The sequence below is a fragment of the Periplaneta americana genome, chromosome 4 (genome assembly GCF_040183065.1).
Source record: "Periplaneta americana isolate PAMFEO1 chromosome 4, P.americana_PAMFEO1_priV1, whole genome shotgun sequence".
Taxonomy (NCBI): Eukaryota; Metazoa; Arthropoda; class Insecta; order Blattodea; family Blattidae; genus Periplaneta; species Periplaneta americana.
Window position 1 is genome coordinate 126,895,262 of NC_091120.1, and position 72,089 is coordinate 126,967,350.

The window sequence follows — 72,089 nt, forward strand, 5'->3', positions numbered from 1 at the left end:
GAAATTTCTTTATAATATGTTCATGTGGTCAGGAGTGAAAGGAGGAAAAAAAGTCAAGGAAATCCCTGAGTCTTCAATTTCACTACTTCTACATTTGTAATGAGAGAAGTAATGTTTAGGAACAGAAGCGAAGCGTGACAAAATTTTGGGTAAGCTGGGCTGAAGGGATGGTGATCTAGGCTGTGCTTTACATGGTTAAAAGGTAAATGAAATGCGGAAACACTGTTTTTAATTAACTAAATTCTAAATTGATCTTGTCCCTTCTTCGAAAATGTTTGAGAAAGCTCAGCTTACCCTGCCTACTCTGACACTTCGCCACTGGTTAGGGGCAGTTTTAGTTACTAACAATCAACAAACTTTGTCATCAGTTTTTATTGACATGTTATACAATTTCTTAAACCAAAAATGAGTTATTACGGAAATGCTTCCCATTTACAACCTGCGACCACGTCGCCCTCCCTTCCTTCTTGTCGCATCTGAAGGAATTGGCGTTACATCTTCAATACGGCCAATCTTCATCGAAGAACGTGCCAAAGCTCGGAGGGCAGACTGAGCTCCAGGGCCTGGTGTTTTTGTCTTGTTTCCTCCAGTAGCACGCAATTTGATGTGCAAGGCAGTGATTCCTAAAGATTTGCATTTTTCTGCAACATCCTGTACGAGAAAAAATTTAAAATGTTGGCACACTGTAACTTATATTTGTCAGAATATAAACTGCAATTATACAATTACAATCTGCTCCATTGTATACAGTATATGTAAAATTATATCTATTTTTAAAAAGAAGTTAGGGGGAGGAAATTTCTTATAAAAATACTAAATGTTTCAGAAAAGTACGAGAATATGAAGGTTGCAACATATCAGGAACTCAAAATATACCTACAATAAATATAGTCAGAAGGCAAAAGGAAGTAAGCACCAAAACATGGATCCTTAGGTTATGGTTGATGCATGATTTTATGTTTATTTTGACGGTTTTTTTTTTGGTTGGTTATTTAACGACACTGTATCAACTACGAGGTTATTTAGCGTCGAGATTGGTGATAGCAAGATGGTATTTGGCAAGATGAGGCTGAGGATTCGTCATAGATTACCTGGCATTCACCTTACGGTTGGGCAAACAACGGAACAAACCCAACCAGGTAATCAGCCCAAGCGGGGATCGAACCTGGGCCCGAGCACAACTTCAGATCGGCAGGCAAGAGCCTTAACCGACTGAGCCATGCCGCACAGTGTGCAATTTTCCCTATCTAGCTGGACAAAAATCAAATTTCGACTTGTTTAGTTATGCATAGGTGAATATGAATTCGTGTTCTTTAACATTTGAAGAATGTTGTGCATAATAGCTTTTACTAATTTTTCAGCAGCAAACTATATTTATAAGTGTATAAACTTTGAGTTCATCCTAACACTTCTCGGTCCTGTTCAGTCGTAGACACAGAGGCTTACTATGTGGGTGAAAAAGAGCCAATTGTTAGTGATTTATTGTGTTGTCAAACATGAAATTTGTTCATATAGGTACATTCTTACTAATGTAACTTCAATTGCAAGTTTATAAAGTATTTTCCTTCTTACAGTAGGGTTTAAATATTACAACTGAAAAACTTATGTTTTTAAAGCTCTCCAAATATAATAGCTGGTCACGTCCGATTACAACAATTCTTTTACCATTTAATACAGCATCATTTAGAGTGTTGAATCCTTGTTTTAAAGTTTGCTTGTTCTTGCGCATTTATTAGTAATTAATTTTTTTCAGAGGTGGGGCATACGGTAACTGTTCCATGTTTTGCTTAACAGCAGAAAAGAATCATTAACTAAGGAAGGTTTTTAATCACTGTGAGTGTTTGAGGCCTACAAAATTATTCACATGATATGGAATATCAGTTTATAAATACATTGGACTCATTTTTATCTTACCTTAACAAATGCACAGTGAATCAGAATGCAAATCATTAGCTGGACAAAATTAATAACTCCTCTGCAGTCTAACGCATTGTTATGAAACTTTGTACATGCCTTACAGGTGGCACATATGATGTGTACAAACTCTGATTACGTTTGCACAAGAAAAACTACTCCTTTATAGTGGGATCCATTTAGACAGAATTAATAACTTTTCTCCTATCTAAAAGATTTTTATGAAACATTGTACGGAAGTTACACGTAGCATATATTTTTTGTACACAAACTATATTAATGGTTCCATAAATGGAACTACTCCTTTTAGGGATGCATTTAAATAAAATTAATAAATTCTCTCCTATCTAATGGGTTTTTATGAAACTTTATACAGAAGTTTCAGGTGGAATATATTTTTTGTCTACAAACTCTGATTATGTTTTATAAGAAAAACTACCTCTTTATAGTGGTGCACAACAATTTCTCTCCTATACAATATATTTTTATGTAACTTTGTACAACTACTAGGCCTACAGATAGCATACAGATGTAAACAGAATTTGTACACAAAAAGTAACTTCTATGCTACCTGTAACTCCTGTACGAGTTATGTAGGAGAGAAGTTAATGCTTCCTCTTTTGGAACCATAAATATAGTTTGTACACAAAAAATATATCCTACCTGTAACTTCCGTACAATTTTTCATAAAAATCTGTTAGATAAGAGAGAAGTTATTATTTTTGTCTAAAAATACCCCCTATAAAGGGGTAGTTCCTCTTACACAATCGTAGTGAGAATTTGTACACAAAGAATATGTGCTATCTATAAGGTCTGTACAAAGTTTCATAACAATCCGTTAGAATACAGAGAAGTTACGAATTTTGTCAAGCTAGGTTTGCGTTATTGCACACTGTGTGCCGGCGGCTTGATCTTGTTACTCCCGAATTGAAGGGATGGATAAATGCCTATATATATTTTGATATTTGAAGAAAGTAATAAATTGTGTGAACATTTGTGTGTTGATTGCTGACACATGTATTTAAATTCAATTAAATTCATTCAAATTAAATAATTAATATGTTTCATATACCTTTGATATATTGTTTAGAAAGGGGAACATTTAGAAAGAGTGAGACAATCATTTCACGATAAGCCTATCTCAAAATGGAGATTTCTTACTTCTAGCTTCTCAGGTAAATGCTGATAAAACCCTGGGGGGGGGGGGGGAACTAGAAATTAGATTCTTAATTCCTAGCTATTTGTGTTATTTTATTATATTATCTGGTTTATACATTACTTTTGCTGACTTCAAGAGTACTTAGTGATCACTTAATTATGATTTCTGCATTTACATTGGAAACATGTGACAATGACACAAGCTGCAGGGAAGATACTATTATCATGATCGAAGATAGAAGAGTGTCAGCATTAGTTACCAGTAGTTATACAACTGTGAGAGACAAACTGATCCAAGTCTGACAAAGGGAAAATCTCAGTGCATACATTTCTATAAGGCTGGCTGGTTGTTTAAGAGCATCCATGGTGGTATACAAGTAGAGGTGCTCGGCTTGGTTTCTCAAGGGCTGGAACAGAACGATTTCTTGCACTTAAGACTTGTTTTGGTCCATTATATGTCCTATACATGTAATGATTGTTAAAGCTCAACAGGTGACTCAGCTGGCATTCATGAATCTAATGTCGAGTCCACACCTGTGGAGTAACAGTTAGCACGTCTAGCTGTGAAACCAGGTGGCCCGGGTTCGATTCCCGGTCGGGGCAAATTACCTGGTTAAGGCTTTTTCCAGGGTTTTCCCTCAACCCAATATGAGCAAATGCTGGGTAACTTTCGGTGTTGCACCCCAGACTCATTTCACCGGCATTATCACCTTCATCTCATTCAGACGCTAAATAACCTAAGATGTTGATAAAGCGTCGTAAAATAAACTACTACATACATCTAATGTCAACAGGTGGGCAAGGTCCTATTCTCAAACGAATAGCATGATAAGCCCTTTGTATTCAGGAACTCATACTACCACCAAGACTTCACCCCAGCCCATTTTAACTATTGGACATTATAGATAAAATGGGGAAAGTTGGAGTGTGTTGGTGGATTGATAAGAGGGAAACGGGAGTACTCCGAGAAAATGCCTCTGCAATTTCTTCTTTGTCCACAAATTCTATCATGACCTGGCTGGGAATCGAATCCAGACAGCCTAGATGGAAGACCAACGTGCTAACATTCAGCCACAAACAGACCAAATGGAGATGCAAAACCTGTTCAACTAGAAATCAACGATAAGGCTGTAAAGGAGAGAGCAGGCTGTAGATGCCAACAGGTCAATCAGTGCACCTTAGTGGCAGTTAACATCTGAATACAATATGGTTCACACTCATTTAAAAGAGAAAGCACTATACATTGCTGCCAGACTTGAAATAAACAATTTAAAGACATCTAAAAGTTGGATTGATCGTTTTATGAAATGTCACAATCTCGTATACAAGACTCTTTCAGGAGAAGGGCTAGTGTGAACTCCAAAACAGTAAAAGAATGGAAGAGTGAACTCCAAAAGCAGATTGAAGGTTATGACCGTGACAGGGGTGTACGCAAGGGAGAAATTACAGGGTTTGAATCGCCCTCCTCCCCTTGAACTTCTTTAAAGAATGATATATATTTCAATATATTTTGTTTCCATGAATTTTCCTGTTATGTAAAGTAAAGTGTCTTAGCTGTCATACACAAATAACTGTTGATTAAACATACAGAGTGCAACGGAACCTATTACATTAATTCACAGAGGTAATAGATCGAGTTATTGCAAACAAGTTTTTTTGATACGTCTGTTAGTTTTGAGAATACGAAATATACAAAAAGTAGCAGTGCTCCTTGGAAGATTAACACATATTGTTATTCCCTGCCATTAGGAATTCTCGCAATCCTGTTGCAGTGACTATGCTACTATTCAGACCGAGTGTGTGTGTGTGTATATATTCATAGGAGAGCTGACAATGAACTAACATGAAAATACGCAGACTTTCAGCCTAATTTTCTAATTAGCCATGCACTTAATTACAAAATGTGTAAGTTTTTTATTATTTTTTAAAATGTATTCTATTGCCTCCTTCAATCTGCATACCTTCTATATACAGAGTGAATACTAAATGCTGGCTTCGAGGACCAGAATGTGATAGGAGATACAGTAGAACTTGTTTATAGTGACCTTGTTTTGCGTGACACCTTGCCTATATCATATATTCTGTGGTCCCAACTAATTCCCCATAAATAAGACGTATGCTTTTCTACCTTGCTTACGTCATATACGTGTGTCCACCTCGTATATAACGTCTAAACCAATTTCACTTTTGGATACTAATGTATGGCCCACTGTATACCAAGGATATGCGGACTGTAACATTTTTAATGCTGATGAAACTGGCATTTTATTTAAATTGGCACCTGACAAAACCTTTAAATTTAAAGGTGAGAAATGTGTTGGCAGCAAATTATTCAGAGATCAAATCACAGTTCTTGTTTGTGCAAATGCGGATGGAACGGAGAAAAGAAAATTGCTTGTCATTGGAAAGTCAAAGAATTCCAGATGCTTTAAACATGTGAAAACTCTTACCAGTGCGCTATAATGCAAATAAAAAGTCCTGGATGACTTCCGATTTGTTTGAAACTGAACTGAGGCATTGGGATAAGAAGCTCCGAACTCAAAAACGGAAAATCCAATTGCTTGTGGACAATTGTCCAGCACACCCTGTGCTTGAAGACTTCGAGAACATCAAGCTCGTGTTCTTCCCTGCAAAAACTACAAGCATATTACAGCCCATGGATCAAGAAGTAATAAGGAGTCTGCCACTATCACAAACTCATATTATTGAGACTGACAGAATGCATCGAGAAGAAGCAGGATCATACTGTGACATTGTTGGAAGCAATATGAGTATTGAAAAAGCATGGAGACAAGTAACAGTCAAAACCATCCAGAACTGTTGCCGCAACGCTGGTATTCTTTCAACTCAGCGAAGTTGCAGCTGGTGATGCAGATGAAGATGAAGATGGTCTGACTTTATCTGAATGGCTGCGAAAAGTGATGTTTTGGGTCAGTATGATTAGGAGTATGCAACAACAGACGATGACATTGTTACAACTGAGGACCAAAAAGATGATATTATGAGAGAAATGAAAAATGCCGAATAGGAGGAAGGCAAGGAGGAGAAGGAGGAGGAAAAAGGCGAAATATCTGAAGTGTCAATCCCCACTATAAGTGAAGCTCAGACGTCATTAGAGTTGTGAATCGATACTATGAAGCCAGAGGAGAGAGCAGCAAAATTGTGGTTGAGATTATGAACGTAGAACATAATTTAGAAAGTGTGTATTGGGCAAGAAGCTGAGTACAGAAAAAATGACATTGTTTTACTTCCAACTAATATTGTCTGGTGAATCCATACAGCATGTTACTGTATGCAATTTGTAATGTATGCCTATAATTCCGTTAAACTATACAGAGTGTTTCAAAAATACGGGGCATAATTTCAGGTATGTATTTCCCACATGTAGACAATCAAAATAGTTCATTACAACATGTGTCCGGAAATGCTTCATTTCCGAGTTATGGCCTTCACAACATTGAAATTCACCGGGACGTTTTTCTTTACGCAGGTCGTTGTCATTACAGAAGATGTTCAAAATGACCACCTCCTGCTTGAATACAGACCTCACATCGATATCTCATTGACCTGCGAACACGATCCCAAACTCCAGGAGTATTGCGTATGTCCTCAGAACATGCCACAATTCGATTCTGAAGGGATTCCAAATCAGGCACCAGAGACGAATAAACCAATGATTTAAATGGCCCCACAAGTAGAAATCGAGAGGGTTCAGATCAGGTGAGCGTGGAGGCCAAGCAATTGGGCCACCTCTACCTATCCATCGATCAGGAAACCTTCGATCCAAGTACTGGCGAGCCGTACGACTGAAGTGTGCAGGAGCGCCATCATGCAAGAAGTGAATGTGTTGACGATTGATCAGTGGAGTGTCTTCTTCTAAAACATGAGGTATGGTGTTTTCCAGGAAGTTTGTGTACGCCTGCCCCGTAAGTCTGTTTACAAGTAGCCTACATGGGATCCAACTAATCGATCACCAATGATACCGGCCCACATGTTGAGGGAGAACCGCACCTGGTGATGAGATGGAACAGTTGCACATGGGTTTTCATACGCCCATACATGCTGATTGTGGAAATTTGTTATGCCATCTCGTGTGAACTGTGCTTCATCTGTAAATAATACTAAGGCAGGAAAGTTCGGATTTACACCACACTGCTGCAAGAACCACTGACAGAACCTAACTCGTGCAGGGTAATCTGCTGGTGACAGGGCCTGTACACATTGCAAATGATAAGGATACAATTGATACTCTTTCAACAGTCTCCAGACAGTCGTATGAGGAACACTGACTTGCAACGCTACCCTTCGTGTGCTGATAGAAGGAGTCATGTTCACAGCCTCCAGAATCTCCTCCTGTACTTCTGGAGTTGTAGATCTTGGTCGTCCCCTTCCCAAACCAGGAGAGTTAAATTTTCCATACTTGCACAGACGGTAATGGAGACGTACAAATGTCTTCCGATCTGGACATTGTCGCTGTGGGTACCTCTCCTGGTACAGACGATGAGCCAGCGCAGCATTGCCGTCCGCCTTACCGTACATGAAGTGTATCTCTGCCAGCTCTTGATTTGAATACATGTCGCACAGTCTAACGCCTACACAACACTGAATGTAACCTTCACCTCGGAATGAACTGTTAGAGTGCCCTCTTAATGTCTCCTTTGACGGCAACGACCTGTGGAAAGAAAATTGTTCCGGTGAATTTCAACGTTGTGAAGGCCATAACTCGGAAATAAAGCATTTCCGGACACATGTTGTAATGAACTATTTTGATTGTCTACATGTGAGAAATACATACCTGAAATTATGCCCCGTATTTTTTAAACACCCTGTATAGTACTGTACTTTCAAATGTTCTCTGTAATCTAAAAAAATAACTTACAGTAAATATGTAAGAACACTAACATACATCTACTCTAGCTGACAATTTTGTAAATTATATTCTCATAGCCTATTTTGTCTTTAAGTAAAATACTATATTCTCGGTTATTACGACACTCGTTTATAACGACACAATTTTTTAGGGCCTTTGAATGTCGTTATAACCGAGTTGTACTGTATTATAACGATGAAATTCGAGATAAGAATTGTCATGGTATGATGATTAGTTACGTGGATATTAGAGGCAATACATACAAGTCGAATGGAGTAATACAGGTAGTTACTTTTGATCCATAGCACATAGTAACTGGAGTTAAATGTCAAGAACACAACGATGTGATGTGTGCGACATGTACCTCTCCCTGAAATGGTCAAATTTCTTGGTTTCAGTGCAAGAACTGCAAAGAAAATAACTGTACCTGGTTTATCTTTAAGTATTGTAATGTGAGTTCTCAGGCAGTGTCCCGGTTGAACTGATGTTACAATATGTAGCTATCTGTTTCACATTGTGAAGTAAGGTAAGCACATGAGGTTTACATTGTGTGTCAAGATGGCGCCGAATTTCAAAGTCTGCAGCATGACCCATTCATTGTTTGGCATTGAACTAGACTAGACGGCAATTCGGAAGGCGGACGGTTACTAGATGTGCTGTAGCCTGTATGGCATGTGACGTCACAAGCTTGAACAAGAAAACCAATCAATCAGTCAGTAACAAGTGCTTCTCGAGTTACTTTGTTCACGTGTTAGTGTTTTAAAACATCGAATAAGTAAAACTAACATATACTGTGTATGTGTAAGATAAATAAATGGAAGGAGATACTATAAAAAGACAAGTACTGCACAGGCAGGCCCGGGAAATAGTGTTTAAGGTTTATAATTATTTTAAAAACATTAACGAGCAGAACTCTGCCGGGCATAATGGTGCTGGCTGCAACATTGCCAACGCGCAGGAGACGACTGCAGAAGCATGTGGTGTGGGTTTGCGAACCGTGCAAAGAATTGTTAGTGAAGAAAACAAATCTTTTAATGTGAGCAGAACTGCCACGTTTCGTTCTCCTGGAAAACATCCTCGTCGTGAAAAAACAGTCTCTGAATTAGATGATTTTAATAAAAGTGTGCTGCGACGTATTAGATATGTACCTTCGAGAATCTGACTCTGAAGAATCTGACAGGACTGATGAGAGAATCAGCGACTTCGATTAAAACCAGGCACTGAATATTTATTAAATCTTAATTTATATTAAATGTGACCAAAATGGGACAACATAACATGGTACTCGTAGTTATTGTTTTAGGGTATTTAACTAGCTAAAATAATTTGTGCCTAGAAATAGACCTAAATACAATTTCTACTTAAATAGTGTATCATTTTTTCTAGTAATACACCGTATACATTTCGTATTAAAACTGTGTGATAACATAATAATAATAATAATAATAATAATAATAATAATAATAATAATAATAAAATGATAACACCGCACATAAAAATCTTAAAACTTGGTATAAGCATTATTAATAGAACGTAAGATTTGATAATGTTCTGATAAAAGGTTTGTCATGCTTGCAGTAATCAAGGGCTAAGGTCATTATTGTCTTTTTAAAATTGAAATTCTCTCCTCAGGTACTTGTATTGCGTGCGTGCGTGCGTGAAGTACGATGTGGCAATGCTGCATATTGCCTTTCTCTCACTATCTGTCTCTCTCGACGCAAATGCTAGCAGCCGACTGCCTTCCGAACTGGCGTCTAGTCTAGATCCTAGCAAACCTGTGTGAGCAGTGCTTGGAGTAACGAAAGTGTTACAGTCTGAGCTTAAATCCGTGTATACAGAAGCATTACCCACGGAAATAACACTTGCCCCATTAGACGTTTGGACAAAATTACAAGATTAGGGTACTGGTTACTATCTTATATATGCTTGTTTTGACATTGTCTATTATGCCCTGGTCTTCAAAGACGGCATTTAGTATTCACTCTGTATGCAATAGACTGTGTGTGTGTGTGTCTATATATATATATATATATATATATATATATATATACACACATACATACATACATACATACACAGTGAAACCTCTCAATTACGGGACATCGAAGGGATGTAACAATCTGTCCGCATCTGGGAGGGAGGCCCCCTAATCTAACAGTAAATTTATAATTGCATTATGTATCCCTTCAAGCTTTAAATGAAATGAATTACTGTAGTTTAATTCTAAATACACTATACTGTACTACAGTAAATTCTTTGCAACTTTGAACTACACTAGGTAAGACCAAAAAGGAAAATACAGTACTGTGCCATGCAATTTTATTCTAGATCTACAGTTATGCAGTACTGTAATTTACAGTTTTCAACTTAACCTTTATGTTCAGGTGCCATGTCTCTCGCAACAGAACTGATTGAAGTGAAGAGAATAATCCTACTAACCCTATTATGTGTCGAATACAATTTCACGATTGCGGAAACCTGGACCTATCAGACAGGTTAAATTTTATGACTTTGTTTATCTTCGCTCTTCTAGCTAACAAGGGATAGCCAGCTTGGCTAGTGGTAGTCTACGAGACCCTTATTGTCTTTTTTCATGTTAAGAAATTTCTGTACAGTTCTCAAAACTAAATTTTCCATTTCTGTAACACATTAGGTCTTGAAATCGAAGTTCTGTCCGCAGTCAGGAGGTAAAGCAAGCTTTAGGACTGTGAAACAGCTGTCCATGTCTGTGTCTGAGAGTGTCCGTAAACGAGAGTTAAATTTATCATTATTTCTATATTATTTCAGTTGGGACATAAAAATCTGTCCGTATATGAGGAGTGTCCGTATCTTGGGGGTGTCCATAAGGAGAGGTTTCACTGTGTATCTAAGGGTGTACAATATTTATTACATTAATACTACATTTAACAGTATCAAATTCCACCCTCTTTGGTATGGGCACTGCATTCCCTTCCAAATGACATCTTTTTCCTATGGTGTGCAATACCTAATGAAGATCTGACTTGTTTCATACATTTAACAGTGTACCAAATTCCACCCTCTTTGGTGTGGGCACTGCATTCCCTTCCATATGACATCTACCATCCTCCTTTTCCTATTTATAATGGTTTGCAATATCTAATGAAGACCTGACTCTTGATTCACTTGATTTGCTGATTCCGCAAATTGGTTCTGGTTCAATATAGAAGCTATTTGCATTTCTTCTTTTGCCAATTTGTCAGCTTCATTCTCTTCAATTCCCTGATGATCCAGCACCCATTGTAATTCTACGTAGTTATTTTGTGACAATCAACAGTAAGGAATTGGCAAAATGAATAAATATATTATTCTGAACTGAAAATAATATGCGAACCAAATATAAGAAAGTAAGACAAGTTTACGTGTACCTGAATATAATTAGTATAATTCGAACGAAATATGACTGTGAAAGAGAGGCCATAAAAAATGAAGTTCAAAGATCAAACTTATATTTATGTAGGTCTACATCAAATTCATAACGAATTACTCACTTGTGCAGCCAACATGGCAGCATAGGGTGAAGCTTCATCTCTGTCAGCCTTCACTTTCATGCCACCAGTGACTCGTGCAATGGTTTCCCTGAAACAAATAATATACTAATATTTAAATGTCTGCTAAAACAAAACTGAAATTGAATACTACTAGTACCAGGTTTTATATGGTATATTAAAATGTGTATCAATCTTCAGCCATGTGCTGATATTTCCAAAATAATTCTCATAAATGAGGGAAATACTGTTGGTTCTAGCTAAAAACACGTGCATAAATTCTATTAACCTAATCTAGGTTACTACTTCCAGGCTTGCCTACATTATTTTTTGTGAGCATCTGAGATTGGAGAATTTTCTTCAGTGTTGTACAGTAGACCGGTAAGGGGTAAGTACATAGTTACATCACTCACCACTACCACTAGATGGAATTTAACCTGTATCAGCAAGAGAGAACTGATGCTGAATGACCAGTGTCGTCAATTTATGTTTTTTGCTAGATGTAGTTGACATTAGTCTCCAAACGGATGGCAAGAATTTGAGTAACAGATAAGTCAACATAAAAGGATTTACTAATGTATCTTTTGTTTAGTCAAACATGAAGGTTATGGACACAGATAAACGGCCAGTTGATCAGCATTTAACTGAAGCTGGAAATAAAGAAAACAAGAAAACTGGAAATGGCAGAACATTTGAAAGATTCCCTTCCAAAATTCAGTTAAGATCTGTTGCTTGATGGTTTCAGTTAAAAATAAGTGTGCAAAGACTTATATCTTCTGAAACACTGTGCAAAATTGTTGTTAAGTCTGCATTTCAAGATTTGCATGTAGGTATTTTTGTAAATTGTTGCAACACTGCCAGTGTCTACAGTCTACAGTTACATGTGAAAGTAGTTTCGGTTGTATGACTGGAATAATATCTACTCACAGAAACACACTAAAATTTGAAATAACAAACATGTGAGTGACTATTGGCATGAATGGACCATCTGTCAATGCTTTTGACCCAACAGAATGCATTCAAAACTCTCAACAAATGCTGATCTGCCTTTAAGATGTAGTAAATCAGGTACAGCTGTCAAAAAAGACCACACTCGTGAACAGCAAATATATTCTAAGTCCACTTCGGATCGCTGTGATGTTACATGATGCATGCACGTGTATAATCGCACTTGAAGCAGTTTCGGAACTATGGTGTTTAAGCAGGAGTCATTCGATATCTGCATCTTGTAGAGCAGCAGTAGAGTGCTGGCTTAGTGATTTGAAGATTGCGAGTTCGAGCCTTGTTCAAGTTATCTTATTTTGTTATCGTTCGTTCGCGATATAAATAATATTGAAGTTATCATTTGTATTATGTTATTCTTTAGCGATATAAATAATATTCAAGTTATCATTTATATTGTTATCGTTCTTTAGTGTTATAAATAATATTCAAGTTATCATTTACATCCTGTTACCATTCTTTAGCAATATAAATAATATTTCAAATTATCATTTATATTGTTATGCCGGGTAGCTCAGTTGGTAGAGCAGCTGGCTATGGACTGGAAGGGCTGGGGTTCGATCCCAGATGGTGACAGGATTTTTTTCTTGTTGCCAAACTTTCAGAACGGACCCGAGGTTCACTCAGCCTCCTATAAAATTGAGTACCGGGTCTTTCCCGGGGGTAAAAGGCAGTCAGAGCGTGCCGACCACACCACCTCATTCTAGTGCCAAGGTCATGGAAAGCATGGGGCTTTACCTCCATGCTCCCCAAGTGCCTTCATGGCATGTTACAGGGGTACCTTTACCTTTTACCTTTTTTTTTATTGTTATTGTTCTTTAGCGATATAAATAATATAAATTTAATGTTAGGTTTGAAACAATATAGCTGTATAACACTAGTGTTAGTTTTTTCTTCTTATATCTATTATTATTAGTTTTTAAATTTTTTTAGTTGGGTCATTCCACGAAAATGCGACATTTTCACGAAAAATAAAAATCTCACGAATCTCTGCTTGTCATATGTCATTTTTTTCGTTATGATCCGAATTTTTTTAATCTGATAACACTCATTGTGTAACAACACGTATGTGGGAGAAAAAGCGCCAAGAAGTCTGTGGTTTAAGAGCACGAAATTATCTACTAAAAATCACATATTTGAATGCACATTTAAGGCAAATACATCATTACTTCTGTATGTTAAATGCAATTAATAATGAAGTGCGGACCTTTGTTAATAATTACAATGCATAGAAACCGTAATACAATGATTATTTCGTGCTTGATTGCAATTATTACAAGGGAAGGTTGAGAGTTCGTGTGTCACGCTCAAATGGACATTTTCTTCAAAACCATTTAATTTTTTCATGTTTCATAAATGTAAAAGTGAGAAACATCACATAACAATCAACTTATATGGACAACATTTTGATTTATGTACGTATTCTATAATAAAAACACGTGACACAATGACTGTGACACACGAACAAAAAGTTATGTTCGTGTGTCACTAAAGTTTATCCTAAAATCCAGTTACAATTTTTGTTGTTATTGGAAGTCTTTACGTCTAAACATAATTAGTAGTGGAATTTCAAATACTTATTGTTGATTAAGATAATTGTGTGTGCGTGCACACGCACCTGTGCGTTTTTTTTTTTCAAAGTACATAAACTGTAAGTTAAACACTCTTGAAAATATGTGTTCCATAACTGTTGTAAGGGGGAAAGGAAATGGCCACGCTAGCCCATTATCTCCTGGCCTAGTTTCCTCATGAGTGGTGCCTTCTTGGTATTACTTGTGAGGTTCACACCTGTCTTTGGACAGACTAAACAACAACTGTTGTAAAAATATAGTGTGTAGGCCTAAAATTAGCATAAGACAATTTATGCCTAAAGTTCGTATAAAATATTTATTATTTTTTTTTAATTCCTTGAATTAAAAACTTAAAAAATTGGTTTATGTTAATTTATTTCATATTAAAAACAAGCTTATGCAGTACATTTATATCGTAAATAGATAGCCACCATACTAGGCCTGTGCATAAATAAATTGGTGTAATTATTTGCACATTAGGTAAATGGTACTAAATTTCTGATATTAATTTAAAATCGTTTTACTTAATAACATTAATTAATTTACCCTAGGTATCATTTAGCAATTCTAAAAGTTAGGCCTTTTTAAATCTATATTAGTTTTTCTATTGATATAAATATTAATACATTTTGAACATTTTTTGATAGTATTTTCAAGAATTTGAGTTGGGCTGATTACTTGGTTGGGTTTTTTCCGAGGTTTTCTCCAACCATAAGGCGAATGTCAGGTAATCTATGGCGAATTCTCGGCCTCATCTCGCCAAATACCATTTTGCTATCACCAATCCCATTGACACTAAATAACCTAGTGGTTGATACAGTGTCGTTAAATGACCAAGTAAAAAAAAAAAAAAAAAAAAAAAAAAAGACGCCAAATATAGGCTACATATGAAATTACAAAATCTTGTGGTGGCGAAGAATTTAAAGTGTCTGTGATGTCCAAGGAAGGGAAGTACTACAAGTGGTTGACATATTGGTATACTCGTCACATGACATTACACAGGAAATATCACCACATATGGTTGTAAACAACCGTGGATATTTTAAATTTAAAAGTGTATTTTAGTGTAATCTAATGTTTTGTATAATAAGAACTGTAGGCATAGTCTTCCACAAGAAGTGATGTATTTATAGTGCATTTAAAACAATTAGTAACCAACATGACAGAAATGTTCGTGTGTCACGTTTGTGTATCACAATACATTTGCAATATTTTGTTTCTTAATGGCACTGTTAATTTTTTTTAAAGTTCGTGATTTAGCAGTTACATGTACTACACAAGTGTCTTAATTGTTTGGAAAACAACTGAATTCATTTATGTCATTTGGCACAATAATATGAACATTTTCCATTTTGGTAATAAATCTAGTGGCAAGAAAATGTTCGTGTGTCACACCATACAATATTTAATATTTTTGCATTATTAATTATTCCTTTTCATTAAGAATTTTTCTTTATATTTAGGAATACTTATGTTAAAAGACAGTAATGTCTTTTTCATGAATTACTAAGTATTTAATTAAATATCCTGTTAAGATCATAGTTATGTACTTAAAAAATGTTACGTGTGTCACTATGGAATGACCCAGTTGGTTATTTAATGACGCTGTATCAACCACGTGGTTATTTAGCGTCGATGAGATTGGTGATAGATGGTATTTGGCGAGATGAGGCCGAGGATTCATCATAGATTACCTGGCATTCACCTTACGGTTGGGGAAAACCTCGGAAAAAACCCAACTAGGTAATCAGCCCAAGCAGGGATCGAACCTGCGCCCGAGCGCAACTTCAGACTGGCAGGCAAGCACCTTAACCGACTGAGCCATGCCAGTGGCTTATTATTAGTAAACTGAGGACATTGCCTAAAATGCCCATCTTTTCTTTTCATTGAAAAACATGGAATATGAAAACATTCCATTATTTTTTATACCCAGCAATGTGTCAATACAGTCATTATTTATATTTATTATGTTTTTGGTCAGAAGAAAATGCGTAAATTTGTTTAACTCCTAGTTATTTCTTTGTATTGACACTAGAGTGAGGATACAGTTTGTTCTAAACTTTGCTGACATCTGTCAGTAAACCTATGAAGTATTATGAATCGGTCTTTCTTGAATTCTGCTTCAGTGTTCACTTCTGACGTGGCTTTTGTGTGTGTGTGTGTGTGTGTGTGTGTGTGAAACATTGGGATCGTGTTGATAACAGTATGCCTAAACAAAAATTTTCTAAACGATTGTTATATAAGCAGTGTATTAATGGTGATCCAAATTTTACAACAGACGCGATATTCTGCCAGGCATGTAGGAAAGAGGAGAATAACGTAACTTAATTGTTGTGTAGTACATAAAGTTATACAATAACTCTTTTCTCAGTAGTGCTTCATATGAAATGAAATATAAAGAAAGTGTTTCTGAAGACGCCATCCTGGATTGCTCTATTCAGAGAGAAGCTGCCTCAGATTCCTTTGCTACCACAGACTGTGTTAACCCATTGAGGCACATGACTAAATGCAGCACTATACTATGCGGACAATATCGTGATAATAAAGAAGGTAAATCTTTAAAATTTATCCTTATATACATACTATTGCACATACAAAAGTACATCCATTTGGTGATTATTCTCAGTATTTGGTATACATACTTATTTGTCTTATTTTTTCTAATGGTTAATCTTTATTCTTATAGGTAATTGAATGTACAGACGGCGAAAAAGCAGTCTGCACTGGGGAAGCGAAAGCTACAGTTTCACACCCTGACATTAATGCAGACCTTGCTTTCACTAGAAGCTATTTTGTTAAAATTCGAACTATTATATCTTCATTGGAATCTTGTGAAAGTTGTGAGAATGTTATGCGACATAGAGAACTATCTTGGTGAAATTTCAGGTGATGTGGGTAAGGCAGTCACTTCGAAGTTTGCAAAGATAGTGCAGAGGAACCCTGGCTGGTGTGAAATGAAGAAGATTGCCAAAGTCCTGTCAGGAATTTCAGAACCCTCTTCTGAGGCAGGGTTTTCACCAGTGACTTTAGCTTCTTTGAAGTACTGCCTCATCACCTCGTGTGAGGTTGAAAGGACCTTCTCTCAATTTAGAAACATTCTGACTAATAGAAGACATTTTAAAGTAGAGAAGTTGGAAAAAATATACTGTTATTCATTGTAATGTAGCTGCAGAAAGTTAATTGCTCGATTTTCTGTGTTATGTGATATTCATTAAAAATTTAGCATTAAATTTATAGTGGCTATTTTCAAGCTTTTAGTGCCTTTTAAGGCTGCCTATTTCGTATTTTAGTGCATAAATGTTCTCAGTCTAATTATTACATTATACTATTCTGTAACACAATAAAATTAAAAGTGACGAGGATTTGAATCTGAGATGTTGACATCTAAATTCCGATGTTCTTCCGACTAAGCTATGGGGACACAAGTAAAGAAGCATATGCGGAAAAATTGACCCAATCCCCCCTTTAAGACGTCCTGATGATTTGCAGAAGTTCATCCAGGATGTCTGAGATGCCATGGCTGAGCACAGTCCCTATTTGAAAAGACTAGTCGATTCCATACCCACTCGAATGCAAGATATGATCGAGATGGGAGGAAGATTGACTAAATATTTAATCGTGGCATTTGTTTGTTTTTTTTTTTTAATTGTTTAAACTGCTAAGACAGACGCCAGTAAGTTTGTTTTGTTTATGTCACGAAAGATGTTTCTGTTGAGAATAAAATAGTTTTTTCTTTCCATTTGCAATCATAATTAATGGTAATAAATAATGATAAAGTCATGGCATAATACATTCATGAACCTGATGTTAATTACTAAAACAATCATAAAAGAGGCAGGAGCTATTATATTTTCTCTCTCTCTTAAAAAAAACATAAAAAGCACTTGTGTTCGAATGCATGACCTCATGAATACCAGCCCAGAACAGTACCACTAAGTTATGCTACAATAGTAACATGCAGAACACTTCAATTATAACTGTAAATATCAGGCCATGTGGTCCAACATGTAACATCGCCTGTCTCTGAATTGTAGCAAAGATACCCGAAGAGAACTTAGCTTCTAGAGAGCGATCATTTCTTCTTTTGACGGCTGAACCTAAGGAAGTGGGCCTGTAGATTTTTTGGTGGGTCTCCAAATGTTCCATGCTTATTTGCAAGTCCGGGCTAACTAAATAGTGAAGTAGTAGTCAAGTTCATATTTTCTGTGACTACCTCGGTTTTCATAAATATCAGTCTCATTTCAAATACGATTATACCGGTAATAACGAATTCTCCATATAAGAATGTAAGACTCTGAAAGTGAAGCATACTCATACCAAATTTTGGGGTAACATACAACCACTGACCTCCCTCATTTCTGTGGTTCAAAGACAATACTTAAAATACCAGATTTAAGCAAAACAAACTCGGAAAATTGTGATCACTGTGCAAAACAACCTACCGTAAAAACTACGAAATACTTATGCACCAACATTTCATTCAATACTGTTAAAAAAAATGTTTGTGGCTTTTATTTCAGTCAATTTGTCAACTACTTGGCATTGCTGACATTTCTGTATTTTCTCTATGGATATTGTGCACACTAGCATCATGCATTACAGATACTATGTTCGGTTCAGGTTTGTCGAGTATGGCGAAGTTCTCTCTGCAAAAGGAGGCCTATCATGTTTTTCCATTCAGTTTTAACTGCTGAAGGATTTTAGCACAGATCTTGAGATTAGTTTTTCATGTGGACTTAAGATTTTGTATTATCATGGTTACCTCTCTCATTGCAGGACACTAGTGCACACTCACTTTTACTTCTCTACGGCTAAAGGGTGCAGTCCGTGTTCTGGAGTTTATCCAAGGTAAACCTACATTACACAATCACATTTTCCTCAACTCAATATTTGAACAATTTCAAATGTCGAGCACAAATAACTCAAAATAAGCTAACATACCTGCCAGACAAATCGGTGACATGAACAAATGTATCGTTGAAACTGGCAAAAATATGAGCCACACCGAAGACGACTTCTCCCTCTCGCACTTGTGGTCCAAGGGACACCTGAACTTGTTCCTGCTGTGGTTTCCCTTTTCTAGGCGCCATTACAGACTTTAACAGAAATAAAATAACAACACTAAATTAAAAACACGTTGATAAGTATTCAAATGTCCTAGCGTCAGCATGGACAAAACTTTGGTTATTTTCTTTAATCCGAGAACATCCACTAACAAAACACTTTATAGTGAACACAAAGAATCCTTACAAGATCAATACGTTGTAATACGGATATATATCGCTTCACGATGTTTCTGAAATGTCTTATTTATATTGTTTTTACCTATAATATTTTTCCGTGTGTAGATTGCTCCGAACAGGACGTGTAAAGAAGAATATATCGATTATTTTCAGCTGTAATTGTACTTCCGCTACTTGATTCCATAAAATTGTCATTACACGAGCAAGATGTCCCATCTGGCGGAAATATTTAAGAACTGTTTCAGTTTTGCAGTGATCGATCTCATGTAGCTCGATAATAGTTATCATAGCCATGGCCTGGATTTATCAGCTTCCTAATGACAAAGACAGTGACTTGGAATTTTACATATAAACTTGCTGACAATTTCAGGCAGAATACATTTTCTTATTTTTGTGCGATGCCTCATTTTTCTACAGCTTATATAAGATGACTGTGCTTATATACAAAAATGTTATCAGAGAGGACAACAATTCAGTCATTGTTGTTAATTATATGACATTATAGAGTAAAACAAATAAAAAATACAAAAAAAAACTTAACGAAATATTTTCCTACAACTAATTTAAATCACAGTCAAGTGTAATAACAAATAATAAAATCGTAATTTAGTGCTTTTCGGCTGCCATGTACTTACTAATGCAATAATATTTCCCCCGTTTCAAAACATAGAAATATGCAGCCTCTACAGCGCTCAGTTATATTAGCTGTAGCTCCATACACGTTGAATATAATATCAAATCAATGCTCTGCACAGTTGAGCGCTGTCCGCCATATTTGTTGTTGTCGTCGATGGGGTAGGCTAAGCTACAAAGTGCTCGGGTTGGAAGGTTGTGCGGGGTAAGGCTTGTGTATAGACGTCTCGCAATGAAAGTGTTTGTGGTGAATGACGTTTTAAATTGTTATGTATCATGTCTTTGACGTGATTGTGTTCATATTAGTGAAAGAAGTGAAACTTTGTGTTTGCATCTGAAAGAGGTATAGACCAGAAGGTCTGTGGCCTCCAGTTCGTGACCGCGAGTGACCCATCAATCTATGGGTCAAGGTAGATGTCAGGATTTCGGTGTTTATTTTGAAAAATAATAGCGGTCAACCTGGCTGGCAGTCCTGGTGTGGGGGATGACCCCGCGGCGATGTTGGATTGGGAGGAAGCGGATAGGTTTTCTTTTGAAGATTCGGATCGGTTTGAAGAAGATTCATTATGTAGTTGGAGCAGTGAACCAGAATCTTTGTGTAACAACTGGAGAGGATGGAAAAGGCCAACTCTTGGCTCTGGTACATTTGGGCCATCGAAAAGATCCACAGAAGGTAAGGAATAATTGCAATTTTGATGTGGGGAGGCATTTCAAAACAGTGGCATAAACGTTTAAAATGGTTTCTTTGTTATGACACATTGACATTATGGTCACAGGGGATACAAGTACATGCACAATTTTGCAATGTCTGCATGGATTCATTACTTAGACCCAGAATAATTGTTTTAATTTATGAAATAATTTGCATAAAATCTATTAGGTACCTAATTTAGTGAAGCGTTGGTTGTCCGTGGGTAAGCGAATTTTACATACTAAACTATAGCTCCAAGATTTGTTTCCTATCACTGCCTGTTCTCTTTACATTTATTAAATGCGTTTTGTAATGTACGTTTCGAAATAATGCCATTCCAAAGCAACACCTTGCAACTAATACGTAGTCTCATGTTTGTATTTATTTTTCAGTTTCAGTGCAAGATTATCAGTCTGATAGTTAATTAAGTTTAGCACAGTATAATACAGTACACATGATTATTAATTTATATCGTAATAAAGTATATATTTTTGAAGAGATTATGTACATTACTATCATAATTTCTAATTTTCAGCCGGAATTAAATTGGGAAAGGGGATGAAACTTACTTTGCTGTATCCATTATGTAAAGTAGACGTATTCAATGATATTTAAACTATAGCTAATAAAATGTAAACATTAAAATGTGTAAATTTTATGTCTCCCCACTTATAAAATTACAATTAAGGGTCAGTATAGAGTATCCACCGCCCACTGAACGAATATTGGTTAAAGGAGCGTTGAGCGACTTCCGCCGATTTTGGAATAGACACCGACGCACTTAGGTTAGGTTAGGTTTTTATTATCCCGTCAAGATGTTTAGGATTAGTGTAAAACTGGCCTATGTCTCCCATAGTGGGCGGGACATAAGTAATATTCACCAGAGAATTGCGTGTTATCAAACATTTTATATTGAAGACAAAAATAAATTAATGTCTTTTGAATTTGTAATATTTGAACTGAAAAAAAAATTATCGGTAGGTCTAATTATTTACTTAATTTCGATTTACTTACCCTACACGACCTACACGATTAGCACACATTTTGGCCAACACTTTTCAATAGGTTATACTGGTAGGCATAATTTAAGACATTTCAAGAATGGGGTAGGCTATGCCACCCTTTTTTTCTTTTGCATTGTGTAATTTTGCTTATTTAAGGACATTACATTATGGTATATTTTTTAACCTAGTACGTGTATCGCCAATTTAATTCTTTTTACTTAATTCTAAGCTCCTTATTTCGGGTACTTTATTTTCCTGTACGATGTACGCCTTGTTAATTTCAGGCCTATCCACAAATTCAGTGTGAACCTATTTTGAAATAATATAGGCGGAATAACATACCAGTGGCCTAGACTTATCACCACCGATAAATAGGAAAGGAAAACAGATTAATTAAATATAATTTCCAATATTCATTAAATATAATGTAGGCCTATTATTTCTGTAACATGTTACCGATAGTTTTTTCAACTGTTGTGAAATTTAATGTGAAATCGATGCATGTCAGAGGTATATTGTACGAGTTACTGGACATAGTTTCATTCAGACTAATTAGTAGTAGCTCTTAGATATTGTGAAAGAAGGGGTTAGATGTTAAGTGAATATGTAACAGAATTTGTATTTTAATGAATAGGCCTACTACACGTTATTTGAGATAAGTTTTATGGTATCGTTCCAATTTTAAAGAATTTGCAATTCAATTTTACCCCCCTTTTTTTACTGCGTTCAACCTACGACACTGTGAAGGAGCGAGAGGAATGTTCTTTGAGGATGCATGTCCTTCAACTGAATTCTAAAGTTATCTAATGTTTCTGGTCGAGACTTTCTATTGTTTTATTCAATCCGGCCAGACAGTGTTGGTGCAATAACTTCAAATATTCTACAATCACATCTTTTTGCTTGTTTCTTATAACTTTTTTTTGTTTTGTTAGTAAATTATTCACTTATTCTGTGTGTCTAGGTGCTCAACTGAACAATTAATTAGGCCTACGGCAAAACAGCAAACATAAATTATAGTTTTTTGTTTTCTTTTTCCAAGAAACTAAGTTGTTATTTTCCGAGTAAGCATATTAATTATAATTAGCCTACATCATATTATTATCCTGATGCAATTTTTAGATATTTTGTTTCTTATATCAGAAGTGCAGAATTACGTACGCTGTACAGCATCAGCTGCGTTTAACAATTTTTTTTGTCTTTCCTAGACAAATTAAATGATAGAAGTTACAAAAGATCATAAAACATTTTCTTCACTTGTACAATTTTAGTTTGAACAATATAGCTAATTAAAGACTAGTCACGTTGGGACATTGAGCCTGTGATATCAGGTCATGGTTACCGTAACAAGAAGTATTGCACTAGTTGTAATAATGCATTTTATCCATTGTATTATACCCGATTTTAATGAATGTACGTTTAAATTACATATTATAAATATTACCTTTTAATATGCTTCTTATTTGAAAAAAATATGAATATTCTGTATGGTCGGTGACAGTGGAGGATATTTTTCTGGAAATGAATTGCTCAGAGCTTATTTTTGATCATGCACTAGATTTGCTAAGCGGCAAAGCTCCGACTTTTTATTCGAGAGAACTAGGTTCAGTATAATATAGCCTAGTATCTAGGGAATTATGGTGATCAGAGTTTTGTTATTTTAATAGTTTCTCACAGTACCTAACTGGTTCTTGATTTCTTTCTGACGTTCATTCCTTTTCTCGGTTCGACAGTCCCTCTTCTAAGAAAGAAAATTGGCCTAAATGTTTATCTGAAATCTTTCATAACATGATCATACATGAACGCACGATGGACTCCTGTACCTCATGTAGTCGAGCCTTGTTGAAGTCAACGCTGTAATTATGTCAGACTTTGGTGTAGGTTATAGCCTATTTGGAGCGAAAAGTATAAGCTTCTCTGTAGCTTACATCAGCCTGTTGATTGTTATGCAGTTAGCCCAGAATTGATTGGGCCCCAAGTCTTTTCGTTTGAGAGCACGGTTAACGAGATAACCAATTCTGTTTGAACAGAGTAATACTTCAGGAGGAATTCATTGAAATTGAACCCTTTCTTGGTAACGTGAGTTTTTTTTATTTGAATGTTTAACGATGCAGTATTAATTACTAGGTTAATTAGCTTCGATGGAATTGGTGGTAGCGAGATGGTATTTGACTATATGAAACCGAGGATTCGCTATAGACTTACCTGTTTACCTGACATTCGCCTTACTCTCGGGAAAAACTCAACTAGGTAATCAGCCCAAGCGAGAATCGAACCCACACTCTCAGCGCAGCTTCAGATCAGTATACAAACGTGACAAGTTCTAAGGTGTCTGGTTAATACACTGAAAATCCGTGTTGCAGTCCCGACGTCGGCGCTATGTCCAAAACGACTTGAGATCCAAACGATACTTGAAAATTTACAGCCAACAGTTATTTTTTTACTAACTGTACGTCCTTGAATACCTAATACTAAGTTTCATGCCTTTCTTAAGTTTCGACAACCATGTAGAAGTCATTGAAATCTTCGCAACAATGTTAGAATCTGATGTCTCTGTCTTCTTTATTTACTCAAGAGATCCCGTAGTCTCTCAGGGCTGCAGAGTATCTCTCCACGCGAAACAAAAAACTTGAGCGGAAAATGGCCGCCTCTAATAGGCCTATTTTGTGTAAACCTTTTAATTGAGAGACACGATTCTTTTTAAGTACCGGGAATCTACGACACGAGACCCCTGGCATTTCTTCGTATCGAGGGGTCTTAAACCTGTGAACTTCGGAATCACGCACGAGACCGTCGAGGGCAGCACAGGACATCGCTCCGACAGGGAACAAATTCCTGCCCTTCCTTGAACCCCTTGCGCCGCATAGTGTGAAAATTTTCAATCCTAGCTGGACAAGAATCGATTTTCGGACTACAACAATATTATTGCCAAACAAAAGCTAATGTCGTTAATAAAACAGCAAAGTATCACTATCAACCTTCATTTGACGTCTGGCATCAATCTGTGGACTCAGGGATAGTCTGAAGTTCATATTTTATGACATGACGTGTCACACTGCACCAGAAGAAAAAGTATAACTCGACTATGGTGTGAGATATTTATAACTTTGACCTATAAGTAACATGAAAAATAGGTGTTGTAGGGGAAAGTATGTTCTTTCTTTCTTATCATTAGCCTATATTATTTGTTGTTGTCCACACCTGTGGAGTAACAGTTAGCGCGTATGGCCGTGAAACCAGGTCTGGCTCGGGTTCGATTCCCGGGCGGGGTAAGTTACCTTGTTGAGGTTTTTTCCGGAGTTTTTCCTCAGCAAATGCTGGGTAACTTTCGGTGCTGGACCCCGGACTCATTTCACCGGCATTGCCATCTTCATCTCATTCAGAAGCTAAATAACCTAAGATATTGAAAAAGCATCGTAAAATAACCTAGGCCTACTTATATATATAAATATATATATAGTTAATAAGATATTTTTAATTTATTGCACACTTTTCCGGGGCTTAAGTTAACTGCTGTTTAAAAATGTTTTTTTTTATTGAACTAGGCTTACAAGAATACGAATCTCAAATTTCCCCTCTCTGAGTTATAGGCCTAAGTTATAATTATATGCTAGGTATAATCTTATTCTACGCGTATGCAAAATCCTAAAATGTAGAAAAGTGCGGAACTTAGATTCTTAAATTGTTTTTATAAGCCTGTCCTTCAGTTTCAAGACGCAGCTATCCGACGTTTGGCGAAGTACTTCGAAATCGGAGCGAATTATCGGGAAGGTGTCATTTGTAGCCTATTTCGTGCTTACGACTTGAAGGACTATAATGAAGGGATTTCTGAAGAAAATTAAGTTTCATGTTAAAAGTATTTTTAAAATTTAATGAATAATGGTTACAAAGACACATGCAGTGGGTCAGAACGCAACTTTAGTTGAATAATACCTCTTCTCAGTTCTAATTGATTTATAATGAAACTTTGTACAGACCTTACAGGTAGCATACGTTTTTGTAAGAGGAACTACTCCTTTAAAGTGGATGCACTAACAAACTTTTATGAGACTTTGTATAAAAGTTACAGGCAGCATATACTTAGCCTACTTTTTGCCTACTAATTCTGGTAAGTTAGTGTTTGTTAATAACCTCCCTAGGAATATAAAAAATGAAACTCAAAATATAAAATTATTTAGGGCCAAATTAAAGAAGTAACTAATTTCTCACGCCTTCTATTCTGTAGATGAATTCAAGACGTTCAACAACGCTTCATGAAATTTATACCGGTACCTACTAAAACTTTGTGTTGTACTAGTAGACTATATTGTAAACCTCTTCTGTTTAGTCTATATTTTAACTAAACTGTGACTATAAATTGAGACTTTATAGTATTATTAAGTTTTTTGACTTGTTCCATATTCTAGCTGTGAAGCAATGTACGAATACCACGGAATATTAACAAATACAATGCAATATGCCTAAGTGGAATTTCTCTTTTATAGGGGTGAATTTAGACAAAATTAAGAACTTCTGTTCTATGTAATAGATTTTTTAGAAACTTTGTACAGACGTTAAGGTAGCATACAAATGTAATCAGAGTTTGTATACAAAAAATGTATGCTACCTCTAACTCCTGTACAAATTTTCATAATCTGTTATGTAGTAGTGAGGTTACATATTAATTTTGTCTAAATTAACTCCCTATAAAGGGATAGTTTTTCTTATACAAACGTAATCAGAGTTTCTACACAAAAATATAACCTGTAATTCCTGTACAAAGTTCCGTAAAAATCTGTTTTATAGAAAAGAAGTTATTAATTTTGTCTAAATATATCCCGCACAAACGTAATCAAAGTACACAAAAAAATGTTAAGTTACCTGTAATTCATATAGGCTAGAGAGTTTCATAAAAATCTGTCATATAGGAGAGAAGTTGTTAATTTTGTCCAGATAGATTTGCTTTCATTCTTACAGTAATTAAAGGAGAGCTATGGAAATTTCTTATAATGTAGAGCGAGGCATGATGAAAGAAGTGAAAATGAGCTGGTGGTAATTTCTATTACGTTAGGGTTATCTATTACGTTAACTTTTTTCTTCACATTTTAACGTCGCTTTCAGTGATAGAGATTGTGCAGTATAGGTGAGTTTTCACATGAATAAGCGCTGGCAGATTTTACTTGGAGACTTGTCATACATTAATGAGTTTCCTTTGTTTAATTATTTATTACGGTACTCTGGTGGAGTTAATTGTCATATAGTATCTACAAAAGGAACGTCCAGTTATAAAATGTTAGTGAAATGTTGCACTACTTTCATCTTATGGGATGCAACATGTCACTGAAAGTACACTTTCTTGACAGCCAACTGAACTCCTTTCCAAAAAAAAAAAAAATAAAAAAAAAACCCCTTGGTGCTGTAAGCGATGAACACGAAGAGAGGTTTTATCAAGAAATATCTATCTTCGAAAAACGCTTCAGTGGAAGGTGGTATGCAAGTATGCTGGCTGAATATTGCTGGTCACTTATCAGAGAGACTGCAGAAGCTGTCTACAAACGTAAAAGGTTAAAAACATATTTTAATTTTTGAATTTTGGCCAAAGAAAGGTTGCTTTATGTGCTAGTGTAACAAATTTGTACAAATAAGTGAAGTGCGTGTACCATAAAAATGATAGGCTATGTGTTAGAAAATTTTGGCTTTCAGAAATGAACTCAGCACCTCTCATTTAGTTAAAATCACATGGTTTCATCTAAAGGACAGAAACAAAGTTTAAATTTGTTGTCCAATGTAATCTGTGAATTTTGAACTAGCGGTTCAAGGTCAAGCAATGTACTGCATTTGCCACGTGTGGTTACCCCAATCCAGAACCATTCTCCTCAACTAAAGTCAGGCATTACCAGTGCTTCAGTACACAGTTTTCAGTTTAGTGACTCGTGCGTGATTTGTACTTTTGTACGTGATCTTGAGTCGCCATTTCGAAATGCACAGATTATAGTCAGTGTGGAATGCCATTTTAGCTGTAGTGTAACAACCTCACATCTAAACAGTCTGATTACATGTAGACGTTCTTGTTCACCTTTACATCTGGTTAGAATGTAGCAATTACAAATGGGATGGGGTGGTGGTGATGTAACGTACATTCTGTTTCTGTATGTTTCCCACAGTAATTCTGGTATTCATTATTTTGGTATGGGGAGTAATGTAGGCCTACACGATAGCTTGCGCATCATACAATACGCAGAATTTAGAAAAAGAGATCTAACAAGGAAATAAAGCATTTCCGGACTCATGTTCGTGTAAAATCTTTTCACCCTCTACATGTTAGGGATGTTTCCCTAAAATTTTGACATCTTTTTGTTACATTCTGTATTCTTGTGTAAGTTGTTGAGTATTTTTTTTTGTAAATTTATATTATTGAGTCTTGTTGATCATGAGATAGATGGACACATTACACTGGTAATATTTACGATTTTCACCCGTGTTTTTCTTTTGTGGATGGTTGATAGATTAAATTAGACTTAGAGACAAGAGCTTCCGTCCCATTATGTTGTGCCTTTATAATGTCATTAATTTCAGGGGGTTATTCCTTGAGATATTTCAAACAAGAAAGTTAAATACAATTTTGCTCGTATTTACTTGTTTTATATGAAAGATTTCATAGTGTGTTGTGGCAAAGCATAGACTTAATTCCCAATGTGCTGTCAGTTTAAGAGAACAATCTATTATGATAAATTATTGAAACAATTTTAGATTTGTCCTTAAATTATCCAGAAATTTGATCCGAACAAATGTAACTTTTCGTTCTGCATAGGAATTTTAAAATGTTACATTTGTTCGGGTCAGATTCCTGCACATTTAAAGGATAAAACTAAAATTCTTTCAATCACTTATTATCATAATACACTGCTCTTTTGAATTGACTGACCATATTGAGAATTAAATCAGTGGCTTTTCCCCCGATACATGCTATGAAATGTTTTATATAAAATAATTTTTATCTTAAAAAGAAAACAAAAGCGATAAAAATTGTATTGATTTTTTGTTCGAAATGTCTCAAAGAATAATCCCCTGAAATTAATGACATTACTTACGGTTCACTCGTCCCGCGCCGTGGCGTCGTGGCCTAAGGAATCCTGCCTAGGACTCGCGTTACGGAATGCGCGCTGGTTCGAATCCTCATGGGAGAAGAAATTTTCTCATGAAATTTTGGCCGGTGTATGGGACCGGTGCCCACCCAGCATCGTGATGCACTTGGGGAGCTACGATAGGTAGCGAAATCCGGTTGCGAATACCAGCTATAACGGCGGGGGGGATCATCGTGTTAACCATACGATACCTCCATTCTGGTTGGATGATCGTCCACCTCTGCTTCGGCATGTGGACGTGAGGCCAGCAGCTGGCTGGTCGGTCTAGGCCCTTCACGGGCTGTAGCGCCACGGATTATTATTATTACGGTTCACTCTGTATATTAATATCGTTTAACATATACTGTCTTTAGAACTTTCACAACGATACTTGGGAACAATTTTTATATTTTCCTGAGAGCAGTGCAGTTTCTCTCATATCCTATGGAGATCTCTATTCGCAAAACAGGAAGTTGATACAGCGGTATTGTCGTCCAAAGTCTTCTTAGCGGCATGACGTGAATATACAACTGGAACTCATGGATTTTCTTATCTTTCGAAGAAAACAGTGCTGAGTTTTTATTGCCTTCATATGCTCTGAGGAGCATCCTTCGAAGTCCTTCTACACTGCTACTTTATGATGTAGTTTACTTAGGCCGTCTGATTCCTTTGAAAGAGAAGGATGAAATGAGTGTATTTATGCAGGTCGATTTGTAGCTTCTGAAAAATATCATAGATATTGCCCAGTGTTGCCATACAATCAGTTGAAAGACCAACACTGGCTTATGACAGTGATATTAAATCTTTGTTGCTACCTCAAAATACATTTGTGCGAGATCGTGCGTATTTGCTTGGTTTCCGCACAAAACCAATCCGTGGAAAGTCTAAAATTCCACATTCAGTATTCCCAATCTAACACAGATAACAATTTCCCTCTTCTTACCGCTTAAGTGATATATTGATTTTACTGCTTTAGGCTTTTAACATATTATTTTTAGAGACGTTCAGTATAGTAATAATTATAAATTGGAAACTTACCACTGCAATTTCACCTAAATTGCACTGTTAATTATTGTTTTTAAATATTTGCAAAAATTAAGTAAACTCTACAACTCCACTAAAGTTACTGCATTCGTGATCAAATAACATTAAGGAAGCCGTGAAAAAATAAACTTGTCGATGTTATTACTGCAATATGTTATATAAATAATATTGTTAAAATATTAAAATGAAAAATAAATCATTACATAACTTTACCGTTTGTCTTAAGTTCGCATTTATAGACTGGGGAGAAAAAAAAAGACAGACGTATATCACGGCCTGCTGGAGTATAGTAAACACAGAAAGCATTTTAAAGCAACAATGTTGAAGATAGATATTTTTGTTTTGCAAATTTGGCGTCATTGAACAGAAACCAAGATGGAGATTTCATTGCAACTAATTAGAAATTCCTCTTTCAGGTATGTAATAAACGATCTTCGCACAAAATAATGTACGATACACGAGCGGTATGTTTTCTTTCAATTCTCGGAAATTAAAAAAGCTCAACTACGTTCCGCTTTTTCAAACTTTTCCTCGAACATGAAAACTTCAACATACCGCTCTTGTAACGCATATTACTATTTTTTATCCTTCGTACCCCCAAATAGCATTGCAATTATGTAAGAAATAACAAAAGACTGATTGATTTGTATGCAAATAAATGATTATGTTTATGTACTATATTTATTATTATTACGAGTATTATTATTGTTATTATTATTATTGGTTATATCAACTTCTTGTCTATGCGGATGACGTGAATATGTTAGGAGAAAATCCACAAACGATTAGGGAAAACACGGAAATTTTACTTGAAGCAAGTAAAGCGATAGGTTTGGAAGTAAATCCCTAAGGGCCATATTCATAGATATTCTTAGCGCGGGCTTCCGGTGGATGAACAACGAACTAACGTTTTTCGTATTTATAAACCAGTGTTAACGATATGATATGATATGATATGAATCCTGTACAAGTAACCAGTCGATAGTCGGGGCTAGTTTAGCACGCTCGTAGCGCGGGGTAGCGAAATGTCTATGCATAGCACCCTAAAAGACAAAGTATATGATTATGTCTCGTGACCAGAATAGACTATTGTTCGAAATTGAAACATAAAAGTTGGAGATTTATCTTTCGAAGAGGTGGAAAAATTCAAATATCCTGGAGCAACAGTAACAAATATAAATGTCACTCGGGAGGAAATTAAACGCAGAATAATATGGGAAATGCCTTTTATTATTCGGTTGAGAAGCTTTTGTCATCTAGTCTGGTGTCAAAATATCTGAAAGTTAGAATTTATAAAACAGTTATATTACCGGTTGTTCTGTATGGTTGTGAAACTTGGACTCTCACTTTGAGAGAGGAACAGAGATTAAGGGTGTTTGAGAATAAGGTTCTTAGGAAAATATTTGGGGCTAAGAGGAATGAAATTACAGGAGAATGGAGAAAGTTACACAACGCAGAACTGCACGCATTGTTTTCTTCACCTGACAGATGTTTGAGATGGGCAGGAAATGTAGCACGTATGGGCGAATCCAGAAATGCATTTAGAGTGTTCGTTGGGAGGCTGGAGGAAAAAAGACCTTTGGGGAGGCCGAAACGTAGAAAATGTTAGGTTTTATTTAACGACGCTCGCAACTGCAGAGGTTATATCAGCGTCGCCGGATATGCCGGAATTTTGTCCCGCAGGAGTTCTTTTACATGCCAGTAAATCTGCTGACATGAGCCTGTCGCATTTAAGCACACTTAAATTCCATCGATCTGGCCCGGGATCGAACCCGCAACCTTGGGCATAGAAGGCCAGCGCTATACCAACTCGTCAACCAGGTCGACGCGAAACGTAGATGGGAAGGTAATATTAAAATGGATTTGAGGGAGGTGGGATATGATGATAGAGAGTGAATTATTCTTGCACAGGATAGAGACCAATGGCGGGCTCATGTGAGGACGGCAATGAACCTGCGGGTTCCTTAAAAGCCATTTGTAAGTATTATTATACATAGGCCTACAGTAGTTATTGATGCAACAATAATAGTAATTACACTTATTAAACATATTATTTAAGTAAGGAAAGCAGGAGTTGATTGTAAACGAAAAGATGTAAACTGCAAATTATCAACAAGTAAATAAAATGTCCGCATTTTTACATACCTAGTTAGTGAGACAACAACTCGTACCCCGGGGGAACGCGTGCCATAGATTGAATACCACTGGACTGTAGATTCGAGTCTCACCCCAGCGTTATCAGTTCATGGTTGTGAGCATTAAAGAAAAGTTTTATGTCTTATTTTCCCATTACTATAGCCGAAGGCAGATACATAATCTGAGCTTCCGGAATAGTAAGCCTGGACTGTCAGAGTAACTTCATCACCCTTAAAAAATCCATCGTTCTTGATTATATATTTGAACACACGAACCTTGGAGGCAGTGGCAAACATGGTAATCAGTAGACCACTTGCTATGACTATGGACGAAAATTAATACGCAAATATGGGTGTGAAAGGAAATGTCCCTAGGAAACCTGCACAGAGTAGTTAGTCACGCTGAAGTCATTAGTAAGACGCCATTTCTCTGATGTTGGAAGTGAATGCATTAATCACTTGATACATTTTGTGTGTCAGTATTTATTGTTATTTTAGTTAGTCCCGTATTTTAGGATCTAAGCAGCCCATTTTTTTTTCTTAATATAGGTAGAATTTTATATGTTTTTGAAATTTTGTTTAGGATTGTATTAGCTTCTTGAAAGAAAGCACTTTTGCATCATATCACTACGTTTGAAGCATTGTGTTAATCACATCTGGAAATAATTACTGTATACTTTTCATGACGAAATGTGAACACACTATTCTTTATTACAACATTAAAACCTATGACATTACACTTCTTGCACAATCTGAAGCCACTGTTAAGGTATTACAACTTTCGTTGTGGTTTTATACTTCTCGAATGACACAAAATACAATCCGCTGTGAATTAAGTCATTTCTCAGCTTCGTTTCTTCGAAAAATAAATACTCCCTCTGTTCCAAAATAAGGTATAGTAACAAACAAAACAACTTCGATCATTATGAATGCACGCACGAAATGTTTCGCGGTGTGGTATTCTGTTCAATAGTGAAGCGACTAAAGGCTGGTTCACAATAAACCGGGAACGGAAACAACGAGAACGAAAAATGTTAAAATAAATGTATTTAAATGTGAGCATTCACAATAGTTAATTGTGAATGCTTACATTTAAATAAATTTATTTTAACAATATTTCCGTTCTCGTTCTCGTCGTTTCCGTTCCCGGTTTATTGTGGACCAGTCCTATGAGGAATGAAGTTAGAGGAGAATGGAGGAAGTCACACAACGCAGAACTGCACGCATTGTATTCTTCACCTGACATAATTAGGAACATTAAATCCAGACGTTTGAGATGGGTAGGGCATGTAGCACGTATGGCGAATTCAGAAATGCATATAGAGTGTTAGTTGGAAGACCTGAGAGAAAAAGACCTTTAGGAAGGCCGAGACGTAGATGTGAGGATATAAAAATGGATTTGAGGGAGGTGGGATATGATTGTAGAGACTGGATTAATCTTGCTCAGTATAGAGACCGATGGCGGGCTTATGTAAGGGCGACAATGAACCGGGTTCCTTAAAAGCCATAAGTAAGTAATTACTGTAAGTTAGCAAGTGAAGCGACTACCAAACAGTGCAGTTGTGAATGTTTCCAGTCGTCTGTAACGCATCAAACCATAGTATTTAAGTAGGCCTAGTTCATTATGGACAGAAATCAAATGGGCACCAGGTGTGGTGATCCTGTTGCAGAAAATGGAACACCAGCCCAGCCAATTTTGAATAGAACGTTTAAGGCACAACAGTGGTATAAAAACGGGTTGTAATTTATTGCAGTTTTTATGTTAATTTGTCTCTCTCAAACAATGTTTGTTTTTTTCTTTTATTAATTTGACATCACACAGAATGAAAGGTACTTTATTTATTTCTTTTTCTTACATTAATTTATCAAATAAATAAGTATCTAGAAGAGCTATTAAAGTTACATTATATTACTGACAACTTTAACAAATGTATACTATTTTGTGGAACAGAGGGAGTACATAAATTTTACAAAACAATACATTGAAAGATTTAAATTAGGACTTCATAAATCCTTGTATAATTTCTCATATTCTATCGACTGAAATATGAAAAAACCTAAATTTAGCATTTTTAAATTCCGTAATAAATCTACTAAATAAATAAGACTTTTCTCGAAGAACTGACGACTCTAAATTCAAGATAACATCATAGATGCATGTGGGATGAATGCATGTGGCTGAAGAGGTTAATGACCTATGCTTTCCTCGCTCAGTCTCTGTGATTGTTTAGAGAGATAATGCGACTGAAGAGACAAAGGAAATTATTAAGGGGTATTGCCATTCTTCGTACAGTTTGTCTGCAGTATTACAAGTGCGATCCGAAACATAGATAAGGTACTTTATTTACGACAGAAGTAGCAACAACTTTTTGTGTTAGACCTGGCTCCATGTGTCACGAACGTGGTGTTTTATGAAACAAGATTATTTGATATTTAGGGTACTTTCCGTTTATTTAAAATTTAATTGAAGTATTTTGCCTTTCAAAGACATGTATGTCCAAGCTTTTCCACAGTTACGGTAATTTTCAGTTAAGAATTTTTGTAGTAAACCAGAGCACCTAATCATGAAGCTAGGGCATACGTTGAACGCCAGGTTCCGTTAATTACGCAATACCTCGTTATATGTAAACATCTCTGCAGATCATGAACCCCTTAAATTTTCATTTTTTCTTTTCTTCTTTTGATCCTGCCTAGGCTACATGCTTTCTTATCTTTGTTCTTTATATCATTCTTATCTTCTTTTCTATCTTTCTCTTCTCCTACTCTTTGTAGGCCTATTTGTTTTCTTTTTTTCTTTGTTATTTATTTTATTTTATTTCTTCATCATTGAATTGGTGAATTCAGCCTTTTGAATAATAAATAAATAATCAATAGAGAACTTACGTTTTCTTTCCTTGTTTCATTTACTTACTTACAAATGGCTTTTAAGGAACCCGGAGGTTCATTGCCGCCCTCACATAAGCCCGCCATTGCAAGATTAATCCAGTATCTATCATCATATCCCGCATCTTCAAATTCATTTTAATATTATCCTCCCATCTACGTCTCGGCCTCCCCAAAGGTCTTTTTCCTTCAGGCCTCCCAACACTCTATAACCATTTCTAGATTCGCCCATACGTGCCACATGCCCTGCCCATCTCAAACGTCTGGATGTAATCTTCCTAATTATATTAGGTGAAGAATACAATGCGTGCAGTTCTGCGTTGTATAACTTTCTCCATTCTCCTGTAATTTCATCACTCTTAGCTCCAAATATTTTCCTAAGAACCTTATTCTGAAACATCCTTAATCTCTGTTCCTCTCTCAAAGTGAGAGTCCAAGTTTCACAACCATACAGAACAATCGGTAATATAACTGTTTTATAATTCTAACTTTCAGATTTTTTGACAGCAGACTAGATGACCAAAGTTTCTCAGCCGAATAAAACACGCAATTCCCATATTTATTCTGAGTTTAATTTCCTCCCAAGTGTCATTTATATTTGTTACTGTTGCTCCAAGATATCTGAATTTCTCCACCTCTTCGAAGGATAAATTCCCATTTTTATGCCAGAAAATTAGTCCCATTCCGAGGCTTATTGTATGGATTCGTAACAAGGTGTTTTTTTACGGTGATGGGTTCTTAGCCCTTCGCCCAACTCCCAAGCTGGAGGACCACCTCTTATCGGCTGTTCACTACTGTTTATTCAATATATTCGTAGCTACCTTCCATATCTGTAGGCCGTCTCCTCTATCCGCAACCTGAGGACGCGCCATACCGTAGTGATAGGGACCCACTATACATTACTATTTTTTTCTCAATTTAACTTTTCCTCTGCCTCCTATTTCTTCATCACTTTACACATTCAGCTAGCGATTTAACACATTCGTCCCTTTCATATTACTTACATTGTAGAGGCAAGATTCAATTTAATAGACACAAGGAAATTAACACTTGATGAATGAACATTTGCAGTACCGGTACAATACTGGTGTATTCGTAACCTCATAATTTCAAAGTTGAGATACTTGTTATTACACACCTCACACTACATTAAATCCCATAATAAATTATCACTTGCCGTCTTGTTACCATTTCGTCATTCATATTGTGATATTTGACACTAAGTAATAATTTATGAATACAGCATAACATACAGCACGTCTACAGTTCAACGTTTAACCCTTTTAATTTTCATTTCATTTATCGTATTCCATAAATCTTACATTCGCATTGAAGCTTTAAGATGTGGAATAAGTAAAAATGTTATAAGTTTACAATTTTTTGGCGCGATGAAATGAGGTGAGGGCGAAGATTCGCCATAGACCACCCGGCATTCGCCCCATGGTCGGGGAAAACCTCGGAAAAAACCCAACCAGACAATCAGACAAAACGAGGATCCAACCCAGGCTCAACTGCAGCTCTGGATCAGCAGGCTAGCAAGCCTGCAGACTGAGCTACGTTGGCTCTACAAAAAATATACATTAAGTTAGCAATCAGATGGTTAAATTTACAACCTAAACAATTATTCATCAGTTGAGCTATAAATATAATACATAGCAAGTAAGTTAATTCAATTTAAAAGCATAAATAATTCAGGCAATAAAAAATTTGATACATGAATATGCAAATTACTTCAAATGACAAGCATAAACAATTCATCAGTTGAGTTACCGGTATACAGATTACTATTCAATTTTTAATAGGTTATTTTACGACGCTGTATCAACATCTTAGATTATTTAGCGTCTGAATGAGATGAAGGTGATAATGCTGGTGAAATGAGTCCGGGGTCCAGATAGTTATCCAGCATTTGCTCATATTGGGTTGAGGGAAAACCCCGGAATAAACCTCAACCAGGTAACTTGTCCCGACCGGGGTTCGAATCCGGGCCACCTGGTTTCGCAGTCAGACGCGCTAACCGTTCCACAGGTGTGGACACTACTCAGTTTAAAGCATATACAATTCATCAGCCAAGTTATGCAAAAATATACAAGAAATAGTAAATAGATTAATTCAATTTACAAGCATACTCTCGTTAAACTATACAAAATTGTACAATTAGATTAATTCAATTGATAAGCATAAATAGTTCATCAGTTGAGCTATACAGACTACTATTCAATTTACAGCATATACAATTCATCATTTAAGCTATACAAATATAGGCTATACAACACATAGTAAACAGATAATTCAATTGACAAGCATATTTTAGTTGAGCTATACATAATTGTACATTTCATATCAAGTAGAATAATTCAGTTTACAAGCATAAACAATTCATCAGTTGTGTAGAAGGTAAGAGTATGTAGAGATTTGGTTAATTCTGTTCTAAACCTTTTCTCATGGCCTTCAAAGCTTTAAGATAACTAGACATTGCATTGAAGACTGTAATACATGAATAGTGAACTCCTTTTTTATAACAGCTCAGACTAAGAGAAAGTAGATGAAGATCTGATTTATGTCTTGTATTAGAATTATTGTCTTGATTAGTACTAAATATATCTCGGTTTTTAATATAAAGTATCATTAGGGAAGGAATTTACTCACAAGGTAAGGTCAAGATTTCTAAATTTTGGAAAATATTTTTACATGATCATTTATGCATGTAGGAATATAACATTTGAACAGATACAACTTGTAATTTTCCATCATGAAAAATAGAAATCTGAAAGAGAAATCGATAAAATATTAAAAATACTAAGAACCATAATTTTGGACATAATAAAGAGATATAAGGTGGAAGATAGATTATAGTCGATACACCAAAAAGGACAACCAATAATACTGACTGATTGGAAGAAAGAATAATAATTCGGAAAATAAAGAACAACCCGAGACTAAGTGCTCCAAAATTAACAGGTGAAATCTTTGAAGAGAGTAGAAGAAGTGTCCATCCAGAAACTGTCCGAAGGGTAATAAGAAAAACTGAGTTCAATGGCAGGGTGGCAAGAAAAGAGCCCTTCATTAGTGAGGTGAACAGAAAAAAAAGGCTGCAGTTTGCTGGGGAATATGTAAATAAAGATATTTCTTAGTGGAATGGCGTAATCTTCGCAGACGAGAGCAAGTATAATGTTTTTGACGAATAGTTAAGTACCCGCCATTAGAAAAAAAGAATTAGGCTATATGTGTATTTTTAAATTGCAGACCAAACGAAGTAGCCTATCGAACGAACTAATGGACTTTGGATGAAGCAGATGTAGATGCCTAAGACTTTATATAGATGATGGATATTTTCTTGCAGAAAGTATGATTTTCATGAACGGATAGTTGGCAGAGAAGAGGTGGTTTGCAGAGTAATGTAATAGAAAAATTGAATACATCTTCACTGAATACCTTTAAAAAAAGGTAAAACCTTGCGTAAGAGAATAAGAAATTACGAGATCATGAAAGAAAGTTTCCAAATGGGTGAAAATAGAAAAACATGGCTAGGAGATTCTTTTATACAGAAAAATCACCGTTGATAACACTTGTGTGAGGATGGAGCTCTCATGTTTTTTGGTCTTGCACTAGAAGATTCAGTCCCCGTCGAAGCGTCGTTGTTTAAAGCATGATGTCTGGACTGGAGGTACGGAATGAGCGCTGGTTCGAATCCTAATGGGGAAGAAATTTTCTCTTGAAATTTCGGATACTATATAGGGCTGGTGTCCACCCAGCATCGTGATGAATTTGGGGAGCTACCACAGTTCAGTATTTACAGTCACGAAGCTTGTGTTGTTGAGGGTATTAGGAACAATAGACTGTGCCGGTACTATTTCGCATTGTCTATGATGAGGCGATAGTAGCGATCCAAGTAGTTAGCAACTATCTTTGGATGCATATTCCCTTCGTATTGAGCTTCGTCACTGTATATACTTACTAGACTATGGAGCTACGATGATAGGTGGCGAAAACGAGCTATAACGGCTGTGGTGGGAAGATCATCGAGCTGACCATACGTTAATTCCCGTACTAGTTCGATGGTCGTTCACCTCTGCTGAGGCATGTGAACGCGAGGCCATCAGTTGGCTTGGAAGAAGGCGCTCCAATCTACTTTACCGCATTATTGTTTTAGGAAATTTAGTTTAACCCGGAGGTGATGTGGAAATTTTGACGCGATGAAAAATCCTCTTATACTGGATTTGGACCCGGACTCTTGCAATATGCCATACAGTAAGCGAGAAAATATTGTTATAAAAATCGTTCGGATGGGAGTGTCAACGAAGATTCCCGGAACGTGAGAAGGAGAGCTGTATTTCTGCCCGAGTCCCCGATGCTCTAAATTGGAGTAACAGGCCACGGTCTTATAGAACGAAGGGAAGAAATATTGTTATTGATGATGGTCTTGGCTGCGGACGTAAAGTTTGTCTGGGCCTAATTTCAGAAACCTGAAGAATTTCGACATATTTCAAGTGATTCTTGAGCTACAGACTTTTTATTACCTAAGGTGTTCTGGCGCTCAGCATTTGTTAAGTTTTATCTGATTCTTAATCGGTTATTTAACGTCACTATATCAACTGCACTTTTGTTTAATGTGATAACGAAATGGTGACATGAGTACAAGTGTTCTCTGTGAAATTACCTGATATTCGTCATATACTGTAGTTGGGTGGAACCTTGCAAAAACCGAGACGAGATTCGAACTGATAGCCGAGCGAAGCTTCGAGTCCCGCAGGCTGCATGTAAACAATGCTGATGTTTGTTATTTGTTTAATTAGTTAATTTGCTAGTAGTTGAAGAATTTTTTTTTTGCACACGAAGATGAAAAGTCTCTGCATTACACAAAGGAACGATCGGTTTCAGATTAATGATTAATTTGTAGTGGAAACTCTCGCTCTGATCCTCTTCCAGAATGGGGCTCTATGTTGCTACGTGGCAGAAAGTAATGTGAGAACGACGGAGGGGTATTCAGCACACCGTTTCTCCACAGAGTCTCATGAAGTGTTCAAGTGTTCTAGCTAGAAGAGAATTTTGTCCTACAAAATTTTGTCGAATATCCTTTTGAGAAGATTAACTACATATGTAGATGAAATTATTGGGGATCATCAGTGTGGTTTTAGGTGTAATAGATCAACTATTGACCAGATATTTTGTATTCGACAGATAATGGAGAAAAAATTGGAGTATACGGGTACAGTGCATCAGTTATTCATAGATTTAAAAAAGGCATATGACTCGGTTAAGAGAGAAGTTTTATATGATATTCTTATTGAATTTAGTATTCCCAAGAAACTAGTTCGATTAATTAAAATGTGTCTCAGTGAAACGTATAGCAGAGTTCGTATAGGTCAGTTTCTGTCAGATGCTAAAGCAGGGAGATGCACTATCACCTTTACTTTTTAACTTTGCTCTAGAGCAGCGGTTCCCAAACGTTTTGAGCCACGGAGCCCTTTTTGAAGCAAAAGTTTCTCGTGGAGTCCCAAGAAATGTTTGGTCTTTAGTTCTGTCTGTAGGCCTATATTTAAATTTAAAAGGCATGATGGGCCCGATAAGCTAAGACATTAGCAATTAAAGTTTTTTCGTATACAGTCCATGCTTATCCATTTAACAAATTTATTGGTTTTACAATAATTTGTTACATTTATTTGATTTTAAACGTTTTCGGCTTTATTAAGCAATCTTCAGAAAAGTTTATGCCCATATGTATGGGATTGGTACATGTGTATGCAATACAAATAAATAAACCAATTAACATAACACTCTATGGAAGTAATTAAACATATGGCAAGGTTAAAACATCACTGTGTTAAAACTGGCAATATAAGCCATAATCAAAGTTATTAAAATTATTACATGCTAAATTAAAATTATAATACAATTGTAATTAAAACAGGTTGATATCTGTGTTGAATTCCAGATCTGACAGAGACTTTGTGAGACAAAATTATTAGTATTGCGGAGCTATGCTTGTAGTCGCTGTAGTTAGCATGTAATAATTTTAATAACTTTGATTATGGCTTATATTGCCAGTTTTAACACAGTGATGTTTTAACCTTGCCATATGTTTAATTACTTCCATAGAGTGTTATGTCAATTGGTTTATTTATTTGTATTGCATACACATGTACCAATCCCATACATTTGGGCATAAACTTTTCTGAAGATGGCTTAATAAAGCCGAAAACGTTTAAAATCAAATAAATGTAACAAATTATTGTAAAACCAATAAATTTGTTAAATGGATAAGCATTGACGGTATACGAAAAAACTTTAATTGCTACTGTCTGTATATGTTCTATGAAGCATAATACACATTATATGTATATGGAAGTACGAATAATAAGGTGTATATATATATATATATATATATATATATATATATATATATATATATATATATATAGGAAACACGAACTGGAGACAATATTATTTAAATCTATAAAATTATAATTATAAGTAGTACCAGTAGTTAAGATATTTAGAAAATGTTACAATGTTACATTTATACCTGAATGAATCTGAAGACTGTGCCTGTTTCTTGCGACAGAGTTTGTCAATGTCTGGTGTCACAGAAGTCAGTTGAAGACGCATATCGTCTTTTGCATCCAAAGAATTTAGCTTTTGAACTTAATATGGAATGATCCTCCCCTAACAGCCCAAAATTCGGGAAGTGGTTTGCTTTTAAATGATGTGCTGACAGTGGCCGTCCGAAACCATGTCTATAAGGACCTCATATTCTTGCCGCAGTGAGGGCTGCTGGTTTTGACTGAAAATGGATCTACAATCCACTCATAATTGTTTCGAATCGTTTCCTGAGTGGCCCTTGGAAAGTATGAATTCATATTTTGAAGCAAATTATCATGGTGCTCTTTTATTATTGCTATGACTGGGTTATTCATTTTATGTTATTTTCTTCTATAAAGTTTGAAGTCAGTGAGAAACATGTCATCCTTATTCTACACTCTTTCCATGTAGAACGTTATTTTTTTCTTCAGTGCGGCAATTTTGTCATTAGCATTGAATATAGTCTTCTGTTCCCCCTGTTGGATTGCTGAATTCGTTATTTTTTTTTTAAATGTGTGCCAAGCAACATAATTTGCACAACCATTCCTAATCATTAAAATTATCTGCTAGCAAACTCTTTTGGTCAATCAAAAGTAAAGACAACGCTTATCAAGCGACAACCATCGCACCTCTGTGTGTAATAAATAACTAATAACAGTGACTTGTGTGTTTTTCCCATATCTTCATACAGGATTTTGAGTAGCCTACACTGCAAAGGTCGTGCCTTAACAAAGTTGATAATTTAGGCGACGTTGTCTAGTACTTGCTTCAATAATGTTGGTATTTTTTTTCGTGGATAGGGCGTGTCGGTGTAGTACACAATGACTACTTATACAGTTTTTTCTAACTTTCTTGATCCTTGTAACAGTACCAGCAACAGGACCTACCATGTCTTTGCTTCGTCTGTGCATACATCAACGCAATTGTCTCATGGTATCGATGGAGGATAGAACAGAAGAAAATTCTGTTCAGCACAAGGACTCGAACCAGGGTTTTCAGCTCTACGTGCTGACACTTTATCCACTAAGCCACACCGGATTCCAGTTCCGATACCAGATCGAATCCCTTCAGTTTAAGTTCTGTCTCTCAGTTTTACCTTTGGTGCCTAACCCCATGTACTGTGTCACAATATGTGACAGTGACACAATATCCAATGCACTATGTACAGAGATGCACTCATTACGAGTGACTAAGTGACCGGGATCCGACGAGATGAGCACCGTCTTGAACACTAAATGGTTACTTACGCATATCATATTATTATGATGTACTACTTCGGTACATCATAATAATACCATGGTGTCGAGTTTTCAATGAAGACATCTATCAGGGAAAAAAATTCAGTACCGCTTGTAGAGGATGGCAATGGCTTGCAGAACAAAATATCTTCATGAAAAGAACCTGAAAATTTGTACCACCTAACGTCATTAGCACAACTAATCCGGCAACGTCCGTGGTTTCGTCAAGTTGTAGCAAAAATTTCGTTTGACTGACACGGGAAATTATGGTATTTTTTAACATCATTTGATAGATCCTGGATCCAAGTACGCACAGTGTTATTTGATAAGGCCACACTGGAGATCAAGTTTGTAGTTTTTCGTCCACCATGCACTTCACTACCTTCACTAATAGCGGTTTTATAAGAATTTCGGCAAGGGTAAGACCCTGGTCATGACTAACCAAGTACGACGCTTCCAGTGCTTTATAGTTATTTGTCTTTACACGAGATAAAATTTTTGTCTGAACTGCATGGAGTTCGTCACATTTTCTTTTCAAGTAATCTGCAGTTTTATTTGTGAAGTCAGGATGAGTTTCGAAAAGCTGTCTAAGCTTGGCAGGTAACATAGAACTATTCGGCAAAACTTTGTTACATTTCACACACTGTGGACGTCCATCAGCAAACTCAGTGACGCCCATATCCAAATATGAATCACAATATTTTCGTTTTTTGCTTCCTTTCGGTACCTCTACACTAGGCATCGTAAACTCTAAAGCAGGATCATGTGAATCATATTCTAAACCCAATCCCAAAGAATTCACACTATCTTCTTAGAAAGTAAGGCTGTTATTATCCCCCTTTGACTGAGCACTGGTTGATGGCTGATGACTCTAGTAGATCTATTATTGCTGCTCTTATCTAGAAAGAAGATATCAAACTACTTTCTGAGAAAGTACTTTTCGCTTGATAGATGTAGTTTACGTTTTTCGCACTAGAGACTAGATGAAAGCAGAAATTTTTTGTCATTTTCATACCTGCCGCGGTCGGAGCCCCTGAGACTCACTTGCGGAGCCCCAGGGGCTCCACGGAGCACACTTTGGGAACCGCTGCTCTAGAGTATGCCATTAGGAAAGTTCAGGATAACAGAGAGGGTTTGGAATTGAACGGGTTACATCAGCTGCTTGTCTATGCGGATGACGTGAATATGTTAGGAGAAAATCCACAAACGATTAGGGAAAACACGGGAATTTTACTGGAAGCAAGTAAAGAGATAGGTTTGGAAGTAAATCCCGAAAAGACAAAGTATATGATTATGTCTCGTGACGAGAATATTGTACGAAATGGAAATACAGGGTGCGTCAGAAAGAACGGATGGATTTCAAACTATCGATACGCAGCGAGGGGAGGGATAGAGTGGGGGGGGGGACTGCGACTGTTGGGTCGGCTGAGAATGCAGTTTCAGTTGAGAACATGGAGTGGTCTAGTGTCAACGTGCGTTCGTCGTAGAGACATTTTTTTAAAAATGGAGACTGTCATCGTCACTCAACGAGCTTTCAGGACTCATTTCGAGATCGGACGTCACGCTAGGATTCCAACTCGGAACACAATTCTGCGGTGGGTGGCTTCATTTCGTACCACAGGTTCAACTTTAAAGAAGAAATCACCTGGACGACCACGGAGCTCGCGTACACCTGCAAATGTGGAGACAGTAAGACAGTCGGTTGTCCGGTCACCTCAACGATCAGCCCGCAAACATGCTGTTGCACTGAGATTGTCCGACGCTACGGTAAGACGCATTTTGCATCTAGACCTTAAATTCCACCCGTACAAGATGGCAATTGTGCAACAACTTAACGCAGGAGATTTAGAGAACCGTATTGATTGTTGTCGGCGTATTCTCACGAACGTGGCCCCTACCACCGTCCTTTTGACCAGTGACGAAGCCCATTTTCACCTCTCCGGCTGTGTCAAACAGAATTTCCGTTATTGGGCAGAAACCAATTCTAATGAATTGCACGAGAAACCTCTTCACAGTGAGAGAGTTACTGTTTGGTGTGCTGTAGCAGAATTTGGTGTTTGGGGGCCTTACTTTTTTGAGGATGATGACGGCCGTGCAGTAACCATTACAGGTGCTCGTTACGTTCGAATGTTACAAACTTTCCTACAACCAAGGTTGAACGAACTTGCTGTTAATGCTGAGGACATTTGGTTTCAACAAGACGGAGCTACTGCTCACACCGCGGGTCAAACCATAAATCTCCTACGCGAGCTCTTTCCGGGGCACATCATCTCGCATCGCGGCGACATTCCTTGGCCCGCACATTCGCCATATCTCGCGCCCTGCGACTTCTTTCTTTGGGGTCATTTGAAGGCGGAAGTTTACAGACATCGACCACATACACTGGGCGAACTGAAGACGGCGATTCGTGAAGAAATTGCGGCAATCCTCCCCAGCTGTGACTGCGAGAGTGATGACGAACTTCAGAAAACGCCTTGATGCCTGTATCGAAAGCCACGGACATCATATGGATGATGTTGTATTCCATAAATAAACTGCGTATATTGATGAGCCTGTTCATAATAATAAATTTTTGATTTGATGAATCCATACAATTTTCTTGCCCTGTGAAATTCATCCGTTCTTTTTGACGCACCCTTTATAAAAATTGGAAATTTATCTTTTGAAGAGGTGGAGAAGTTCAAGTACCTTGGAGCAACAGTAACAAATATAAATGATACTCGGGAGCAAATTAAACACAGAATAAATATGGGAAATGCATCTTATTATTCGGTTGAGAAGCTTTTATCATCCAGTCTGCTGTCAGAAATTCTGAAAGTTAGAATTTATAAAACAGTTATATTACCGGTTGTTGTTTATGGTTGTGAAAACTTGGACTCTCGCTTTGAGAGAGGAACATAGGTTAAGGGTGTTTGAGAATAAGGTGCTTAGGAAAATATTTGGGGCTAAGAGGGATGAAGTTACAGGAGAATGGAGAAAGTTACACAACACAGAACTGCACGCATTGTGTCTTCACCTGACATAATTAGGAACGTTAAATCCAGACGTTTGAGATGGCCAGGACATGTAGCACGTATGGGCGAATCCAGAAATGCAAATAGAGTGTTAGTTGGGAGGCCGGAGGGAAAAAGACCTTTAGGGAGACCGAGACGTAGATGGGAGGATAATATTAAAGTGAATTTTAGGGAGGTGGGATATGATGATAGAGAATGGATTAATCTTGCTCAGGATAGCGACCAATGGTGGGCTTATGTGAGGGCGGCAATGAACCTCCGGGTTCCTTAAAAGCGAGTAAGTAAGTAAGTAAGTACTGTATATGCTAAAGATTTTATCTTCAGTTCCATTCCATCATTCTTGATGTTTCATTGATTCTTCTGTTTACCTTATATTGAATACAAATCATATTATATTATCTACACTTTGTATTGCGAAATGAAACGTATTAGGCTTATAAAGGACCCAGATTATATTTCTGACCTGAAAGTACTATGACTTCGTGATGGACAAAGAAACTTGGTGTAGATTTTCTCTAGTGTCTCTATTGCCTCTCGAACTATGACGGCCAGATTGTGTATCTGCAGTGGCAGTTTGCATGTTTAGGTATCCTACAAGTAAAACTCAGCTCGGATTTCTCTCGGCGCGCATGCTTACCTCCCTGCAGTAAGCGTTAGAGCAGGGGTCGTCAGCACAGAGCACCAAGGGATTAGTGTCTCTTACCCGCGGAAAACGCAGTGCACCACGGTGCACACGGAACGGCACCGTTTACCCGTTGCACATTTCAGCGAGTGCTGACGACCACTGCGTTAGAGCATGCTATAAACGGGAGCATACGCCATCTGCGCGAGACAGTCACGCCCGCTGGTTTCCGCGCATTGAGTTTTACTTGTCGGATGCCTATAGTATGCTCTACGGCAGAGCTCTCCCGAATTCTTCTCGACATAACAAAACAAATTAAATTTATACTGTAATTATAGTGATATTTATGATGTAACATATTGTAATCATCACATTACAGAATAGCGAGAAATGTTCGATAAAGAACTTTAATGTTGTTAGTAGTATTTCAAAATAAAATAATACGGTTTAATGTTATGCGAGTCAATATTTTCACTCTAGTCACTCCTATGTGAGATTCCGAGCAAACAGTCCCTAAATTTTCTCCTGGAGTTTGCTTACCTGCGGGGACCAGTAGGAGTTGAAAAAAGTTAATTGATCTCAAAGGTGGATGATGTGCGGGTGAAAAAGAGTTTGGACCAAAGACGTAGTTATATACATTTGGACGGAGCACTTGGATGTGATACCAACCATGCGATAATATACCAATAATTTTCTCATGCTAATACGTAGATACAGATCATATATTACTTAATCTTTTAATTATTTTTAAAAAGTAATATAAATACAGTATTATGAAATGCCAAATGTCTACTAGTAATAATTAAACAGTTATGATTAATTTACACGGTGCTGTAAGTTTGGGAGACTGTAGAAGCGTGCTATTGTTCGCACCTATTTTAGTGTCGCCCAGCCCCTGCCACAATAAATGGGATGAGTCTCGTGAATAAGTGAGAAAGTGTAAGTTAGTCGAGAGATTAAATCTAAAATATATTGGGTGCTATTCATAGACATTTCGCTAGCCCGCGCTTCGAGCGTGCTAAACTAGCCCCGGCTATCGACTAGTTACTTGTACGGAATTCATATATCATATCATATCATATCATATCATATCATATCATATCATATCATATCATATCATATCATATCATATCATATCATATATCATATCACATATATCATATCATATGATAATATATCATATCGCTAACACTGGTTTATGAATACGAAAAACGTTAGTTCGCTGATCATCCACAGCTAGCCCGCGCTAAGAATGTCTATGAATACGGCCCATTGTGTTTAATTCCTTGTATCAGTGTTTTAGTGACGAATGTTATAAATCCTGTTATACACTTTTAGTTACCTTATTGTTTTTTTTTTTTTCGTTTTAATTAATTTTAATCAGTGAATTCTGTTAAGGTACTAGTATACACTAAAAATCAGTTCTTTTCTTTATTATTATTATTATTATTATTATTATTATTATTATACTCCGATTTTAAAGAGAACCCTATTTTACCTGATACAGGCAATGTTAGGGTCATAAATACATTATTATAATATTTATACGATATTGATTAATTAAATCTCTTATTGTATTAATCTTATGTTTCAATTTTGAAATTAATAAAATTTTACAAATCTATAAATTCAGCAAATCTATACAACGTTTTATAATTTATACACATGAATGAAATGAAATGAGATGAAATTAAATACTGAAATTCAATCTTGCATTTCAATTAACAAGTTCCATGAAATGTATACTATATTATAACCCAAGCAAACAATTAATCTTAATATTCACTAGCATGTAATTTAAATTTCTGTGGGTTGAAATTTCTGAAGACGTTACACGTGTTCCGTAAAACAATGTTGTTGCAAGCAGTTTCTAAATTTTATACAACACATTTATCGTGAATTTGTTGTAAATTATTATCCTAATTGATTTCTACCAACTGTTAAATTAATTATTTATAACAAAATATGTAAAAACTGTAGATAAAAAATCAGTGGATATATACAAATTTTATCATGTGTTCAGATTACAGCTTTTGTGAACGTAATTCACATATCTCATAAAATATTGATAACAGCATTTATTTCGGAACACTTGTAATGGTGGGGAGTACGTGGTGTCGCACCTGTCTAATCGAGAAACTAGTTTAAGACTTTGTAGTTCAAATTTGTGACACTCAAATAATAAATGTTGAACTGTTTGTAGGGAGTCATCACATCCACAAATATTTCCACCTTCTGTATCTATCTTGAATCTTTCGAAATAACTACCAAACTTGCCATGTCCATGATAAGAACTGAGTAAGAACAAAGTTTGGTTGCATTAGCTTAGAATTTACTCTATCGTAAATCGTAGGTACCGTAAGTATAATTCCCTGGTTAAAGCTCCCTTTGTGCTGCGAACCCAGTAATTATTCCATTAATTAATTACACGTTCTTTTAAACGCTTCTTCACATAAGAAATTTTCTTTAAAAACATTTCATGATTTAATTAGTCTGGAAGAGATAGAGTGAGTTCAATTTTTACAAAAGTATTACTTTCATTATTAATGATTAATTAATAAAATAATTAATGCAAGGTTTGATTAAATGAGTCATAACTCCCTTATAAATAAACATAGAGTGATGATTATTTTTATTGTATTCCTTTTTTATGTATCTACGGCTGGAAGTAAAATCTTTTACCTTACTCCACTAAGGAAAATTTTAGGGGTATTCAAACATGATGTTTAATAAAATAATATATCCGAATAATTAATAAAATTAAGCTTTTCAAAATTTTCTATCAAACACAATCCAAGATTTTACTTCCAAACATTCATTATTACTTTAGGTATAATTTTAAAAAATCTTGCAATTATGTCAAGAACTAACCGAGTTTGAAGTGAACAAAAAGTAAAAAAAAATATATAATAATAATAGTAGTAATAATAATAATAATAATAATAATAATAATAATAATAATAATAATAATAATAATAATAACAATGGAGAAAATTCACTTCAACGAATACCTATGTATACTAACGATATATATGAATAAAAGTGAAGTCACAGATTAAAACCCTCCTGGCTCATAACTTGTGTCTTCTCTAGCTTCATCGCTGCTTCTGCTGTGGAATACTCTGCTGCTTTGCCGCGATAAGACGACGGTCAGTAGATTTTTCGACTGTTCTCATAGTGAAGCTCCCAGGTTGTATAAAGAATTCTTTTAGCACCATCATTTCTACTGTAGGACCCCAGTTGAAATGCAGAACAGCATCATACACTCCCAGTTTGTCTTTAGTCCAACGAAAGTCTGCTTGGGTAGGTACTTGCCCCCATATGGTCACATTGTATGCCTCGTTGTTGTTCTGAGTCAGTTCATGTAGACATTTTTCCAGCATGTTGGGTTGTGTGAGCCTTTCATACACTGGTTCAATCTTCTTTATGACATTGGCAGGCAGCTATCCTTATGATTGTAGGTAACAAGGGTACCAGCTGACTGGGCTCGTTGGTAGGAACACCAACTCTCTGAACCTACCGAACAATAGTGATGCTGCGGTTTGGTGTTACTGGAACCTGCAGCTCATGCATTTTATCAAGACACTCCCCCACTCTTCCTACAGAGCTGCGCATGAGATCGGATGAGTCTACTTACAAATTATAGGAGAAAGGGTTAGCCTTTGCCTTGAACTCGGTAGACACACGCCCAACGTTCCCTTCTACTCCTACCCTCTCCAATGAAACGTTGTTCCCCTACTGCGCATAGCGAGTGTCTTGGCAAAATGCATGAGCTGTATATGGTAAAGGAATGACCACTTAGCCTTTGATATTACTTGTATTGAAGATGGGTCTGTTCTAAGAGCAATCCCAAATTAATTCTGCAATTTAACAATTTTTGCTGCAGTGAGCTGCTCTTTACCATCTATTTTTTCTTCTTTTACAATTTTATGTCAAAACAAACAGGTTGGCAAACATAACATAACCAGAGAGTATAAGACAAAATTTGCCAGTCCAAAAATAATTTCTCCTTTAGTAAGAGAGAAAATAACCTAAACGAAACAACGTTCTGACATTGTAGATTACCACACTCCCTCAGTAATTTAAAAGTACTGTAGGCCGGCATTTAAAGAGGCATAACTCACATACTATACAACATAAATACATAAAACGATGTATTTTTTGAGAAACAGCAAAGACTGGAGATTTCAATTCCACAAAAAAAAAAAAAAATAAATAAATAAAATAAATAAATTTTGTAAAAATTTGAAAAAATCACCATATGTAGTGTATACTAGTACCTTAATAAATATTGCTGGGAATCAGACCTTTGAAAGCAAGCCATAACTGAAAAAGTTGGGGCCTTCAAAACCCAATTTATTTTCCAGGAACAAAAGGGATTTAGAAACAAAAATGGATACACAAGCAAATTTAAGCATTTCTTCACTTTATAAGTATGCTGACTTGTTATGTTGGTGTGAGGTTAAGAACGCATTCTCTTTCTACATGTGTTTGGTCATGAATGATAATGATCCTGCATGGGCGTCGTCGGCGTTACAGACATGAAGCATCTGAATGAAGAAGTTAAAAAGCACAGTGTGAATGAAAAACACAGAAACAGTGGGATTGAATACGCGATGCTTGGAAAAGTAGACATTAGGTGTCAGATACTGCATACAGGCTAAGTATAAAACAATTATTGAAAGAGGAAGTGGCTAAAATCGCAACGTACGTAGTCAATTGATCGACTCAGTTACGTTTTGCGGGAAATTCGAACTTACGCTTAGAGAACATGACGAGGTAGAGATATCAGATAATCCAGAGATATTTCTTGGTTTGATTAATTTAATGGCTGAGTTGGACAGTACAATGAATAAATAAACAATAGGCATAGTCTATTTTTAGTAATTTATAAAACTATACAAAATGATTTGCTGAAATCTGTTTATGCATTGTGTCATCAGTAGGGACCGGATTTGTAGGTTTTTACCTATTTTTTTTCTTGCTTCTGAACTCCTAATTTCTTCAATACTTTTCCGAATCATCATCGTAGGAGTCGTATATATGTGAATTCTGTTGAATCTAAAAAAACCTAAATTGGACCTTAGTACCTAAAAAAACTTAAATCATTGTTGATAATAGTTATCCTGTATTTACTGTGTTATATACTGATTTTTTTTATTTTGAGAGAAATGTCAATACATTGAGAGAGAGAGAGAGAGAGAGAGAGAGAGAGAGAGAGAGAGAGAGAGAGAGAGAGAGAGAGAGAACTCTCGACGTGAAGGAGAAGGCACATTTCAGTTAGAGATGGGAACGATATATCGGTTTTTACGAAATACCGATATTTTCGTTTCGATATAGCGATATATCGATATCGAAATTTTGATTCAATATATGGTGTAATATATCGGTTTTCTCATAAATTTATCGATTTGTTTTGTGGAGTTATTATCATTATCAACAACAACAATTTCCACACTAGACAACTCCTATAATTCCCGAGAGATGGCGCTACTGAAGGTGGACAGTTACATAATTGTGCAACCTGACTCAGTACCTTGCTCAAATTGGCTGGATTGGAATTCGAATTCTGTTTAATATGCAGCACCAAATTCAAAATGTAACGTGTGCGAACGTGAGACAGACGGGAGGTTTATCTACTACTGTTTCAATATTGTTATTAATATTCTCCAAGGCAGGAGCAACTCTCACCCTGAAAGGGAACCGTATGACCTCAAAACGGGTATCAAAACTTTTATTTCTATAGGCCTATTCTGAAATGGAAAGAGAAACAAGGATTTAATACCGATGTGACATTTGTTTACGTCTATGATTTCTGTGCACAACCTAGTGCTGACATTCTGTTTTCTTATATTTTTAGTGCATAAAAATTCTATCCCTGTAATCATCACCATTGTTGTTTGGAATGTTGGAATGTAACAATAACTTGCAATGGGAACTTACTATAGAAGAATTGTATCAAATCAGCTGTGAAATTTGTTGAAACTTGTAACATTCTAAGTAGGTTTACTTACATTTTAAAAGTAATTGCAAGTTCTGTTTACTTGCACTTAAAAATGATTACGTTGTTAGGTAGAAAAGAGCATTATATCTGTGTCCTGGATTGAATCATTATATAACATTAGAATAATTGAATCGTGTTCCAATATCAAATACTCAACCACATAGAGTTCACTTAACTCTTTTCCACTATATCATTTAAGCTCCCTTGCCTCCACCATAATTTTAATTTAGGTTTGGACCTGCATCATATGGTATTGAAAATGTATTGTTTATTGTTGCAATTTTACATTTATGCTTTAGACTGTTATGATGTTAATTTCAATGGTAAAAAGGAATATTAACATTTAAGTAATTTTATTGCAATACAGTACGCCTATATGTACGTCTAAAAATCCAATTTGCTTTCGGAATAGAGATATATCAATAATCGTTCGATATATCGATATATTTTCTGCGATATTTATCATTTATCGAAATTAGGTTTGCAATATATTGCAATATCAATATACCGGTATTAAATTTATTTCCTCCATCACTACTTTTCAGTGACCTTCCAAAATATTGTAACTTTTATTTCAAACAAGAATGTAACTTTTATTCAAAACAACAATAATCACTTTCTACAATTTAATTTAAACACTCCCGTCAACAATGGGATTTCCACTTCACACAGCAACACAGTATTCGTTACTGTACTCCACAGACGACAATGACAATTCACTTGGATTATTGTGAACAACAATGTACTGCTAATCTTAACTAATATTCACAAAGCACTATTTACAGAACAGAACTGTCAGTTCTCAGTTCGTTTGCCTTGGCTAGTTCTTCTAGCTCAGTCACTCAAGTTCACAGTATCCCGAACTCCAGACCTTCAGAGACAGTCCACTGAACTTCGAACTCAGGTCCCCCAACTGCGGTCCACTGCACTCACACAGCTGCGGACACACACAAGTCGAACTCCGGTCTCGAAGGTGGCTTCACTGCTACACTGACTGGCTGCTGACCAAAAACTAGCAACGACTGCAACTGCAACTAACTGCTCAGCTGACTTGCGTCTCCTCTTCATAACCAAACCATAGTTTCGGGAAAATACGATGCTGAAAATTTCTACAGATGTCCAGAAGATGGCACCTCTCGACTTCTCTGGATTTCTCCCCTCTCCCTTCGTCATAGCACATGCCCCAGGAAGCAGATGCGCGCGCAACTTCATTTGCCGTGCCGAACCACCGCCAACCTTGCCCTCCTTTTGCCGGTCGCGAGATCGTATCCCGGCTGTCACAATATATTGGGTACTTGGAATCTTCGTTGCTACAACTGAAAGATTGGTGTCGTTGACTCGCTACGGAAAAAGTACCAGGATCCGTCACATTAAAACTGAAGGAAGTATTGCAGAGAAATACAGGGTTTGAAAAAATGAAAAATGTGTACTCCATTCTCCAGAGGGAAAGTTTCAATTGCCAGTTACCGTGGGTCTGCAGCGATGAAATTTGCACCTATGATGTCATGTGCTGTCAAAAGAACCATTTCGTCCTTCAAATAGTACTCGACAGTTCGGAAAATAGTAGTCTTGAAAATCAGGATTTTCTCTTTTGGCTGGAATATTTTAGTAAAATTATGCCACACTATTACTTCAACAACTACAACACAGGGAAATTGACAGTGTTACAACACACAAAAATATTTCTGATTTCAAGTTGACCATTCAACGCGTAAGGAATTCTTTTGATCTGGAATATCATTGGCATGTCAGCACAGAAATTATCAGAAATGATGCAACTTCAGGTCCGAGTCAAAAGTGGCCTCGATTTAACACACATCGGGATACCATAGCAAAGGAAGCGTGTGACGTTATTTTGGCCAATTTTCAGTGACCTTCTGTCTGTTGCCAAGCTATTTCAGCCTAGCTTGTTCCTTAATCATACATTATTATTTCCTGAAAGAGAATTGGAGATGGCTGTTAAGTTATTCAGTTTAAATCATGAGACACAATTTGATAGTTTTATACGCCATAAATTATTTTGAAAATGTATCTGGGGCTTTAACCCTGCTTACCTGCATTTACGAAAATAATCTTGAAGTGCAATTGCCTGCGTCAGTGGGACTTTTACGTATCAGTTGCACAGTACCCATGACAACGACGGAAAGTGAGAGATGTTTTTCCATGTTGAAAAGAATGTCATATACCTGGAAGACTTAATGAGTAAGCAATGTGCTCCATTGAGAAGCAACTGTTTGTCACTCATGACTTCAATGAGAATGGACATAATCTTCATACAAATTAGCTGAGGTATTGCATTTATAAAATTACTCCTCTCTTCTTATTACACTGGTCAACAATGAAAATGTTTCTTGCTCAAAAATAGCTAATTCTTATGTATTTCCACCTGCTGAATTCAAAAATCACCATAAAAATGACATATTAGCTCTTGCTTTGTAGATAAAGTGACATTTCATTTTTTAGAGTCAACATTTTCAGTTTGGGGGAAATTTTGTTTTTGGAGTTAGCACACCTGTCAAATAACAAAACACAAATGTTCTTCAGCTGTTTGTAAGTTACAAACATAGGTATTGTTGCTGTCACTGTGCATTTCATATTGTTTCTACTGTAATTAATGCAGAATTTCTGGTTTGGAAGTGTTTTTAAAGCGTAAAATTTGTAAAAATGCCACGAACATTGTGTGTTTGAAGTAGAAAATGAAGACAGTGTGGAACAAGAAGAAGAACCCAACAAGCCTTTCACATTCCAGGACCCTGATTTTGAGGAAAAAAGATGATAAACTGCACAGACTGAGTCAAGCGGAATTGAATGATCTCATTAGAGACCTTGACCTTTCAAAGGAGAAGGCAGAAATTCTAGGGTCTAGACTACAGCAATGGAATCTTCTCGAACGTGATGTCAGGGTCTCACAGTACAGACAACGTCACAGGGACCTGCTTCTCTTTTTTTTTTTTTTTAGAAAAAAAAAACAATCTTGTTTGCTGTGACATTAATGGCTTGATGAAATGTTTGAATTTGAACCATGATCCAATTGAATGGAGGCTATTCATAGATTCCTCCAAGCTTAGTTTGAAAGCTGTATTACTTCACAATGGCAACCGTCTTCCTTCTATTCCTGTTGGTCATGGAGTTCACATGAAGGAGATTTATGCAAATATGACAGCCCTCTTCGACTCAATCGAATATCATGAACACAAGTGGAAAATCTGTGGTGATCTAAAACTCATTGCTGTACTCTTAGGAATGCAACTGGGGTACACAAAATATTGCTGCTTTTTATGTATGTGGGACAGCAGGGATAGGAAATCACATTATATTCAAGCATACTGGCCTGCAAGAAATCATAACCCTAGCGAGAAAAATGTTGTTGCCGAGCCTCTCGTGGACCCGAAAGATGTTCTTCTTCCACCCCTGCATATTAAGCTGGGTTTGATAAAATATTTTGTCATAGGTATGAACCAAGAAGGACAGGCCTTTAAGTACGTAACAGAGAAATTTCCGAAATTAAGTGATGCCAAAGTCAAGGAAGATGTTTTTGTCGGGCCACAAATTCGAGAACTTGTAAAGGATCCTGCCTTTGACCAAGTTTTGGCGGGGAAAGGAAAGGAAGTTTGGGAAGCCTTCAAGGGAGTTAGTCATGGATTTTTAGGCAACAAAAGAGATGATAACTACACTGAGTTGGTGATTGTGCTCCTGCAAAAATACCATCAACTTGGATGCAAAGTGTCCCTTAAAATCCATTTTCTCCACTCCCACCTAGACTTTTTCCCTCCTAGTTGTGGAGCTTTCAGTGATGAACACGGAGGAAGGTTCCATCACGATATTTCTGTTATGGAACAAAGATATCAGGGCCGCTGGAATGAAACAATGCTTGCGGATTACTGCTGTCTTTGCGTAGGAATGCTCCGGAACTCAGTTACAAGAGACAAGCTAAAAGACGACGATCTCATGAAGCCACACATGATTCTCTTCAGACCCAACCATCTGCCAGGTATTCTTCCATAAATTTAGAACTCTTAGAATGTAACTGCCATTTAAAAAAAATAAATGCACTTTCAATGTTGTTGGCATATGTAATTAAAATCTATCATTTTCTCTTAATCCGTTAAACTGAAATACTTCCACCTATTGTGTATCACAGAAACTAGAGCTAAGAAAAATTTTTCATTGTCATATTCGATTTTCTCAACCCAAAATTAGTGGGAATTGACTCATGAAGTGCAAGAAACATTCAATTTTTTTTTTTTTTTTTGTTGGCCAGTGTTATTGTTCATTACTTGTTATTATATTCTCTTACTTGATCTGTGGGTAATAATTTTCACAAATATCATTTCATAATAGACGAGTCAGAAGTTTGATAGCTGTTTATTACAGCTCCTGCAAGCTGAGAATTTATCAGCCTCCACTGATTACCTCTAGCTTGATATTTTTAAACTAGTGTTATTGACACTGCAATATCCGTGGTATCTGGCAGGCATATCGGAAAATATTTAAAAGGGTAAGAGTGGCTCTTGAGCAGAGCCCTGGAAAATACCGGCTGCGTGGTATTACCGATATTCATCGATCAACGCTTCACATTTCTCGGTTAATTCAGTATTTTATTCAACGGAATATCCATGTTTCATAACAAAATTGAAGGAAGGTAATATAACTGTGGTATACTTAACGGTTAAGGCGCTTCTCATCAAATCCTGTCTAGGGGACGGATGTTTTGTCCAGGGGCGTATTTTGCGGACTACCGGGGCTACCGGCGGTAGCCCAAGGAAATTACAAAAGAAAAAATTTATAATATAACATAATGTAATAATTTTGTATTACCGTATTAGTTTTACCACAGTAATTAAAATTAAAGTAATTGTTAGATTTATATGCGCTCTCTGCTCTCGAAAAGAAACAAGTTGTCAAGGCGGCATCACTGGAGAAACCGCTGCTACGAAGGGTAGCCTGTGACCGTTCCGCTCACGTCGCACAACTCCCCGTCCCCCCGCTCTCTTCTGTTTCCATCGTGCAGTGTAGGCGGGTGAGTTGCCGCTCTCGTGATCGGTTTCTTGGAAGGCGCGAAGCAACAATATGCTATGCTTAGTACGCTAGCTCATTAATGTGATTGTGTTCTTGCAGTGCAGTATTTTAAATTTGTGATTTGTTCGAGTGTCTAAGAGTTATATTAATTGTGAATTATTAAGTTTTTAATTTCCCAATTAAGTGATATTGTGAAAAATATGGCAGAACAAGTTTCTGGAGAGGTTTGTGTTGAAAATGACTGTGTAATAGAAGGTTTATTAAAAGTGCCTTTTAACCGTCGTACATACAGCGAGAAAGTTGAAATTGTGAAAATAGAAAGACCAACTCCTGAGTTAAATTTGTCCATGGACGTAAAAGAAAAACAGCGTGAGTATACACGCCATTTCACTTCAACATCATATGGTAAGTGGAATTGATTGTGTGGTAGTTCTAAACTGTCTAAACTATTTTGCTGGCCATGTTTGTTATTTTTAGCCGCGAAACTAATGTGTGGTCAAAAGAGGGGTTTTCTAATATGAACTCCCTTCGAACGGCAGTCCTAAAACACGACAAATCTAAAGCTCATATTTATAGTAGCATGAACTTTGCAAACTTTGGGAAGACAAGAATTGATTTACAGCTAGATAAGCAAAAAGTTCTACACATCAACCAGCACAATGCTCTTGTGAAAAAAAATCGGGAGATTTTACTGCGTCTTATTAACGCAGTCTGCTTTCTAGGAAAACAAGAATTGGCTTTTCGGGGTCATAATGAGAGTGTGGAATCAGACAATAGAGGAAATTATATTGAATATTTAAGTTCCTTAAGTGAATTTGACCATTTACTGGCCAATCATCTTGAGAGTTCAACAGTATTCCGTGGTACTTCTCCCGCAATTCAGAATGACTTAATATTTGCTATGAGTGGGGTTATGATAAAGAACATAAAATCTGAAATAGAAGAAGCACCTTTTGTGGCCATTGTTGTTGATGAAACAAGTGACTGCTCTAATCAGAGTCAATTGTCCACTGTTTTAAGATACGTCGACAGTACTGCCAATGTTCAAGAACGGTTTATAGGATTCACAAATGTCAGTTCGGGCAAAACTGCTGCTGCTTTGTTTCAGCATGTGGAAGGTGTTATAGCAGAATACAATGTCGGCAATAAGTTAATTGCACAGACATACGATGGTGCTTCAGTTATGGCGGGAAATATTAATGGCTTAAAAACAAAAGTTCAAGAAAAGTATCCTCAAGCACTATTTGTCCATTGTTACAGCCATGTTCTCAATTTAGTTTTGCAACAAACTACTTTATCCATTCCAGAATGCCGCATTTTTTCAAAACACTGTCGGGTTTAGCTGCATTTTTCTCATCATCTCCTAAAAGATCAGAAAAACTCAAGGAATTTATGAAAAAGAAACTCCCAAAAGTAGCACCAACTAGATGGAATTTTACATCTCGGCTTGTAAATACAGTAAAGGAATACAGAGAACAACTGATTGCTTTCTTTGAAAATATCATTTGTAATGACTCTGAAGAAAACTGGGATGATGATGTAATTGTGCAGGCTCAAGGATATTTATATTTTTTCGCACAGTTTCAGAATATATTTCTTCTTGAAGTCTATGCTAGAGTGTTCGCACATACAGATGTGCTCTACAATATTCTTCAGACAAAAAGTCTAGACATAGCATACTGCTTGCAAGAGGTATCAAAGTTAAAACATACTATATCCGAGTTCAGACGTAGTGGGTTTCCGTCCATATGGAGTAATATGGAAAATGAAAATTCTTCAGACAATACAATGGAACCACCATTAAAGCGAAGAAAAGGAGATGATGAATTGAAATACAGGCAGCTGTACTACAGCATACTAGATCGTATGCACATGGAAATTACTGACAGATTTTCTGATTATGGAAAGCTTCAGTTCACACATCTTCTAGATTCTCAAAAATTTTCTGCTTATAGAGAAAACTTCCCGAATGAGGCACTAAACAAATTATTTCAGTCCTATAACAGTCACTTTGATCAAGTACGTTTGAAAAATGAATTAAGTGTAATATATTCAGCAGAAGTCTTTGATTTTTCGAACAAACCTATCCATGAAATATTATCTGCCATATATGAAAACCAGCTGAACCAAGTTATTCCTGAAGTCCTTAAATTGGCAACATTAATTGTGACAATACCAGCTACGTCAGCATCGGTAGAAAGAACATTTTCTGCGTTGAAGAGAATAAAATCCTACTGTAGATCAACTCATACACAAGAACGTTTATCCGGCTTGGCACTGATGTCCATTGAAAAGTCATTTTTACAGAAACTTCGTAAGCGGCCCAACTGTAATTTCAATGACGAAGTCATCAAAGTATTTTCGTCCCAATCAAGACGTCTGGAATTCACATATAAATAGGTAAGGAATTTTATTATAGGGTTTTAAAAATATATTTTGTGTAATAATAGGGTCAGTGGTAGCCCAGACCCTTAAACCAGTATACGCCACTGGTTTTGTCCATTATCAATGTAATGTTCGTAATTGTTTTTGGATTTGCTTTTCTGGATTAATTCTTGCACTTAGGCTTACTCTGGCCCATTGTGTGTCCTACATGTAATGCGATGATTGTCCAACACCGACAGGCGACCTGGGTGACATTCGTGAATCCAAAGCCAACAGGTGGATCATCATGCCAAGAACCAGATCCTATTCTCAAGACGAGCAGAGATGTATCCATAGGGGAAGACGTCTGACCAAGCATGCATATTTTCACCCATTCTCACTCTTATCACAATCCTACCCAAAAGTACATATCTGTGGTAAATGTTATCAGTTGCCTATTAGTCTATTACTGATACATGTCAGTTATCGTAAGATCTTAAAAAGCAGTACGACAGCCTGACTGATCACAGAATTACTCAGACTCTCGTGTATCGAGCAGTATGAATCATTTGAGGTGACCTGTACGTGTTCCAAGGGAAGTCAGCGTGCTCATTTCCACATCTCAGCCTTCTTACTCCCATATTTCCCCTCTCATAGAATCCTAAATGATGCAATCTCTACTTCAGTCTTGTCATCTGATACCCATAGGCGCAAGCGCGCGCTTTAGGGCTTAGGAGAGCCTGAGCGCTTTACAGCGGAAAGGAAAGAGACAGACGAAAGAGGTAGTATATGGCGGTTGGTCGAGCTATATACAGGAATGGCCAGTACTTATTCAATGGATAAAGGGAAGTGAAGTTATTAAAACTCTAAATATGTTAATTTTTAGATTTGTCTGAGAAGTATAAGTGCATTATAAGAATGTAAGTTTTAATTTTAATGCTCATTTTTCACAAGTTTGCTTTTTATTCAAAAGGAATATTTTCTCTATTATTTTTACAGAACAGTGAAATTATCAGATATGTTTGTTTAGTAGCCTTACAGGTAGTGAAACAATGTTTTCGTAAATCTAATATATCATAAATACGTATAACTGAAGATAGTGCATTACAAATTTTGAAAATATTCGCATGGAAAATGTTTGTAAGGAACTGAATTAAGAAAGCAACTATTGTTAAAAAAAATATGGTTTATTTAACGGCGCTTGCAACTGCAGAGGTTATATCAGCGTCACCTGTGTGCCAGAATTTTGTCCCGCAGGAGTTCTTTAAATGCCAGTAAATCTACTGACATGAGCCTGTCGCATTTAAACACATTTAAATGCCATCGACCTGAGCCGGGATCGAACCCGCAACCTCAAGCATAGAAGGCCAGCGCTATACCAACTACGCTACCGAGGCCGACAGCAACTATTGTTACATCATAAACAAAATATATGTGCCGATGTGTTGTAAAAAAAAGTCAGCTCTATAGCTTCACCAGATTTCGAGAAAATAATTTAATATTCTGATGATAGGAAGTTCGCACCAATATCACCCTAAAATCGTAATGCGATAAGAGTTTTGTTATGTAATATTAGTTACAGTTAAAACACATAAGTTACCTAGGTAACTTTGCTTTGCACTGTAATATTGTTTTGATTAGTTTATTGATTACTTTTATAAGGCTAAAGATACCATCAATATCAATTCCAGCTTACCATGTCATACTCAATCTCTTTCCTTGGGATACTTTCTTTATGAATGATGTGTTTCATTCACTTAGTACGGTATAGTTAAACTACTATGGAATCTATGTGAATATTCCTTCTTAAATCTTTATTATACACCGCAAAAAAAAAAAAAAAAAAAAAAAAAAGGGCAAGTGTTAATTCATATTTTGGAAAGAAAAGTTTACCCATTGGTTGGTTTGTGACATCATCTTTGCCACTTCCTTCCGTCACTCTATATTTATTGCTGTGACATTAAAATGTACAATCCTAAACACAAGCAGCTAAAACAAATTTACAACATTTTTGTTTTCTTTTTATGTTTATAATGGAATTCTGTGATATTGAACTCAATTTTAAACAATGTTTAAGAGAGTTAAGATGTCGTTAAAACCCATGAAAGCTGCTAGAGCAGTGGCATTGGTAGAGGATGGCAGCATCTTACATTATGTGGCTCAGGTGTTGCATACAACTCCGTCGACGGTTTCACGAACAGTGCAGAGGTACAGGGAACTTTGTTCATATTCTCTTAGATCGGGATATGGTAAGAAAAGATTAACTTTTTGCAATAGATGACCAGTTCTTGAGTCATTCCACGTCAAATCGCACAAAATCATACAAATTTTGACCTTTATATTTCTGATTGCGTTTATATTTTTTTTTTACCAACTCTATGGGTCTAATAAACCAACAAGTGTACTTTTATTTCCTTCTGAGTCCACATGTTTTTAAAATATTACATATTAAAATTCGTTGAAAATGTCGCACAATGCAACATTTAAAGCGTCATATTTCTGACGGTATTGATGTTAAATTAAAAAAAAAAATGCATTTAAAAGCTTAAAGTATTGTCTTTTATTAAATAGTTACTAACTAATTTTAATATAATTATTACAAATATTTTTTTATAATTCAATTTTTAAAACATATATATCAATGTGAAATAGCCCTATTAAAAATCTAAAAAAAATGCCTACTAGGTGCACTGAAGTATTCTTAATAATTCCAGAGAAAATCAGAATGGGATCTCCAATAGTTTAATGGAAATTTAATTACTTATGACAGAATGTGTAGCGGTCGGCGCAGCAGCAGTGGACGGAAGGCGTTAAAGCGCGCTGGGAGGTTTATCGGCGCTGGATGATTGACTGAACATTGCAACATTACACCCAGTACGGATCAAGTCACTCGAGGATACACTGCTAATTTACTTATTATGTTATCTTCAAATAATTGTACATTATGCTTTTTAAATGTTTCTTTTCATTCACACTTTAAATTTTCATTCGCCTACCTTCTTTCTTGAAAGAAAATTGTTTTACTAAATCTTCAGTTTTTGACAACGGAATGAAAGAATGTAATTTTAATGTACCAGTTATTGGTTTTAGATTATGGTATCTGGCCTGCAAATTTTCAGTGTGGTTTTTGTGCTTATTGAATGGACAAAATATAAATGACACGTTAGAATTGTTTTTTGTGACCAATCAAACAGTTTTTTTTTTTTTTTTGGTGTTATAGGATCTTGTATAGGCTAACTCTCGTGACAAGTCTTTTAACAGTGTCTGCAATGCCATCACATGGACCTTTACCATGCGACGTTGCAAATAAGTGTCATTCAGCACTAATTCCATAATCGTCTTCATGTAAGCAATTATTTTTAAAATTAGTTTTTTTTTTTTTTTTTTTTTTTTTTTCGTATTGTGAACTTGATCCATTGGAAAAGTAGATGATTTTTTTCATATCGTTGAATTCTTGCTTTAAGAAATTGATTGCTTCGGATTGAAAAAAAGTGAAAGGGATCGGTGTCATGTTTCATGGTTTCTGAGATGACAATACTTTTGTAACGAATTTCTGTATCTCCTTTGAAATATACTACGAAAGGATTTATTTATTTATTTAAATATACAGAATAAAGAATATAATTATGAACAAGAGAAATAGAAATAAAATAATACAATCAATATAAAAAAGGAGATACAGTAGTATTAACAAAATTTGAGACCGGATGAGCAGCGCTCGTGTTCGGTCGCAGTTCAGATATAATATTAATAGGCCTATAAGAGAATATAAAATAAAATAAAGTAGGAAGTAAAATTAAAATTGTATTGTATTGTGGCTTGGCATATGTTCCAATGCACACCTTGTATTGAATCTTGTATTACAAATTAATAATTTTCAGAAAAGTCTGCAATAACTATGTAATTTTCAGGTTGTACATTTCTTTGCATTCCGTCAAAAATAAAATATGGCTGACTTTTGAAGGGATGACGTTGCATCTTCTACATGAAAAACTTTACATGCTAGGGAGCCTTTTACTTTTTGAAACTTTTCACGGGGGTATCGTTTTTGTTGTAGCTTTCTTTTCTTGATAGGGGACTCTATTGACATCAAACTCTTGTTTAATTCCTCAATATTAGTGATTTCTAGCACTGTATCCATAGAACTGCTAGAAGAAGAACTGGGATAATCACTTTCTTTCCGCACTTTATTTGATTCATGTTTATTAATATTACAAGGACTACCGGCTTCACATATAATTTCATCTGAGCTATCCGGAAATTGATTGATTTTTACGGAACGAATCACATATTTGCATATTCAAAGACTCCTTTAAATTGATCTTTAACAATAAGTCGCGACTTATGCGTCTTAGTGTACTTTTCTTTTTAAAAGCGTGATTAGGAAAGTAAATGGATTTAAAAACTTGTTATATATTACGCGATCTTTACCATCACTCATGTTGTATAGAAGTCACGTCACTGCGTGAAATTCAAACCCAAACTGATTATTTTTCTCTTCTATATTTTGTCTCCTGCCATCTGTTTACTGCCATAAAGTTTACTGCCTTACCTAGCCTTGCTATCATACAGTTGGCTATATTACAGTATAAACATACAGCACTGTGAAGGGCTTCCCCTCTTAGCTGAGCTGACAATAATAAAATAATTTTAGATAAGATATTTACTGTTTCTTAAGGTATTAATCATTTGATGATTAGTATGGTGACATCAGATGCAACGGGGGATTTCGTAAAACTTTCCCCGGGCATCCTTCTAGCCTATGGCTGCAAGCAGTTCATTAGCTCGGCATCGCGAGCTCGCGCATGCCTTCGGAAAATAAATTGTTACAAATGTATGGGGGCCGATCCCATATTTATAAATGCAGTAGTTTACAGATAATACATCAGCGAATAAGTCTATATATATATATATATATATATATATATATATATATATATATATATATATTTTTTTTTTTCAGATTTTTAACTTGGCTATTTAATATAGTAATTTTGCTTTGAATAAGAAATGATTTAAAAAATAGGCCAAATTTTACATTTATTTGTGATAGGCCTAAAGTAATAAAAATTGTTGTATTTAGTCTTTCAAATGCGCCAAACCGCAAATCTCAATTATATGTAGACACAGAGTTCCAAGTGAGTTTATGTAACAGTGCGCGCATAATTTGCGTAACTTCAAATATTCATAATTGCACAAATAATTAATAATTGTCAAAATAAAACAATAGGCTACGGGTCTCCTTATTTGATGTCTGGAATTCATGAAAAAAATAATTCGACCATTTCCGAGAAGGTCGTGTTTTATTGCTGTGCGATTTGACGTGGAATGACTCTCTTGCGCCTTCAAGTGCTGCGTAACCGCCGCACCACTGTGGTCTAAGCCAGAAATCGACTGGAAAAAGTGCGAGGTGTGAATGTCAGTGAGTGGACTTGAGGAGGAGGGTACACGATGCTGGCCTGATCTCCAGAAGACCTGCTCCTGGCTCAGAACTTAAAAGACAACATCGTCAAACTCGCATACAGTTTGCAAAGGAAGATCAGAAATGGGTTGAGGAACAGTGGAGAACAGTTTTGTTCTCAGATGAGATCCAATTCGGCCTCAGATCCCCAGATGGAAGAGAAAGAGGAGGACTGGAGAAAGGTATTCTCTATGCGAATTTTCGTCAATGAGTGCATTTCATAGTCGTTCAGTAATGGTGTGGGCAGGCATCAGTTTTACTTTACGAATGGACCTTGTCTTTGTGGAGGGTGAGTTTGTTACATGAAAGAAATCCTTGGACAACATGTTCTTCCCTTTTGCATCATTTATTGGTGACAATTTCGTGCTCTTGAAGACAATACACGTCCTCGTGTGGCGCGATATGTCCTCCAGTACCTCAATGAAGTAGGGATTTAACTCATGCAATGGCCATCTCAACCCAATTGATCATCTGTGGGATATTTTAGGAAGGAATGTCCTTCACTAGGGTCCAGATATTCTTCAAAAGCTACGGGGCCATGTAATCAACACCTGAGTCACATAACGTAAGCTGTGGTCATCCTCTACCAACGCGACTACTCTAGCGGTGTTCTCGGGGCTTAACGGCATCTTAACTCTCGTAAATATTGTTTAAAACTGAGTTCATTATCACAGAATTCCATTATATGCATAAAAGAAAAACAATAGTGTTGTAGCTTTGTTTTGGCTGCTTATGTTTAGGGTTGTAAATTTTAATGGCACAGTAATAAATATAGAGTAAGGGACTGGAAATGGCAAAGAGGGTGTCACAAACCACCCAATGGGCATGCTTACCTTCCCAAAACATGAATTAATACTTGCCTAAGACAAACAGGTTCATAGAAGCACACAGTAATATGTTATAATTTGTATTATAATTTGATATTTCAAATTTATTCAAGGGTTGCGGTTTTTTTTTCTCGGCAGTGTATTAGTAACGTTTAAAACACAACTGGTATCAAGAAATTGGTGTAAATACATTTGTTTTACAAACACTATAGATAATATCAAGCAGAAAGAAGTCATATAAAAATGATATAAAATTTCACGTTCCGTTTGAAGTTCGTACAGTTGTCAAAAAAAAAAAAAAAGTGGCCGCACTCTTGAACAGCGAATATTTTCTAAGTCCACTTCGGGTCACGGCGATGTTACACGATGCATGTGCTTTTAGAAGCAGTTCCGGAACTATGATATCATTCCATATCTGCGCCTCGTAGACCAGCGGTAGAGAGCTCGCTTAATGATTTGAAGGTTGTGAGCTCGGGTCTTCTCCAAGTTTTAATTTAATTTTTAATCGTTCTTTAGCGATATAAATACTGCATTATTCAAATTATCATTTATATTCTGTTATCGTTCTTTATCGATATGAATAATATTCAAGTTATTTATATTTTATCTTTCTTTAGCGATATATATAACATTCAAGTTATAATTTGTTATATTCTGTTATCGTTCTTTAGCGACGTGAATAACATTCAAATTATCATTTTTATTCTGTTATCGTTCATTAGCGATATAAATAATATTAAAATTATCATTTGTATTCTGTTATCGTTCGTTAGCGATATAAATAATATTCAAATTATTATTTGTATTCTGTTACCGTTTGTTGGCGACATAAGTAATATAAATTTAATGTTAGGTTTAGAACAATACAGCTGCCTAATACGAGTGTTAGTTTTTTCTTCTTATACTGTTATATTATTACATAACACTATCCTGTAACATAATAAATTGGAAAGGTGTCACGAGGATTTGAGGTTGATACGTTGACATTTCAATTCCGAATTTCGCGACGTCCGACGTTCCTACGTTCTTCCGATTGAGCTACGTCATTTACCTGGTATTAACGTAATTCAGCGCATTATCAGAAACACTACAACTGAACATTCATTTCAATTAATTTCTGAATATTTAGTAATGATATAAAAAGGTTACGTTTATGACAATAATATTTGTAGTTGTAATACCAACTGCAACAACAGCAGTGTTAACAGCAGCAATGATTAAGGACGTATTGCGTGGATACAGTTCAATACAGATTTTTCGAAAGCAAATTACGACACTGAGGTCGAGATTATAAAATAATTATATTCTTCTTAACTCTGTGGACTTCATGTTTGAAAATGATATAGTTATTAATAAGACTCTAATAAGTATTTATATTATTATTTCCTAATTGAAGAATATATATTTTTAGTATAATGAATGTTTTGCTGTTATATTGAGACCTAGGTAGAGGCTAATTCTCTGAGGAAACCACGACGCCATTTCTGCCTGCGACTTTGACTAACATGGCTCCACAAAGAGGTGCAGGAACGAATGAAAGTATAATACGTGCTGTGGTTCATCTTGGTTTTTCGGCATCCGAGGCAGGTAGGCGTTTCAACGTTTCAGAAAGGACAGCCTGGAGATGGGTGCAAAATTTTCAACGCTCGGCAATTTTTGTCCGAAAAGCTGGGAGTGGCACAAGGAAAATTTCAACACTCAACAGAACGCAAGATTAGTGGCAGAGATTGAAATGAATCCCTTTCATACCGCTGCTACTTTGAAGGCAGTTGTTAATTTCCCTGGCCACGACCAGACCGTGAGAAATCGTTTAAGAGCCGCCAATTTGAGATATCGACGTGTCATTCCTAGGGAAGTTCATAAGGAAGAGCATATAGAGGAGCGTTTAGTCTTTGCAGTGGGAAATGGTAATCGGGATTGGAAAAGAGCAATCTTTTCTGATGAAGTCACCTTTCCTACTACAAAGGAAGGACCCACTCTTGTATATCGTCCTCCTGGTACCCGATTCGACCACAGATACGCTGCCATGCGTGCCCGCAGTGGTAGAGTATCTGTGTCGTGTTGGAATTCTTCAATTTCAGCAGGATAATCATCCAGTCCACACATCTCAATTGATTCGTGACTGGTTTGCGAGGAGACAGGATATTGAATTGATAGACTGGCCTCGTCGCTCTCCGGACTTGAACTCTTTAGAGAATATGTGGGCACAAGTAAAGAAGCATATGCGGAAAAATTGGCCCAATCCCCTTCCAAGATGATTTGTGGAAGCTCGTCCATGGTCCTTGGGATGGCGTGACTGAGAACAGTCGGTATTTGAAAACACTAGTCGATTCCATGCCCACTCGACTGCAAGATGTGATCGAGATGGGAGGAAGATGGACTAAATATTGAATCATGGCTGTTTGTTTGTTTTTTTTTTTAACTTTTAATTGTATTAATTTTTTAAGGCAGACGCCTGTAAGTTTGTTTTGTTTGTCATGAAAGATATTTTTGTTGAGAATATAATCTTGCTTTCCATTTGCAGCCATAATGTCATAATAAATAATGACACAGTCATGGCATAATACATTCATGAACCTGATGTTAATTACTAAAACAGTCATAAAAGAAACAGAGAAACAGAAACAATTATATTTTCTCTATTTCCTAAAAAAAAAAAATAATAAAAAAATAAAAAGCATTAGGTTGTGTTCGAACGCACAAACTTTTATTCTGACTGTAGATATCAGGCCACGTGGTCCAACATGTAACATCACCTGTCTCCGAATTGTAGCGGAGATACCCGAAGGGAATGTTGTGTCTAGAGAGCGGCCACTTTTTGTTTTGACAACTGTACATCACTGTCTTAATCCAACAGGTTGCTTATTCATATACATAATCCTTCTCCTGCCATACCTAGTGCTTGATTCTCGCTCACGACGTCAAAGTCAGAAAAATGCGCTTGCTTTGACATCACTGCTCTACTTGACAAGTCCCAGGGCTAGAACTCCGAGCCCTTCCTATATGAACATCGGAAACCCATATTACCCGAAAGGTATCATCCCAGCCTATTTTTAACTAATTGCAGATTATAGATGAAATGAGGAGAATGTGAAGTGTATTGGTGGAACTTAAGGGATTAGGTACAGCTTAAAGCAGTAAAATTTTGGAAATATTCCACATTTTTTCCTCCATTACTGTATCTTGTACAATAATGAAAATTAGTATGTGTAAAACAATGTCCTTGTGCTATATGTAAAAAAAATATTTTTACGATTTAAAAACAATTATTTACATTTTTTTTTTTTCAAAATCAGTTCACTGTGCAGTGATGAAGCGTTTCCCACATAACTCAAAAACTATCCAACATTCTGTGATGAAATTTTTTGTGTGTATTTATGCATATCATATCTACAATATGATGTAAGATCGCTTCTCTACTTTGATAGAATAAATGCATTTAAAAAATGGTCAAATATCAGTACTTACTTCTAACACAAAATAGAAAAAAATATTATTTATTAAGGAATGTAGTTGAAAGAGCATGATATTGTAAACATGAGTTTCAGCAGTAAAATAAAAGAGAGAGAACGTGAAAGAGTTAACATCATCACTGCACAGTGAACTACTACCATTATGAATTTTGAAAAAAAAAAATTAATCGTAAAAATATTTTATTCATATAGCAGGAAGACAGTGTTTTACACATACCAATTTTCATTATTGTACAAGATACAGTAATGGAGGAAAAAATTGTTGAATATTTCCAAAAATTTTACTGCTGTGAACTGTACCTAACCCCTTAAGAGGAGATTGAAGTACTCTAAGGAAAACCCTCTGCAACGCTGCTTTGTCCACCACAATAGCACAGTCATAGTTGAGGGAATAGCACATTTGCCAACTGATCCGAAGTTGAGTTCGGGCGTGGGTTCAAATTCGTTTTGGGCTGATAACCTGGTTGGGATTTTCCGAGGTTTTCCCCAGCCGTAAGACGAATTCCAGATAAAGTCCTGGTGAATCCTCGGACTCATCTCTCCAAATATCATCTCACTATCACAAATTCCATCAGGTAGCATAGCGGTTGATACAGCACCACTAAATAGGCGATTAAAATAAGAACATAAGCTTCACAAATTCCAACGCGCTACCTCTTGAGTCATAGACGCGTCACAAATTTGTATTACATAGAGAGACTCAACATAGTCTCGACTCCCCTTTGGAGAGTCCATTATGTGATTAGTGTTATGTCAACAGCCTTTTATTTAGTATTATATGGACTACTCAAGATGTAAAAATAAAATTGGGGTCTTGAATGATGCTGATCATGATACCTAATGATTATGATCACAACGACAGTTTTACTGTTACCACCACCAACGCCTCCGTCCTACCACAAAGTTGAAGTAATGGACTGTCTGTACTTCCCGCCGCGGTCTATACCGTGTATTTAAACCAACACTAGCTACACCCTCTGGTCATGTTAACGGCGTGGAGCAAGGCCACAATGTTATTCACATGATAAAATAACATGTTATCATAAATAAAATGATTTATCACAATGAAATTTTCGCTCCCATAATATAAATAGTCGTAGAGTATCTATTTTGACGCATTTCCGAAACGGCAAGATCCACGAATTTACAATAAAACGAATTTCCAGCTCGTAGAGATAATTTTATTTTTCGACAATTCTCTATCAGCAATATCTTTGTTATGCAGAATATTATGGATTTATTAATTTGTCCTACAGAATAATATCTGTAATATTGACAATATTTGAGGAGAAAAAATTCGCTCCTGCATAAATGTCAACATATATGCCTTAACTTGGGGTAAGGCTACAAAGGGAAACATTGAAGGAGGAAAATTCGATCCGGTGTTGTGGATTGAATTCGGCGTAGCTCAGTGGTCAGAGCGCTTGGTACGTAGAACCAAGGACCCGGGTTCGATTCCCGGCGCCGGAGCGAATTTTTCTCCTCAAATATTAATTTGTTATGCAGACCATGATAATACAAAATTTGTGTAACCCCATATACGAGGGTCACTCCGAAAGTAATACACAACATTTATTTAAAAACTATCCGTACCCTTGCGCTCCGCTGCACTTGTTAAAATAAATATTAAGTAATTACATAATTAAAATAGGACATTTGATCCAGGGAACATTCGTGTTTGATAGAAGGATAAATCGTTTAATATGTTACTTAATTTAAATTGTATTTAAATAATTAAGATGCGATCATTTTGGTCCAGAGAGCACTCATTTGGTGCAGTGATAATTCCTTTAACATGTTTCTTAATGTTATTACACACAAATAATTAAAACATGATAATTTGGTTCAGAGAACATCCGTTTTTAGTCAAGGGTAATTCAACATTTTTCTAAATTAGTCTTGAATGCATCCTTTAATAAATCACTCCCAATTAGTAGAGTGAATTGTATACGAAGGAAATTTTTATGTTAACCTTACTGTGCATCTTTGTCTATTTTTGTTAAGTTTATTTTATTCGTGCCTTAACATACGTGGTCATGTCGCGTGTTTAGAATGTGTGGGTATATCAGTAGGCCGTTTTTGTGTGTTGTAGATGGCTTGTGTTCATCTAACTGATTATAGACTTTGATTAATGTTTTTGGTATTGGTAATTGAGGCAGTGATGAATCATGGCATGTATCTTTTCAATCTGGCATTTGCCTTTATGACTTGGGGTACGCTAGCAAAAAAGATTGAATACCTATGCTCTAGTTCAAGTGACTATCCATTTGTTGCTTATTAATGTTCTGATTAGTACTAGAAGTATCTTGTTTTTAACATAAAACAAATGATGAAACGTTTATGGTTTAAAATTAAATTAATGTACTATCTATTAATAATCACCTTATGTTATGATTGTAAGTTCAAGGGCAGGTCTTAATGTTTTCTATCATCAGATATCTTCTCCTGCTCCGAACTTTTCTTTGCTCGTTCATCATTTCTTTCGGTACGTCCTTCAGTAGGCCGTTTGTTCTTAGTGACCCAACCAATTTCTTTCTCTCTTCATTATCAGTTGTAAGTTCTTATGGTTGTAAGTTAAATTAATCTACAATACTATCTAGTAATAATGTTATGATTTGAGTGTGTAGATCAAAATAAGCGTCCACACCTGTAGAGTAACGGTCAGCACGTCTGGCTGCGAAACCAGGTGGCCCGGGTTCGAATCCCAGTCGGGGAAAGTTACCTGTTTGAG

At 36.2% G+C, this 72,089-nt stretch overlaps 1 protein-coding gene across 2 annotated transcripts; it reads right to left on the bottom strand.

Annotated features, from left to right (window-relative positions):
- Positions 1-354: 354 nt before the first annotated feature.
- On the bottom strand, positions 355-19,499 carry LOC138698190 (small ribosomal subunit protein uS11A). 2 transcript variants are annotated; one of them, XM_069823943.1, is made up of 4 exons: positions 19,347-19,499; positions 18,963-19,117; positions 11,452-11,539; positions 355-651 (listed from the first exon to the last, which is right to left on the bottom strand). In XM_069823943.1, exons 2-4 carry the CDS (start codon positions 19,109-19,111, stop codon positions 433-435), a joined length of 456 nt encoding a protein of 151 aa, XP_069680044.1. In that variant the 5' UTR covers positions 19,112-19,117; positions 19,347-19,499; the 3' UTR covers positions 355-432. The 2 variants fall into 2 exon arrangements, with proteins under 2 accessions (XP_069680044.1, XP_069680045.1); XM_069823944.1 differs by having other exon boundaries at positions 19,272-19,400.
- Positions 19,500-72,089: the final 52,590 nt, after the last annotated feature.

Coding starts and splice junctions, on each gene's coding strand:
- LOC138698190 (XM_069823943.1), bottom strand. CDS start 19,111: ATGGCGCCTAGAAAAGGGAAACCACAGCAGGAACAAGTTCAGGTGTCC. Junction 11,540..18,962: donor GTCACCGATTTGTCTGGCAG/GTATGTTAGCTT, acceptor TATTTGTTTCAG/GGAAACCATTGCACGAGTCA. Junction 652..11,451: donor CTGCCATGTTGGCTGCACAA/GTGAGTAATTCG, acceptor TTTCTCGTACAG/GATGTTGCAGAAAAATGCAA.